This window comes from Chiloscyllium plagiosum, unplaced genomic scaffold (assembly GCF_037043375.1).
Source record: "Chiloscyllium plagiosum isolate Xiang-an unplaced genomic scaffold, Cpla_swu_hap1 HiC_scaffold_17, whole genome shotgun sequence".
In the NCBI taxonomy this organism is placed as follows: domain Eukaryota; kingdom Metazoa; phylum Chordata; class Chondrichthyes; order Orectolobiformes; family Hemiscylliidae; genus Chiloscyllium; species Chiloscyllium plagiosum.
Window position 1 is genome coordinate 56,905,824 of NW_028270155.1, and position 69,680 is coordinate 56,975,503.

Below are 69,680 nucleotides of genomic sequence, written 5' to 3' on the forward strand. Positions count from 1 at the left end.
TTGGACAATCCTACATTCCCTGCTGTAACTGGAAAGTCCTTGAGACTGTTGAACTTACACATTGACAGGTTGTTCAGAGATAGAAGACTGAGAATTTTGATTAGAGACAGCTTTCTGTACAACAAAGGTAAAGGGTGTTATAGGACGCATTGACCTGACAGTCTTTGTGGAGATGTTTGGTTTAAGTATTAGCAAAAACAGAACGTACAAACATACATATTAGGAGCAGAAATAGCCCATTTCACCCATCAAGCCTGCTCCATTACTCAATAAGATTGTACCTGATCTATTTGTGTTTTGAATACCACATGCTCATCTCCGCCTGATTACCTTAGATTCCCATTGTCTCACAAGAATCTATTCACCCCTGTCTCAAACATATCCGATGATTCTGCTTCCAGAAAGGCAGAGCGGTCCAAAGTCACTCAAACCACTAAGAGAAAAAAGGATTGCCCCTCTCTCCTAGAAGGAGAGACCTAATTTTTAAAACAGCCCCTAACTCTGGGTTCATCCACCACAGGAGACATCCTTTCCAAGTCCACCTTTGTTAAGGCCAGTCAGCATTTTAACCACTTTACTAAAATTAACCCCACTCTTCCAAACTCCAGAAAAAATGAGCTCAATGTGTCCAATCTAAAACAGTCCTCTCATTTCAGGTAGTAAACTATGTAATAATTTAGGAAGCCTGTCTGGAAAGGAGCATCATTTATTGTTGAACACAAAATAGTCTGTGGCATACACAGGCTAATCCCAGCCTGGAAGAGACAGTTCTGTAGACCAAACCCTGAGTCTGCTTTATCCAATTGGGAGATGTTATTCCACTCCTCTGGAGCGATTTCAACTTAAACCCGGATCTCCAGTCCAGGCCTAGTGTCACTACCACTGCACCCCAAGAGTCCCCTGAGTCTGCTTTTTAAAAAATGTAATCAATTTATCGAATCAACCTGTTCAGAGATGTTATCAATCTGTGCTTTTTTATTCACTTATTTTTCTAATCAACCTGTTCAGAGATGTATTACACACCTTTTGAGGTGGGACTGAAATCTGAGTCTCTTGGTCCCGAAGTAGCGACGCTACCCATGCACCACAAGAGGGCCCTGATCCACTTTTTTCTATTTGTTTTTATGTAACTTATTTTTTCCTAATCAATCTGTTCGGAGATGTTGCGACACATTTCTGGACCAGGCGGGACTTGAACCCAAGTCTCCCAGTCCAGGGGTAGGGACTCTATCTCTGTGCCTGAAATTAGCCTGAGTCTGCTCTTTCTAATTTAACCTATTTTTCTAATCAACCTGCTCAGAGATGTTCTTGCACAATTCGGAACAGGTTCGATTTGAAACCGGGCCTTCCAGTGCAGGATATGGACACTACCACTGTGCCACAAGAGGGCCCCCTGAGTCTGCTTTGTAAGGGATTCAGGTGGGGCGATCAGTTAATGGCTTGCCATGGGCCTTGTAGGGGTTATCACTAACCTTCTCTGAAGTGTAACCAATGCGTTTACGTTCTTCCTTAAATAAGGAGAACAAGACAATGTAAAGTATTTGTGGTATGGTCTCACTAAAGCTGTAATTAGCTGAATCATAACATTCTTACCTTTGTATTCAATTCCTCTCACAAAGCATTACAATAGCTTTTTTAATTACTTGCTTGTACCTGTATAACAATCCCTGTGCACGGTGTAACTCCAGTCATTCTCTGCCAGGATCAAGGATGTCTCAGAGAAGGTGCAGAATGTTCTCAAAGGGGAGAGGGACCAACAGGAGGTCATTGTACTCATTAGAACCAACGACGTAGGAAGGGAAAAGGATAAGATTCTGAAGGGAGAGTATAGAAAGTTAGGCAGGAATTTAAAAAGGAAGTCCTCGAGAGTAGTAATATCTGGATTACTCCCAGTGCTACGAGCTAGTGAGGGTAGGAATAGAAGGATAAAGCAGATGAATGCATGGCTGAGGAGTTCGTATGTGGGAGAAGGATTCGCATTTTTGGATCAGTGGAATCGCTTTTGAGTAGAAGTGACCTGTGCAAGAAGGATGGATTGCACCTGAATTGGAAGGAGACTAATATACTGGCCAGGAGATTTGCTAGAGCTGCTCGGGAATATTTAAACCAGTAAGGTGGGTGGGGCGGGGGGGAGTGGTTGGGGGGTGGGGTGGGACACAGGGAGATAGTGAAGAAAGAGATCAATCTGAGACTGGTACAGTTGAGAAAAGAAAATAGTCAGGGCAGGCAGAGACAAAGCAGAGAACAAGGTAGCACTGATAAACTAAACTGCATTTATTTCAATGCAAGAGGACTAATGGGGAAGGCAGATGAACTCAGGGCATGGTTAGGAACATGGGACTGGGAATTAGCAATTACATAGCAATTACAGAAACGTGGCTCAGGGATGGGCAGGACTGACAACTTAATGTTCTAGGATACAAATGCTACAGGAAGGACAGGAAGGAAGGCAAGAGAGGAGGGGGAGTGGTGTTTTTGATAAGGGATAGCATTACAGCTGTACTGAGGGAGGATATTCCCAGGGAAGTTATTTGGATGGAACTGAGAAATAAGAAAGGGATGATCACCTTATTGGCATTGTAGTATAGACCCCTAATAGTCAGCGGGAAATTGAGAAACAAATTTGTAAGGAGATTTCAGTTATCTGTAAGAGTAAGAGGGTAGTTATGGTAGGGGATTTCAACTTTCCAAACATAGACTGGGACTGCCATAGTATTATGGGATATAAATGAATTAATGTTATTTTTGCAAGTATAAATTCTGATACAGAACAGGAATGAGAACATACATATTCAGCAAAAAGAAAGGATATGTTAGCATGAGACGTGAATACAGAACAATGATGGATATATGGGCAAACAGGAAAACATCTGTTTCTCCCGCTTACACGGAGACACAGGAACAAACCCTAATCAAAGAGGTCAAAGTGGCCTCTGGATAGAAATAGATGCTGATAGAAGAAAAGATATGCCTAATCAATAACCTACAGTAGACTGACGTCAAACACCCTTATGGGAGTCAGAGATAAGAGTTTGTCACGGACAAGACAGGATAAACAGAAGTTGTGGGATCAGTCTTAAGGAAATGAGTGACGTAAGCGAAGCAGGGTACAAACAATGGAATAAGGAAAACATATGGGAAAAGAAACTGTATAAATTGCAAGGGTTTTTTGGGATATACTGTGCATTTTGTCATTGCCTTACCTGGCAATTAGACAAAGCACCCACCTGTAGGTGTACAAATAAAACGACGCTGCTGTTCAGAAATTTGGTCTCGGACTGAAATTATTGATGTGAGTGGGCTTTTGTTTCTCACAGTATTAATGGTTTAGATGGAGAGGAATTTCTTAAGTGTGTACAAGACAATTTTCTGATTCAGTATGTGGATGTACCTACTAGAGAAGGTGCAAAACTTGACCTACTCTTGGGAAATAAAGATTGGTGCTGGATCCACTACGTTTCATCCTTTACACAAATTATTTGGGTGTGAACATAGGAGGTGCAGTTAGTAAATTTACAGATGACACCAAAATGGACAGCAAAGAAGGTTACCTCAGATTACAATGGGATCCTGATCAGTCGAGGGGCTGAGGAGTGGTAGATGGAGTTTAATTTAGATAGATGCAAGGTGCTGCATTTTGAAAAAGCAAATCTTAGCAGGACTTATACATTTAATGGCAAGGTCCTAGGGAGTGTTGGTGGACAAAGAGACATTGGAGTGCAGCTCCTTGAAAGTAGTGTCGCAGGTAGATAGGATAGTGATGAAGGCGTTTGGTATGCTTTCCTTTATTGGTCAGAGCATTGAATATAGGAGTTGGGAGGGCATGTTGTAGCAGTACAGGACATTGATTAGGCTACTTTTGGAATATTGTGGTCAGTTCTGGTCTCCATGCCGACCAGATATCCCAAACTAATATAGTACCATTTGCCAGCACTCGGCTCATATCCCTCTAAACCTTTCCTATTCAAATACCCATCCAGATGCCTATGCGATGTTGTAATTGTACTAGCCTCCACCACTTCCTTTGGTAGCTCATTCCATACAGACACCATTCTCTGCGTGAAAAGGTAGCCCCTTAGGTCCCTTTTAAACCTTTCCCCTCTCACCCTAAACCTATTTCCTCTGGTTCTGGACTCCCCCATCCCAGGGAAAAGACTTTGTCTATTTATCCTATCCATGCCCCTCATGATTTTATAAACCTCTATAAGGTCACCCCTCAGCCTCCGAAGCTCCAGGGAAAAAAGCCCTAGCCTGTTCAACTTCTCCCTACAGCTCAAACCCTGCTGAGGTTTGTAAATCTTTTCTTCATGTGGACGCATTGTTTACAAAGGCCCAACAACGTCTCTTCTTCCTCAGGCAGCTGAGGAAATTTGACATGACGGTGAATACACTTGTCAACTTTTATAGCTGCGCCATCGAGAGAATTCTGTCTGGATGTATCACTATCTGGTATGGCAACTGTACCCTTTAATATTGGAGGTGGTTACAGAGAGTGGTGAACTCAGCCGGGACAATCACAAAGGCCAACCTCCCATCTATAGAATCCATCTACCAGGCTCGCTGTCAAGGAAAGGCCGCCAGCATTCTCAAAGATCCATCCCATCCTGGCAATGTTTTTCTACAACCTCTACCATCAGGGAGAAGGTACAGAAGCCAGAACACACGCACCAGCCGGTTTCGTAACAGTTTCTACCCTACTGTTGTTAGAATACTGAATGCACTCACAAGCTCTTAACATTCACCTTTACCTGTGTTTTTGTTTTTGCTGCTGTTTACCTATTATTTATTTATCTATGCTACGTAACTCTGTGATCTGCCTGTATTGCTCGCAAGACAAAGCTTTTCACTGTGCCTCAGTACACATGACAATAAATTCAATTCAGTTAAAAACTTATTAGCTGTACCTCCTGTGTTAACATCCAAATTATTTATATAAATGATGAAAAACAGTGGACCAGCACCGATCCTTGTGGTGCACCACTGGTCACAGGCCTTCAGTCTGGAAAGCAACCTTCCATCACCACCCTCTGTCTTCTACCTTCGAGCCAGTTCTGTATCCTGGCTAGTTCTCCCTGTATTCCATGAGATCTAACTTTGCCATCCAGTCTACCATGAGGAACCTTGTCAAACACCGTACACAAGTCCATATAGATCATGTCCACGGCTCTGCCCTTATCAATCCTCTTCGTTATAGTTATGCTGCAGTTGTATGATGACCTGTTTAATTTGTATCTGGCTGATTGAACTCAGTCCTGACCATTGGAGGAACTACAGAAAGAACAAGCTGGTATTGCCTCACATGTAGAAGATTAAAGGGTTTCTCATTCTGGTGCTGTGGATGATTGAAGGACTTTATCAGCACATGGAAGGAAGCTATTTCCTCTGGCAGAAGAACCAATGTGTCTCATAACCAATGTGTCATCACATTAAAATCAGAGCCAGAACAATTAAGGGGTGAGGTCAGGAAAACTTCACAAATAGGGGAATAGAAATTGGGAACTCACTTCTACAAATCACTGAGCGGATAGGCAAAATGCAACTTCCAAAACTAAGATCATCAGATGTGCAAGGGTACTAAGGGATATGGAACCAAAACAGATACAGGGATGGAAAATCTGATTGACATGATCTCATTGAATGGTGGATATGTCTCATGTAAATGAATAGTCTGCTTTTATCCTTTGTCTGTAATTGATTCTGCCTCTGATTGTTACCCCTGTCTCTGTGTGGAAGTTCCTCTCTGCAACTCAACTCTTTCCATGGTGAGTGATTGTCAACGAGAACTCAGACTTGGGGTTCTGATTGTGGATGGAGCATACTATCTTCCCTATTCATACTACCAGTGAAGTGACATTGCTATGTAACTACTCCCATTTTAAATCTCTTTCCCTGTTAGGTATTTAAGTTATCTGTTCAGAATGTTCTTAATCACACTTGCAATTGAAGCACGCTATATGAAAAAGTCAGACAAATTATAAAAAGATGCTGATGAATTTTTATTGAATTCTGCGATATAGATACTCGTTTAATTCATAGCAAGTGTCTGATCGACCCAGTTGCGGAATTCAGATACACGGGCATAAACTCCAGGACTATTTGGGGAGCAATTGCCACTGCCCCAGGAAACGATACCCACTAGATACCAGGCTCCTCCCTCCTGGCAGACAAGCGGTCCACCTGAGTCACCCTGCAAACAAACAGATCAGGGATGAATAAGCAGCACGGAATGAAGTGAAGTGTTGTCTTTCCTGTTGTAGCTGGTTACATACCATGCAGGAGGAAGCACCAGCAGCACCGGCACAGACCATCACATCAGAGACCATGTTGCCCCAGTATCTCTGGCAGTCAATGTTGCTCAAGATGGGGAGAGATGTCTGCTGCAGAACGCACGGTGTGAAGAAGGCTGAAAGGGAGAGGAAAGCATTGTTAGATCTTCCAGGGTTTGCACAGCACTAGCTCTCATAAGATGTGGAACCTTTGCTGCAATCTCTGTGCAAAAACAGAATTAGGTTCATTCTTAGGCAGACAAATCTGCTTTTAAATGCTTTGATGAGTTTTTTCACGAATTATCGATAAATGGAATGGGTAGAGTGTTTATCATGTTCCATTATTTTGAAGAGGTGGAAACTACTCCGTGATGGAGAAGGCTATTTAGCTGATCTTAAATGCTCCCCTCTGGAATAACACTGCACTCCTCCTGTGCTGCATCTAGACTGCCCTACAGAAATTATAGAACTTTCTCCCTTACTACACTGTTTACAGCTCCAATCCAAGTGCTGATCATTCTCTGCAGGCAGAACCATCTTCTATTGTCAACTAGGTCAAGTCACTGTCTTCTTTTCCTTCTCCCACAGTATGTTTTAAAGTAGTATATTGGATGTTCCTTTTCCAGCCCCTTTACTATCTGATGTATCTTTGTAAGATCGTGATTAAATGCTTCTTCACCAGATAAATCTTTGTTAGGGCAACAATTGAACTCAGTGAGGTTACATTTTCAAAGAAACAATGGTGACCTGTAACTAGTTACTGGTCAGATCTCTAGGAGAACATAGGAACACAATAAATGGAGCAGGAATCGGCCATTTGGTCTCTCATGTCTGCTTCCTCACTCAATAAGATCATGGTTGATCTGATTGTGGCCTTAATTCTATTTGACAGCCTCCCACTCCTCTTCCCCTTTAACTTCTGATTCCCTTCTGGATGAAGAATCTGTTTAATCCAGCCTTCACTATGTTCATTGCGGCTCTTGTGGTGCATTAGTAATGTCCCTACCACTGAGCTTGAACGTCAGGTTCAAGTCCCATCTTGTCACTTTCCTGGACAATTAAACAATGCTTGACCATGTTCACTGGCCCAGCTTTCACTGCTCTCTAAGGTGGAGAATTTTAAAGTTCAATAACCCTTCACAGAAGGTATCCCTTCTCTTCCCCATCTTATTTGAGAGATTCATTATTTTACAATAGTGCCCCCTAGTCTAGACCATTCACCCTATCACACATTCTCTCAACATCCATCCAGTCAAATCCCTTCAGAATCCTTTATGTATCAATAGCCTCTCATTCTTTTAAACTCCCACCTACTTAACCTTTCTTCATAAGATTTTTTTTTGTAATAATTTTTTATGCTTTACCATGTGGAGCTTTTTAACTGATAGATACAAAAAAAAAGACTTCAGTCTTGATTCTGTTAGTTTGACAAGGCGGTGATGGAGAATCATTGGAGACCCACTTTTGTTTAAAGGGTGCATGTTAGACAGGCACTTAAGTGGACACCTTCAGGCCTTACCCAGAATCAAGGTCCACAGCAGTGTAGGTCTTGTTTGCTGAGAGCTGTCAGTCCATCAGAGACCTCACACTGCTAGCAGGTGGGAGCAGTGGTAACTAGCAGCAGTGCAACCAACAGAAGCTCAGGGAGTCTTGGACCAAAGGTGAGTAAAGGAAAAATGGGGCTTTTGAGAGCGCAGTGGGAGAGGGGGAGGGGGGGGGGGGGAACAAAAGATTTGAGATTAAGGCAAGGGAATTGAATATCAATGGTTATCCTGTGTGGCTGTTGAGTCACTCAATAAGGCATGGAGTGACCTATAATGAGTCACACCGCTGGGAGGATGTTTGAAAACCTTTAGGGTTTGCTGAGTGATCTTCCAACGATGAGGGAAAGGTATATCATGCCCCTTTTAAACCCTAAGCCAGCACTGAACTCAGGCAAAGTCAGAGTCAGCCAGCTCATTAATGAGCCTTACTGTCATCCTGATGACACCAGCCAGCAACCGTGTGACAGCCCCTTCCACACTCTGACTGAGGCAGAGTCCACTGGGAGACTGACTAAAGGGCCATGGCAGCTCTGTCTCCTGTGGCCAGAGAAGCATTACACCCAACCCTCCATATCCAACTATTTCTAATCCCCTCAGACCCAGCTAGAGAGGTCAACATAACTTTGTTCAATCCAAAGCAATGGAGATGCCATACCATTTGAGTTAGTCAACCCCCATCCTGTAGTGACGCACAGCTTGCCCGCAGCAAAATTATCATTTGCACTAGCGAGACACACAGGGGACACAAACTGATTGAATTTGACAGGTGTTGCGAGTTTCACAAGAGTGATGTCGTAGTTAATGGTATTCGGATTCCAGTCTGGGTGAGTAATGGTCTGTAAGACACAAGACTAAGGTTAGTTCCTGCCAACCACTTCTGGACTTTTCTGCTCTTGGCTATTGCTTTCAATCAGTGATGGTCTGAATTAGGTCCTTAGATTTTTCTGTGGCAATTTTCTTCATCCTGGCCCTATCCCTGAAAATGCATTATTAGTGTTAGTTGTACCTTGGTGTGCTGCTCATTGGTCGCACATCCTGGTGATGTTCTATGTTAGGAGTTGAGTCCCTTCTCTGTGTTATACTACATCATAGGCCACAAACCTTCCTAGCTGGTATCTTACCATGAATTACAGCTCTTACCACAGCAATGTCCAAGTAGTATGAACATCAGACTTTCCGTGGTGGTATCCTGCATTGTGAGCCTGTGGCCTATGTAGGGATAGGTCTTAAGGACTATACACATGAGCCTTTGGGCTGTGATCTATCAGTGACCAGTAGCCATGTGAGAGAGACTCTGTTTGAAGGCTGTAATAAGAGGAGCCTCGGACAGAGCAAGACCATTGTGTACTTTGTTAAAATTCACACAACACCAGGTTATAGTCCAACAGGTTTATTTGGAAGCACTAGCTTTCAGCGGTTCATCAACCACCTGATGAAGGAGCGGCCCTCCAAAAGCTAATGCTTCCAAATAAACCTATTGGACTATAACCTGGTTTTGTGTGATTTTTAACTTTGACAACCTCAGTCCAACACCAGCTCCTCCACATCATTGTGTACATTGTGTTAATACACCCACTGTTTAAAGAATCACCTTGACATCTAGCTTGAACTTATCTGAACATACAAACTCATACTAAGACAGCCTAGATTTCTTGTTTTCTTAAACATAATTGGATATTTGAGATTGGGAAAATAATCAAAGTAAATTCTATTGAGACAGGATTCGAAGAGGGACAGTGTAAAACTGGCACAAAGAATAATAACAATATCAAGAATATTCTTTTACTGTTTTAGATTATTTTAAAAACAGTTACTGATTTCAGTTTCTTACTTTTAAATTGAATCAACACAATCTTGAATGAGTCAACGAATGTAGTGCTGGAGAAGCACAGTTGGTCAGGCAGCATCCAAGAATCAGGAGATTCAACGTTATGAGCATAAGCTCTTCATCATTCCTGATGAAGAGCTTATGCTCATAACGTCGATTCTCCTGCTCCTTGGATGCTGCCTGACTGGCTGTGCTTTTCCAGTACCGCACTTTTGGACTCTGATCTCCAGCATCTGCAGTCCTCACCTTCTCCTACAATTTTGAGTCAGAGCATTCCTACCTTAGCAACTGAAATGGCCTGAGAATTTTGATCAGCTGTGCATTTGTTGTAATCTCCAATAATGACAAGGTGTCTTGTGCTACAAAAGAATGTCAGATTATTCAGTACATGTTGCTTTATATATTTAATGTAGTCTCTGGAGATGTTGACGTTCTAACCTTACCTCACACTGCAATGGGCAGCAGTGACAACCCAGTTTTCGTTAATCAAGGAGCCACCACAGAAATGAAAGCCAGTGTTTTGCTAATATAGAAAAGAAAGTTTGAATCACTCAAAGAAAATCTAATATTTGAACCATTATAGTTATGATTATCTGCCTTGCAAGCATTAATCTTTGTAGTTTTAACAATGCTCAAAATATGAGTCAGCAGTACAATAGAAGTGTTCTATCATTGGTTCAGAGTTTAGCTTTCACAGGTATATACCTGTTTTGATCAAGTCATGCACAAGACCTTTTGTTCCTGGCAGCATTTTCCTATTGATGATGCACCATTTGTATTATCAACTTTATGCAAAACATTATTTGTTTCCCTAGAATACATTCCTCGATGAAAATATAGGCAGAAATTCAATGCTGAATGAAATGAACACGGTTAAGGTTTGACCTTTTTATAGAATGATGGCTTTTTTAATTGTGTACGTAATTTAACAGTTACCTGACTAGGAATTACTTAGACCTTAGCTACTAACCTGCAGGGAGACCTGCCATGGCCAAGATCCTGGAACAGCATTTTCACCATTCACAATTCTTGAATAGCCCGTGATGACTGGAGTGATGGCTGGGACTCCACAACCTATGTTGGAAGTCAATGTACAAATAGAATCAATTTATCCAGCACAATTGCATATAAAATAGAAATAGACAATACTGTGTAGATATTAACTTACTCCGTCCATAAGCTGTGCCGAGGATGGCCAGGCAAAAGAAAATCCAAAGGAATGCCATGGTTCTAGTTAGTATTTGAAGGCTACGGTTATGACTTTATATAGTTGACAGATAAAAGTCTGAGTTTTCACCAAATTACGTGCAGTTGAATTTCTTCCAACGTAAACTAATTAATTGCAAGGTTTATAAATAAATAACCAAAAATATCTCTAAATTACAAAGAACCTTGGGTACTTTCAGCTGTTCAATGAATAAAATATTGATGATTGATTTAAAGTCAAATGCACAACTGAGATATAATAGATACCCAAACAGATATGCAATCACAGAACCTTGAAAAAGTTTCCATTATACTGTCCAGGAAAGAAATTCAAGTAATAGATTTTTTTTACAGGAATATTATGAAAGTAACTGATTAATAACCTCACATATTTCAAAATGTTCGGTAACATTTCAAGTTGTTACACAAAGTAATAATGATTACCACAAACTCGTTAATTTACTGAATGCAGAAAGAAAGACAAAAGAACATACAAAAGGGAATTGATTATGAAAAATGCATTAGGAAAGAGAATGACCTAGATTGTTGATATAAATATCTTCAGTCTTTTGAAAAATGTTTGTAGTAAATGAATTATTAGCCTTCTGAATTATTAGCCTCATCACTTTTGTTATTTAGGCAAAACTAGTTGTACGCAGCAAGATCCCACAAACAATGTTAATGCTAACCATTTTGTTGTTATGAAAGGCAAAATGTTTGTCTTTAAATGGTGCAGTTTAATCTCTTCCCTTCATCTAAATTTCCAAAATAAAAATGTCTATAGGCTTAAATCCCCAAGTTTCTAAATCATAGGTCAGTGTTACACAGATTCATACTGGTAACGGATAATAACAATTATAACATTAAAATGGTAAGAATGATACATGACTTTTATGCTTTTAAATCTCTGTGATTGTATTGCCCAAGCCCTTTTTTGTCTACACAGCTCTGCAACTGCTCATAAATGTAGATGATGCTGACTTCCTGCCTTTAATGTGAATGAATGGCTCCTCACTTTTTCAGTTGTTAACTCACAGCCTGGTCAGGATCAGCAAGTGAGCAATCTGTGGATATGAGCTTCACTGTTATTGCAGGAATGGTTTTGAATGAGATCTTCATGATATTCAGCAGAATATTAATCTGATCTTCAGTGATCTGTGCAATGGGGAATTGGAGCAAACTGTTCAATTTGTACTGTAAATAATAGTCATCTATTAATGATGGTATGGCAGTAGATATGGTGTACATGGATTTTAGCAAGGTGTTTGATAAGGTTCCCCATGGTAGGATCATTCAGAAAGTAAGGAGGCAGGGGATGCATGGAAATTCGGCTGTCTGGATACAGAATTGGTTGGCCCATAGAAGACAGAGGGTGGTAGTAGATGGAAAATATTCAGCCTGGAACTCGGTGACCAGTGGTGTTCTGCAAGGATCTGTTCTGGGACCTTTGCTCTTTGTGATTTTTATAAATGACTTGGACGAGGAAGTGAAAAGATGGCTTAGTAAGTTTGCCAATGACACAAATGTGATGGAGTGGTGGATAGTGTGGACGTCTGTTGTAGGTTGCAATGGGAAATTGACAGGATGCAGAGCTGAGCTGATAAGTGGCAGAAGGGGTTCAACCTGGAAAAGTGTGAAGTGAAAGGTATTCTTGATGAAGGACTTTTGCCCGAAACGTTGATTTTGCTGCTCCTCGGATGCTGCCTGAACTGCTGTGCTTTTCCAGCACCACTCTAATCTAAAGTGTGAAATGATTCAGTTTGGAAAGTTGAATTTGAATGCAGGATACAGGGTTAAAGGCAGGATGCTTGGCAGTGTGGAGGAATAGAGGGATATTGGGGTGTATGTCCATAGATTCCTCAAAGTTGCCACCCAAATTGATAGGGTTGTTAAAAAGGCATATGGTGTGTTGGCTTTCATTAACATGGGAATTGAGTTTAAGAGCTGGGGGTGTAATGTTGCAGCTCTATAAAACCCTGGTTAGACCACACTTGAAATCTTGTGTTCAGTTCTGGTTGCCTCATTATAGGAAGGATGTGGAAGATTTAGAGAAGTTGCAGAGGAGATTTACCAGAATGCTGCCTAGACTGGGGGGTATATCTTATGAAGAAAGGTTGAGGGAGCTAAGGCATTTCTCATTGGAGCAAAGGAGGATGAGAGGCAACTTGTTGGAGGTGTACAAAATAAGAAGACGCACAGATAACGTGAATAGTCAGAGACTTTTCCCCAGGGCAGAAATGGCTATCACAAAGGGGCACAATTTTAAGGTGATTGGAGGAAGATTTGCAGGAGAGGTCAGAGGTCGGCTCTACACATAGTGAGGTGGGTGTCTGGAATGCACTGCCAGTAGTGGTAATAGAGTCAAGTACATTAGGGACATTTAAGTAACTCTTGGATAAGCACATAGATGATATTGATTTGTCTGATATTGGAGAGGGAAGTGGGGGTGGGGGGTGGGGGTCAGCACAACATCGAGGGCCGGTGGGGGGGCCTGTGCTGTGCTATACTGTTCTATGTTTTATATTCTATCTCTTTTACTTTTGCACATCGTGTTCTTTCTCACTACAACTCGGAGACGGTTCAGATTTTTGTCATTGCAGGTTCCTGTGGCTTTTGCCTGGTTACTTGAGCTGTTGTTCTATTGGCTCCACAGTATGTTTATAATTTTGTAGAGAAGTTTCATCAAGCGTTCATTGTATTGTGTTAACATTTCTGGTCAAGCCCCTGTTAGTTGATGAACCACCTACGTGAACGCTGCAGTCTCTATGCTTAAGGTACTCCCACTGTAATATAATAACAACAATATAGTTCCAATCAGGATAGTTTGCATCTTAGAGTATGTGGTGTTGCCATAAGCCTGCAAGTCCTGTTTGTCTAGGTGGTAGAGTTTCACATTTAGAAAGTGCTGGCAAAATGCTTACTGAGGGGTTAGACATAAGGTACACTCAACAACCATGTTATTCTGATGGTGCAGTGAATGAATGTTTACTGTGGTTGATGGCATGCTGATAAAACAGATTGATTTGTGCTGGGTGACGTTCAGCTTCTCCTGAGTGTTGTTGGAGCTGCATTCATCAAGGCAAGTAGAAAGTTTTCATTATGTTTCAGACCTGTGCCTTATAGATTATGGATAGCTACTGGGGTGTTAAGAGGTCATTCATTCATCATAAAGTACCAAGGCTCTAAACTGGCCTTGTACTCTCACTGTTTATGTGGCGAGGTTCAGTAAAGATTTTAATCAATGGAAATATCAAGATATTGATGATAGGTGATTCATCTTTATTTCTGATTAACTTGTTTGCATTGTTACCACAAAACCTATTTTTCCCTGAAATGATGGTCCATTTTACCAATCTGAAACAAGTTGGCAAAGCTTGTTAAAGGGATGCAGTTTTCCCTTGCTGCGAGGCTTCATGCAACACGGGTAATGTAGCGATATGACAATCCATGTGGGTGTGGCAAGAGGTTCCCCATGGGAGACTGGTTAGCAAGATTTAGATCTCACAGGGAGAACTAGCCATTTGGATACAGAACTAGCTCAAAAGTAGAAGACAGAGGGTGGTGGTGGAGAGTTGTTTTTCACACTGGAGGCCTGTGACCAGTGGAGTGCCATAAGGATTGGTGCTGGGTCCTCTACTTTTTGTCATTTATATAAATGATTTGGATGTGAGCATAAGAGGTATAGTTAGTAAGTTTGCAGATGACACCAAATTTGGAGGTGTAATGGACAGCGAAGACGGTTACCTCAGATTACAACAGAATCTTGATCAGATGGGCCAATGGGCCAAGAAGTGGCAGATGGAGTTTAATTCAGATAAATGCGTGGTGCTGCATTTTGGGAAAGCAAATCTTAGCAGGACTTATACACTTAATGGTAAGGTCCTAGTGAGTAATGCTGAACAAAGACACTTGAAGTACAGGTTCATAGCTTCTTGAAAGTGAAGTCGCAGGTAGCTAGGATAGTGAAGAAGGCGTTTGGTATGCTTTCTTTTATCAGTCAGAGTATTGAGTACAGGGGTTGGGAGGTCATGTTGCAGCTGTACAGGACATTGGTTGGGCCACTGTTGGAATGTTGCGTGCAATTCTGATCTCCTTTCTGTCGGAAAGATGTTGTGAAACTTGAAAGGGTTCAGAAAAGATTTACAAGGATTTCGCCAGGTGGACGATTTGAGCTATAGGGAGAGGCTGAGCAGGCTGGGGCTGTTTTCCCTGGAGCGTCGGAGTCTGGGGGCCAACCTTATAGAGGTTTACAGAATTATGAGGGGCATGGATAGGATAAATAGACAAAGTCTTTTCCCTGGGGTAGGGGAGTCCAGAATTAGAGGGCATAGGTTTAGGGTGAGAGGGGAAAGATATAAAAGAGACCCATGGGGAAACTTTTTCACACAGAGGGTAGTACATGTATGGAATGAGCTGCCAGAGGAAGTGGTGGAGGCTGGTACAATTGCAACAGTTAAAAGGCATTTGAATGGATATATGAATAGGAAGGATTTGGAGGGATCGGGGCAGGGTGCTGGCAGGTGGGACTAGTTTGTGTTGGGACATTTGGTCGGCATGGACAGGTTGAAGGGCTTTTGTCCGAAATGTCGATTTTCCTGCTCCTCGGATGCTGCCTGCCTTCTGTGCTTTTCCAGCACCACTCTGATCTAAACAAAGGTTGGATTGAAGGGTCTGTTTCCATGCTGTGCATCTCTATGACTCTATGACAAGCGGATGGTGAGACTAACTATCAGAGACTAAATCTGATCACAATCTGTGTGTTGGAGACAATGGTCCTACACATATATACAGACAGACAGAGACAAATAAGAGAAACTTTGGTCTTATGGGTGGAGGGAAACATATTGTTAACACAGTTCAATAGCACCAGTTTGCACAGTTTGATGCTGCACAGGACATTTGTTAGACCACTATTGAAATACTGTATGCAATTCTGGCCTCCCTGTTATAGAAAGGATGTTACTTGAAATATGGGAGGAAACTGGAGCACCCAGAGGAAACCCATGCAGACACAAGGAGAACGTGCAAACTCCACACAGACAGTCGCCCGAGGTTGGAATCAAACCCAGGTTCCTGGTGCTGTGGTGCTGAAAGTGTTCAGAAAATATTTACAAGGATGTTGCCAGTGTTGGAGGGGTGGATTTATAGGGAGAGGCTGAATAAGCTGGGGCTGTTTTCCCTGGAGTATCAGAGGCTCAGGGGTGACTTCATAGAGGTTTATAAAATCATGAGGGGCATGGTTAGGGTAAATAGACAAGGCCTTTGCACTGGGTTGAGGGAATCCAAAGCTAGAGGGCATAAGTTTAAGGTGAGAAGGGAAAGATTTAAAGGGACCTAAGAGGTAACTTTTTCATGCAGAGCATGGTGCATGTATGGAATGAGCTGCCAGAGGAAGTGGTGGATGCTGGTATAATTACAACATTTAAAAGGCATCTGGATGGGTATATGCATAGGAAGGGTTTAGAGGGATATGGGCCAAATGATGGCAAAAGGGACTAGATTAGGTTAGGATATCTGATCAGCATGGACACGTTGGACTAAAAGGGTCTGTTTCTGTGCTATATATCTCCATGGCAAAATGAATCTAAATTCCTTTTGCTTCCCAAGGTTTCTGTTCTTCAAATCCCTTTCTCCAGATGCTTTCATTTCTTTACTAGAGGCACAAGGTGATTGGAAATGTTCTGTCAATCAGCACGGTGGCTCAGTGGTTAGCACTGTTGCCTCACAGCACCAGGAACCTGGGTTTGATTCCAACCTTGGGCGACTGTCTGTGTGGAGTTTGCACGTTCTCCCTGTGTCTGCATGAGTTTCCTCCAGGTGCTCCGGTTTCCTCCCATAATCCAAAGATGTGCAGGTTGGGTGAACTGGCCATGCTAAATTGCCCATAGTGTTAGATGCATTAGTCAGGGATAAATATAGGGGAATGAGTCTGGGTGGGTTACTCTTCGGAGGGTCGGTGTGGACTTATTGGGTCGAAGGGCCTGTTTCCATACTGTAGGGAATCTAATCTAATTTAATCCAATCTAATCTAATCACGTGTTCAGACCTTGGAGGCCTGCCCAGCCAGAAAGAAACTTAGCAGAACACCAGCATTTGATGTACTAATTACAGTCTTACAACAACCAATGGGAGAAATGCTACATTTCATGCAAATATCTTATTTCACAATATAAAAGATAAAAAAAGAGCAAATAAAGCCAGTGAGCTGAGGGCACAGATAGCCACAATGGCACAATGATATTATTGCTATAAGAGAAACTTGATTTAAAGAATCATAAAGATGATAGATCCATGACCCTGAAAATAAAGCTGTCGAGCAGAATGAGGAAGGGCACATGTTGGCAAATTTCTGAGTGCAAACTCAATAGGGCAGTAATAGTTTGTGACTTCAATGATGCAGATATCAACTGATGTGTGAAACTGTGTGAAAGGCACAAAGGGCACAAATTCTTGAACTGCATTCAAGAACATTTTCGGTCCTGTGACCCCTCCTCAGAACTGATGGTAGCTAGGAAAAGGTTTTTTTTGTGTAGAAGATAGGGTGAGGGGGAGTGGTTAAGGAATAAAAGATAAGTGGGTATAGAGCTTAAAGAGAGAGAAGAACAGTTGGACAGACAAAGGAGTGGATAACGATCTGGGTAGGAGGGTGAATAGCTGTTAATAGAGACTCTTAGTGGCTAACAATGGCTTTTATGCAATAGCAAACCAAGGTGGGGGCATAGGACATAGGAGAGTGTTTCTGTTTCTGGGGATGGAACTGGCCACTACTATCTACTATAAACCCATCGACTCCCACAGTCGCCTGAACTATAGATCTTTGCAGCCTGCTTCCTGTAAAGACTCTATTCCATTCTCCCAGTTTCTCTGTCTCCACCACATATGTTCCAATTATGCCAACTTCGACAAGGGAGCCTGCGAAATGTTCACCTTGTTCCTGAACCAAAGATTCCCCAGCACCATTGTTGACAGGGCTCTCATCATGGTCCAATGAGATGCCACCACCAGACTCATATTCCCCTCCCCATCTTGTCCGCCTTCCAAGGGACCATTCCCTCTGGGACACCCTGGTCCATTCCTCCTTCACTCCCAACACGGCCGCACCCCCCCCCCCCCCACCCCCACTCTCTCCACACACAGCCCCACAGCACCTTCTCCTGCAACCATCTTAGGTGTAATACCTGCCCATTAACCTCCTCCCTTCTCCCTCTTCTGTAACCAAGGGCCCAAACATACCTTGCAGGTGAAGCAGCATGTCATACAGTTGAGTCTACTGCATTTGCTGCTCACAGTATGGTCTCCTTGACATTGGGGAAATGAAGTGTAGACTGGGTGAGCGCTTTGCAGAACATCTACATTCTGTCTGCAAAAATGACGCTAAGCTTCTAGTTGACTACCATCCTGTTCCCTGGCCAACATCTCTATCTCAGGCTTGCTGCAGTGTTCCAGTGAAGCTCAGTGTAAGCTGGAAGAACAACACCTCACTTTCCACTTGGAGACTGCAGCCTTCTGGACTCAATGTCGAGTTCAATAACTTTAGGGCTTGCGCTCTCCTATATCCTAGCCTCCACCCCCGCATATCAAACCTAGTGATCACATAGTCCACGATTACACACAACCCATTGTTAGCCTCTAACAGTCTCCATTAACAGCTATTCACCCTCCTGGGCTGGTTGTTATGCACTCCTTGTCTGTCTAACAGTTCTTCTCATTCTTTGGGCTTTAGCCCCACCGACCGTTTACTCCTTAACCCCTCCCCCTGAGGAACGGTCACCAGACTGGAAAAGTTAACTCTGATTTCTCTTCACAGATGCTACCAGACCCTGCTGAGTTTTTCCAGCAATTTCTGTTTTTGTTGGCATAATTGGGAACTTTGCACATGACATAAAAATTGGCCATGTAGCTTGTAGTGAAATAACAGCCGTTGATTGCAGGATGAAATCAATGGTTTGGTTGAGTAGACTGAAAAGTGGCAATGAAATAAAATCCAGAGAGGTCTGAGGTTATATCTTGGGGATGGCACACAGAACAAGGAAATACACAATAAATGGAGGGTATTGAGAGGGATGTAGGAAGTGGGAGACCTTGGAGTGTTTGACTACAACAGTAAAAATGTAATGCTGGAACAATGTAAAACACTGGCTAGGCCACAGAACTGTGTACAGTTTTGGTGGCGTTACAGGAAGGGCATACTATAGGAAAGATACCGAGGCTTTGGAAGGGTGCAAAGAAGGTTTACCAGGATGCTGCCTGGACTGGGGGGCTTGCCTAATGCAGAAAGGCTGAATAAGCTTGGACTTTTCTCTCTGGAAAGAAGGAGGAAGAGAGGAGACCTGATCGAATTATACAAGGTAATGAGAGGAATAGATAGAGTCAATAGCCAGCGACTTTTCCCCAGGACAGGATTGACTGGTACAAGGGGTCGTGGTTTTAAGATATTGGGAGAAAGGTATAGAGGAGACATCAGAGGTATGTTCTTTACGCAGAGAGTTGTGAATGCATGGAATGAATGCGGTAGTGGTGGAAGCAGAGTCATTAGGGACATTTATGCAACTGCTAGGCATGCACATGGATAGCAGTGAGTTGAGGGGTGCGTAGATTAAGTTATTATATTTTACATTAGGATTAAACCTCGGCACAACATCGTGGGCCTAAAGGCCTGTTCTGTGCTGTACGTTTCTATGTTCTATGACAGAATTGCTCTTGAGAGAGTGCAGAAGAGATTTGCAAGAATGTTATCAGGTCTTGAAAACTGCAGCAGTGACGAAAGATTGGATACACTAGGGTTATTTTTCCTTCAAACAGAGGGTGTAAGGAGTGACTTAATTGAGGTGTACAAAATGATGAGACACAGTGGACAGGGATGACTTGTTTCTCCTAGTGGAAAAGTCATAGATTTAAAAGAGATTTCTGGAAAGATTAGAGGTGACATGAAGAAAATCTTTTCCACCCAGAGGGTGTGAGTCTGGTATTTGCCTCAGAAACTCTCAACTCATTTAAAAAGAGCCTGAATCCATACCTGAAGTGCTGGAACCTGCAAGGTTACAGTCGAAGTGCTGGAGAGTAGGATTAGAATGAGCGGCTAGTTTATTCAATCAGCACAGAAAGGATAGGCTGAATGGACTCTTCCTGTACTGCATCTTTTCCACAGTTCTGCATTAGACAACAAACTTCATTGGCTTAGCACCTCACAAACTCATGATCGCTATCACCGAGAAATACTATACAGCATGGGTGCACCAGCAGCTACAAGTTCCTCTCCAAGTTACACACAATTCTGACTTGGAACTGCATTGCAGTATCATTGCTAAAGTAAAATCCTAGCACTCCCACCCTAACAAATTGTGAAAGCACCTTCACACACAAACTGCAATGCTTCATCACTACAAGGACAACTGCAATAGGTTAAAGGCCTCCTTATCAGCAGCACCAATAGCCAAAACTTAATAATTTAGACATTCCCCACACACTTCAGAATCATTTAAGAAATAGACAAGGTCAGTTTGCATTTTGAATGAATCCATTTATTTTATCTTTCACCATATGTTTCTGTTACACAATCAGTTAGTGGCAATGGTCTCATCAATCCATCCTCTGAGTTCAGTTACACGGGCGTAGACCCCAGGTATGGAGGTGGAGCAGGAGCCACTGCCCCAAGAAACAATACCAACCAGATTCCAGGCATTATCCTTCTGACAGACAAGAGGCCCACCAGAGTCACCCTGTAAATGAGATGAAGTTAGCGCTTTTAGTTTTAGTTTTATTTTATAATTGAAGCAAGCTTAAAATACCTTGCAGGAGGTACATACCATGCAAGACGATGCACCTGAGGCACCAGCACAAATCATGATGTCTGTGATCTTGTTACCCCAGTACTGTTTACACTGAGCATTGGTAAGGAGAGGGAGCATTGCTTGCTGTAGTGTATCTGGGCGCTCAGGAGCTGCAAGTAAATAAGGTGATATATGATTCAATCGTTTGTTATAATTTGTCTATGCTTTAATCCTTTAATGGTTACAATGGTTGTAAGAAGTACAAAGCACGGAGAATGGTGGAGAAATCTGTGGAGGGAGGAGGAGCGTCAACATTTCGAGTTAGCATGGCTTCTTCAGAACTGATAAAAGTTGGGGTGTAAAGCATATTTGTTTTCAGACGATTGAGGCTGAATAGAATGATTTGCAATTTGTTCCTGGGTTCTCCTAGCAACAGGGTTTGCTTATCTCCATATTTGGCTTCCTGAGCATAACTTACTCATTATAACAAATCACGTTGCAGCTGTACAGGACATTGGTTAGGCCACTTTTGGAATATTGCAGGCAATTCTGGTCTCTTTCCTAACGGAAAGATGTTGTGAAACTTGAAAAGGTTCAGAAAAGATTTATAACAGTGTTGCCAGGGTTGGAGGATTTGAGCTATAGGGAGAGGTTGAATAGGCTAGGGCTGTTTTCCCTGGAGCGTTGGAGGCTGAGGGGTTTATAAAATTATGAGGGGCATGGATAGGATAAATGGACAAAGTCTTTTCCCTGGGGTGGGGAAGTCCAGAACTAGAGGGCATTGGTTTAGGGTGAGAAGGGAAAGATGGGCGGCACGGTGGCACAGTGGTTAGCACTGCTGCCTCGCAGCGCCAGAGACCTGGGTTCAATTCCCGACTCAGGCGACTGACTGTGTGGAGTTTGCACGTTCTCCCCGTGTCTGCGTGGGTTTCCTCCGGGGGCACCGGTTTCCTCCCACAGTCCAAAGATGTGCAAGTCAGGTGAATTGGCCATGCTAAATTGCCCGTAGTGTTAGGTAAAGGGGTAAATGTAGCGGTATGGGTGGGTTACGCTTTGGCGGGTCGGTGTGGACTTGTTGGGCCGAAGGGCCTGTTTCCACACTGTAAGTAATCTAATCTAATCTAATTATATAAAAAAGACCTAAGGGGTAGGGAGTGGTATATGTACGGAATGAGTTGACAAAGGAAGTGATGGAAGTTAGTACAATTGCAACATTTAAAATGCATCTGGATGGGTATATGAATAGGAAGGGTTTGGAGGGATATGGGCCAGGTACTGGCAATTGGGACTAGATTAGATTGGGATATCTGGTTGGCATGGATGAGTTGGACTGAAGGGTCTGTTTCCATGCTGTACATCTCTATGACTCTATTAGACCAATTTGAATAACAATTTCCTGTGATACCACAATATTATTGTAATACTAGAGGGAGATAATGATATGGTAGTAGTGACCCCGAACTAATAATATATTGGCCCAGACTAGTACACTGAGAATATGAGGCGAAAATGAGGACTGCAGATGCTGGAGATCAAAGTCAAGATTAGAGTGGTGCTGGAAAAGCACAGCAGGTCAGGCAGCATCCGAGGAGCAGGAAAATCGATGTTTCGGGCAAAAGCCCTTCATCAGGAATTCCTGAAGAAGGACTTTTGCCTGAAATGTCGATCTTCCTGCTACTTGGCATATGAGTTTAATTCCCACCGCAGTAGCTAGTGGAATTAAATTTCACTAATTTTGACTATGAAGCTACCATTGATTGTTATAAAAATCTATTTAGTTAATTAACCTTCTTCTGGGAACTCTTTTGTTTTACATTACAGTACAGTACAGGCTCTTTGGCCCCTTAATGTTGGGCCAACCTGTGAAACCAATCTGAAGCCCATCTAACCTACACTATTCTGGATCAGTGGTGCTGGAAGAGCACAGCAATTCAGGCAGCATCCGACGAGCAGCAAAATCGACGTTTCGGGCAAAAGCACTTCATCAGGAATAAAGGCAGAGAGCCTGAAGCGTGGAGAGATAAGCTAGAGGAGGGTGGGGGTGGGGAGAAAGTAGCATAGAGTACAATAGGTGAGTGGGGGAGGAGATGAAGGTGATAGGTCAGGGAGGAGAGGGTGGAGTGGATAGGTGGAAAAGGAGCTAGGCAGGTCGGACAAGTCCGGACAGGTCAAGGGGACAGTGTGGAGCTGGAAGTTTGAAACTAGGATGATGTGGGGGAAGGGGAAATGAGGAAGCTGTTGAAGTTCACATTGATGCCCTGGGGTTGAAGTGTTCCGAGGCAGAAGATGAGGCATTCTTCCTCCAGGTGTCTGGTGGTGAGGGAGCGGCGGTGAAGGAGGCCCAGGACCTCCATGTCCTCGGCAGAGTGGGAGGGGGAGTTGAAATGTTGGGCCACGGGGCGGTGTCGTTGATTGGTGCGCGTGTCTCGGAGATGTTCCCTAAAGCACTCTGCTAGGAGGCGCCCAGTCTCCCCAATGTAGAGGAGACCGCATCGGGAGCAATGGATACAATAAATGATATTAGTGGATGTGCAGGTAAAACTTTGATGGATGCGGAAGGCTGCAGGTAAAACTTTGATGGATGTGGAAGGCTGCAGGTAAAACTTTGATGAGCAGAGCGCTTTAGGGGTATCCGTTGCTCCCGATGCGGTCTCCTCTACAGGGTTGGAGGAACAACCTCTCCAACAACCAGTAGGAACTAAGCCCTCACCTGTCAATACCTTGTTTATTTCTGCAAATTCTGTTTGGAAAATTCAATATGAGCAAATTAAAAGAGACATTTAGTTATTGTAATCATTGGCTTTCTGGTTAATAAATCACACTAATGAGTTAGAAGATCCAAGGTTCAAATCCTACTCCAGCAAGTGGAGGCCACTTGTGTCTGGTGAGTGTGGGCTGTCCATTCACATGAGTCTGAATTGTGAGAGCCCATGAATCTTTCCATTGTTTAGGAATGACCATCCTATCAGCTGCTCCAGCAATGATTCCAGACAGATCTGTCAGACTGTCAGACAGCCTATCAATCACTGTCTTATTTAAGCCATTTGAAAGGAATCAGAGTGAAGGTACAAAACCGATAACGATAACAGAGGAAGACTCAACTGTATTGTGTGAGAGCACTTGCTAAAGTTTGGATGTGACGTACGGTATGCCTGGGTCCTTCCCCATCCGGTTGTGACACACTTCATGCCAGCTGGGAAGTTATCTGCTGCAGCGGCGAGACAGACTGGGGATACCTGTCGATTGAACTGAGCAGGGGATGCAAGCTTCACCACAGCAACGTCATAGTTAATGTTAAAGGAATTCCACTTGGGATGAGTAACGACCTGCGAGGGAAGGAGCAGGATTAGTTGCTGGCCTCATTACTCTTGTATGACTGTACAGGTATGCAATTAATTCAGCTGCAGATTTCAGAGGAGAAGTTGTTTCCCGAACAAAAGCTCATGTGCACATTCCTATGGAAGGTGCAATGTTCATTGATAATGCTAGTTAAAATACAAACACTGGACAAAAGCGAGTGGGCAGCAAGTTAACAGAAAGCAACCTTTGGGTCCGAATCCTATCAGATGGAATGGATTGGTTGGAGCAACAGTTAGAGCCAATGAGGAATTTACAAGAGCTAGAGGGTGTGGTGGATGGCAGTTATAGGAAGGGAGAAAAGCCACAGATACAGTTACGTAGATGGATTACCTTCAGGAAATGTAAGAGAGGTAGGCAGGTAGTGCATGAGTTTTCTGTAACTATCCACATTTCAAACAAGTATGCTGTTTTGGAAAATGTAGGGGGTGATGGATTCTCAGGGAAATATAGCACAGACAGCCAAGTTTCTGGTACTGAGACTGGCTCTAATGTAATGAGATGTATTTCGGGTTCCAAGCAATCGATTGTGTTCGGGGACTCTCTAGTCAGGGGCACAGACAGACATTTCTGCAACCAGCAGCGAAAACTCAGAATGGTGTGTTGCCTTCCTGGTGTCAGGATCAAGGATGTCTCAGAGAGGGTGCAGAATGTTCTTAAAAGGGAGAGAGACCAGCAGGAAGCCATTGTACATTGGAACCAACGACACAGGAAGGGAACAGAATGAGATTCTGAAGGGAGAATATAGAAAGTTAGGCAGAAATTTAAAAAGTAGGTCCTCAAGATTAGTAATATCTGGATTACTCCCACTGCTATGAGCTAGTGAGAGTAGGAATAGGAGGATAGAGCAGATGAATGTGAGGCTGAGGAGCTGGTGTATGGGAGAAGGATTCACATTTTTGGATCATTGCAATCTCTTCAGGGGTAGAAGTGACCTGAACACGTAGGATGGATTGCACCTGAATTGGAAGGGGACTAATACAGTGGCAGGAAGATTTGCTAGAGCTTCTTGGGAGGAATTAAACAATAAGGTGGCGGGGGGGGGGGGGGTGAGACCCAGGGAGATAGTGAGGAAAGAAATCTATCTGAGACTGGTACAGTTGAGAAAAGAAGTGAATCAAACAGTCAGGGCAGGCAGGGACAAAGCAGAGAACAAGGTAGGACTGATAAATTAAACTGCATTTATTTCAATGCCAGAGGCCTAATAGGGATGGTAGATGAACTCAGGGATGGTTAGGAACATGGGACTGGGATATCATAGCAATTACAGAAACGTGGCTCAGGAATGGACAGGACTGGCAGCTTAATGTTCCAGGATACAAATGCTACAGGAAGGAAAGAAAGGGAGGCAAATGAGGAGGGGGAGTGGTGTTTTTGATAAAATTATTTAGGTGGAACTGAGAAATAAGAAAGGGATGATCACCTTATTGGGATTGTATTATAGACCCCCTAATAGTCAGCAGGAAATTGAGAAACAAATTTGTAAGAATATTTCAATTATTTATAAGAATAATAGGGTGGTTATGGTAGGGGGCTTTTAACTTTCCAAACATAGAGTGGGACTGTCATTGCATTAAGGGTTTAGATGGAGAGGAATTTGTTAAGTGTGTACAAGAACATTTTCTGGTTCAGATGTAGATGTTCCGACTAGAGAAAGTGCAAAACTTGACCTACTCTTGGGAAATAAGGCAGTGTAGGTGACTGAAGTGTCAGTGGGAGAGCACTTTGGGCCAGCCACCATAATTCTCTTAGTTTTAAAGTAGTGATGGAAAAGGATAGACTGGATGAAAAGTTGAAGTTCTAACTTGGAGAAAGGCCAATTTTGATGGTATTAGGCAAGAACTGACATCAGACTCACTGGTCTGTAGTTCCCTGACTTGTTCTTACCATCTTTCTTAAATAGTGGTACCACGTTAGCCAACCTCCAGTCTTCCGGCACCTCACCTGTTACTATCGATGATACAAATATCTCAGCAAGGAGCCCAGCAATCACTTCCCTAACTTCTCACAGAGTTCTAGGATACAGCTAATCAGGTCCTGGGGATTTATCCACTTTTATGCATTTCAAGACATCCAGTTATTTCTCCCCTGTAATATGGACATTTTTCAAGATGTCACCATCTATTTCCCTACATTCTATATCTTCCATGTCCTCTTCCACAGTAAACACTGATGCAAAATACTCGTTTAATATCTCCCCCATCTCCTGCAGCTCCACACAACGGCCACCTTGCTGATCTTTGAGGTGCCCTATTCTCTCCCTAGTTACCCTTTTATCCTTAATATATTTGTAAAAGCCCTTTGGATTCGCCTTAACCCTATTTGTCGTAGCTATCTCATGTCCCATTTTTGCCCTCCTGATTTCCCTCTCTATGACTATATGACTCTAAATAGATGTGCAAAATTAAAAGTAATAGACTGATCCTCCTGATGTCTCACTATTATCTGAAATATATCTTAAATTTCATATTACGTTAAAATAATTTTATTTCTTAATAGAATATTCAGGTCATTAATAGAATTCATTATATTCTTGGTAAATTATACCTATTGAAACCAATTTTAACTACTTAGAGTTTCAACTTCTTTGACCTGTCAATTCTCTTTCAGGCATGTATGTATGTATGCTAGAGTTTGTCTTCTCAATCACAATAATGTCAATAATTTTGTTAACAGTTCATCAGATCATCAATACTGCTGGTCACAGACTTAGAGTCCTGGAATATTGGAAAGGTGGATTGAAACAAGGGTCCAAAGTTTAGGGGCATGTGGAATTATTACAATAATTATAACAATAAATATAACAATTAAGTGTCTGCTATTGTTTCTTTCTTACATCAGTGAGCAGTAAAGAGTAACTTTTGCTTCCAATGAGTTTCAATGTGGATAATGATGCAATTGTCAGAATTATGACATTTAATGACCAAATATGTGAGGAACATCAACACTGGAATGGAAAACTTGTACTTTGGAGACGCCTCCAAGTGTGGTTATCCTCTGAGGCAGCAATACCCAACCCCCAAAATTGTTTTGGATTTTAACAGTGATTTCAGTCAAATGTGAGCTGATTTAAATAAAATCCTTGGCTTACAGAAGGACTCATACGTACCTTGGCAATGGACATGGATTTTTGGCTCATTTCTGTTGTTAAACTTTTGTCAAAGGCACCAACAATGACAAAATCTGCAGTACTGTTCCAGACAAAAGAGAAGGTTACAGTGAGTACATTCACTGCAAAATGTCAGCAATTCTCGGCTTCATAGCATCAGTATTTCAAATTGAAAACTACTTTCTTGTCATAGTCACTTGCCAGTAACCCTCTGACTTCCCTAACTCTCTTCTGGAAAGGATCTTGATATTGTTCAGATCAAGGTTTCCCCTGATCCACAGTTTACGATTTGCAATCGGCTTTTTTGATCAAAAATATTAACAATTCCATCTCTTTTTTTTGACAGCTCTCAGTATGACTTACCTTACACCACAATGTGCAGCAGTGACAACCCAGTTTTCATTGATCAAAGAGCCACCACAGAAATGCCAGCCAGAGTCAGACTGTAATGTGAAGAAATAAGATATGTAGTAACACCATGCTATCATCTACCTTCTCATTCTAAATTTCAATTCAAAGGTTTATTTAAAAATCAAAATTGTCTCATCCAGAAGGCCAAATTGAGGCAAGCTTTATAATCAATCATTCCAACCAACATACGAAATAAAGGAAGGGTCACTGGACCCGAAACATTAACTCCGATTTCTCTCCACAGATACTGCCAGACCTGCTGAGCTTTTCCAGCAATTTCTGTTTTGGTATAGAGAACAGAGTAATGTGTTGATCATCAGATTACAGTACATGATCAAGATTCAAAGTCTAACAATCTTCGGAGTTAGCTCATCGTGTCGATGAGATGTGGCACATGAGAATCCTTAAATCTCGTCTTTTTATGTTTTAATTCAGTTAATTGTTTGGGTTCTGTAGCTACTGTGAGATTTGTTTGTAAGTAACAAGTAACCAAATTTGGAGATCAGCAGCAATCTCATGAAAGTAAAGCAGAGTTGATTGCCTTTTAAATGTCTTCAAACCTCAGTGGAGTAAGGCATTTGGGGAACTACATTAATTAGGGCAAAGAATGACTTTGCAAATCCTTTTCTGGACACTCTCAATAGCTTTTCATTGCTCTGTTTATGATTCCACTTGACTACATATCTGTTCCATATTCCAATACAGGATGGATGAATAGTAATAACATCATCAGGTGAGATAAAATGGCATTTCAGCTTCTCAAGGGTGTATAGAAGACTGTTAATTTACTTAACAATAGGGACTGGGCCCAATTTTACTAGAATGTGTATGATGAAGGTCTGTATTGCAAACTATTTCTCTGTAAGAAGGGACTTGGTTCTCATTAACTAAACAAGGATGCTAGCAAGTATGTCAACAGCTCAGCGATGGGAAATTTGAACATATCTGACAAAAAAGGAATATATTGCAGGGGAGAGCTCCAAGGATATACAGAGAAAGAAAAAGCATCTTTAAAACTTTACAAGGAAATCATTTAACATTAGGATGGACTAAAGAAAATTAAGAGGAATACAGAAAAGGTGATGGGGAGTTAATCCAAAAAAACTAACAGGAAATGTGAAAAACAGTATGAAATAATATAAAAAGAAATGATAATGGCTTTTAGAGACATATGAACTTCTATTTGTATTTAAAAGTAGGCTAGGACCCCTCATGAATGAAGGACAGAGATAAACTGTGAGGATAAAGGTGTGGCAGGAAATTAATTAAATACTTGATTATCTATTTATATGATGGCAGAAATGTGACTACAGAGTAGTATATTCACCAACTTTAAGGACATTTAATGGTCATTGGATAGATATATGGACGAAAATACAATAGTGTAGGTTAGATGGGCTTCAGATTGGTTCCACAGGTCAGTGCAACATCGAGGGCCGAAGGCCTGCACTGTGCTTTACTGTTCTATATTCTATACAGAGGAATGGTCTTTTACTCGAACAATGGAAATGAAAATCCTGTAATTATTTTATAAAATCAATTGAATAATTGAATGTGCAGCAGCCCCTTTTATCTGGATGAACCAGAATGTCATGCGGCCCTTCATCTATATCTCTCTCGTGTGAAAAAAAAGGTGAGTGGTCCTTTAATATTTCTCCTTACCATTCCTAGTCTACTTTTTTTATTCTTTGACAAACTTCACTCAAAGTATAGAGGACATGTTGGACACATGCAAGTTAAAATGGTGATAATTGCTTCAATTTCAATAGAACAATAATAAATCATTTCTGTTATGTATCTTTTAACAGCTTTAACTCACCTGTAAGGACACCTGCCAAGGCCAGGATCCTGGAACAGCTTCTTCACCATTGACAATTCGAGCATAGCCTGTGACAACAGGGGAGATAGCAGGAGTACCACAGCCTAAAATCCAGGTAGAAACAAGCAGTTATTACAATTTTGCATTATCGACTGTATCCAAACCAATATCTTTAATGCCAATGACCATTTCGAGAAATTGGTTTAAAACAGGATTACCATAACTGGCTCCTATGAAAGCAAAGCAGGAGAGAAACCAGAAGAACGCCATTGTGTGTCTTACTGGGAGATTCAAGAAAACAATATGACTTTTATATCCCAATGAACCTTAGGTAGCATACAGTAGGAATGTCAAAATGAATAACAAATAGTATCTAAAAAGATTAAAAAGCACCATTAAATTCATTAATGAGTGCACATGCTTCTGATTTCTTTCCAGGTAAACAAATGCATTAGGAAGATTACAAGGTGAGTGAACATTTGAAAAGATATGTTGCCAAGCATCTAGAATATTTGTATTTTCCCAGATAAAGACTACCATTGATTTTGTACATGCAGCTCTCTGAGCTCCTGTATAAAATTGTCAAGTATTTATTGGAAGAGGTGAGTTATCACTGATTGGGGTGGGTTTTGCCAAGGCTGTGGGAGCCTAGTCAATGGACTGGAGAGTTGGACTGTTGGTCGGTTTGGAGCACCCACTCCTGCGTGTTTATGCCCATTTGGTTGTCAGTTAGCAGTTATCAGTGTTTCCATTCCTTTAAAAGACAGGATCCCCCCATCTCCACCTCAGAGGGACAGCAGCAGTTTTGTCACTGTACTTCCAATGGGTTCAGTAGTGACTGATAGGACGACACCTCCCGGATGAGCACAGTGCTCGTGTCACCCTCAGAACAAGGTGAACTGGAGCTAGTGTCATTGGGCCAGTCAAACAGAGTTAGGCTATAGAGACCGATAATGAGAGGATTTCTCTCTTCCTAGTCCACATGGAGAAGACCAGGATTCACCAGGCAGTCTCCCAACAGGAACAGGACCCACCCACTGCTGGTAAAATATCAGCAGCAACAGGAACCAGCCTTACTCTGGCTATGTAAGTAGCGCAATTAGCTTCTCATCAAGAAGGCCCACCTCTGTCTTGATTGCCGCAGCAATGGGAAGGTGTTAGGCAATCCTTATCTTGCCATTTATAACCACCCTCTGCTATTAGCTCAGCCCCAACGTGCTGGTAAAATCCATTTCTAACAATGCATTGCTAGTCTGTGGACATCCGCAAAGCATGATACAGGTCAATGGCTATTCCTGGGACAATAGTTAAACAACAGGAAGTAGAGAGTAGTCATAAATAAGTCATTTTCAGTTTTGCATAAGTGCCACAGGGATCAATGTACAAGTTTCACAAGCTACAATTATTTACAATTTATATAAATAACTCAAATGAAGGGACAAAGGATATGGTTACTAAATTTTCTGATGGCACAAAGATAGATAGGAACATGAATTATGAAGAGGTCATAAAGTGTCTGCAAAGGGCTACAGTTAGGTTAAATAAGTGAGCAAAAATTTGGTTGTTGGAATGTAATGTAAGAAAATGTAACTGTCCACTTTGGCAAAGAAGAATAGGAAGGGGGGCATATTTCTTAAACAGTGAGATTGCAGAGCATTGTGGTCCAGAGGGACTAGGCATCCTATTGAATGAATCACAAAATGTTCATATGAAAGTGCAACAAGTGATTAGAAGGGCAAGTGGAATCTTGTCATTTATTAAAAGGGAGGTTGAATATTAAAGTAGGGATGTTTTGCTACAGTTATGCAGGGCATTGGTGAGATATCTGCATTTCTGTAAACAGGTTTTGTCTTTTTTTAAGAAACTATATAAATATATTAGAAGAAATTTCTCTCAACTGATACAGAATCATAGAATTATAGAATCACGACAGTGTAGAAACAGGCCCTTCAGCCTGTTTCACACCGACACTCCAAAGAGTAACTCACCTAGACCTATTCACGTACCCTATTACTCTACATTTACCATGACTAATGCACCTAACATCCCTGATGGGCAGTTTAGCACGGCCAATTCACCTAACCTGCATATCTTTGGATTGTGGGAGGAAAGCGCTGGATGAGAACATAATGATTGGACAGACAGAGCTTGTTTCCACTGGAGCTTTGAAGGAAAAGGTGACCTTGCTGAGACCTACAAGATCCTAGGGGACCTGACAGAGTGGGCACGAAGGGATGTTACCCTTATGGGAGAGACTAGAACTAAGGAGTTTAATACAGCTTAAAAATAAGCGGTCTTCCATGTGAGATGAAGATGAGGAATTTTATTTCTCTCAGAGGATTGTGTGTTTCTGGAACTCTTTCCCAAATTCAATGCATACCAAGTCAGTGCTGAACTATCTAATGTGACATCTTCTGGGTGAGATGCCAAACTGATGATCCACCTGTTCTCTCACGTGTAGCTTAAGTTCCCACAATACTATTAATTGAAGAGGAGCGGTATTTGTCCAGTACCATGTGCATCTTCAACTAAAACTAAAAAAGTGATAGAGTCATTTATTTCATTGTTGATTGCAGGATTTAGTTGTGTACAAATAACTGCCACATTTCCTACATTATAACAGTGCAACATTTCGGAAGTACTCCATTGGTTGTAAAGTGCTTTGGGGCATCCTTAAGTTGTGAAAGGTACTGCACAAGTCATTCTCTTTATAAGTTTTAATTATTGTAGCAGGTCCTGTCGCATCCTAATGTACCACACTCTGTGTACTCTAGGAAATAATTGGTTGTGTCAAGTAGGCCAATGGACAACACATGGCTTTGGAGGAGACAGCTCGGAATAAGAGTTCCAGTCAATTTAAGTTAATTTTCATTGATTCCAGTTCTCGCCAGGATGAGTGAGGACCTCAGGCAAGAAGAAGATACCAAGGGTTGACAATATAGAGAATAGAAATACCATACACTTTGTATATTTGACATTCTCTCCTGAGTAGTTATTGGATTCTAGCCAGAATTTTTAAACAGAAACCAAGAAATATAGACTTTCTTTTTGCAGAGTATATTGACAAAAGCAGCTCTCTCACACATTCTTGTACCCCCTTTTTTGTATCTGATGTCACCTCTTTCCATTCTAACTTTAGTTACTTATTATTAACAGAGTCTGCAGTTTCAATCATCTTTCATTAATTAATCATCATATTGGTAATATTATTCTACAGAACAAGAAATGCTCCAACTGTCACAGGATGTACAGCAAGAAACTATCTTTGTATGTGCCAACAAATCATTCATATTTGATTGCAACCCACATCACAATTTAAGAGAGTCCATCTTGTGGTTCAATCTCACTTGGTCCAGAGTTTAGAATCTGAACAAAATCCCAGTTGGAGACCTCTATGAAAATAAAACAGTAAAGTATGTATATTACCTCAAAATTGCCTTAATCTGAATAACTTCATCTGTATTTCTGTCATGCATATTAAAGACCATGAGATGTTTGGTCTTTCTTCAACAAAATCAAATGTGTAATGGCTTATGTAAGAGGAACTGTACATTGCTGTGAATGATACCACAGTCAGATGGTTTGGTAATGCAATAATATTCATATCACACCATAATGTGATACATAAATACATGTCTACAAGAGCCAATCAGAGACTAAAATTCTGTGGTGACTAACCCACCTCCTGACTTCTAAAAGCCTGTCCACCAAGTGCAAAGCACAAATCAGGAGAGTAATAGAATACTCCCCTCTCCCCTCAGCTCACAGGCAGTTCGACCTTAATTGAAGAATTGTGTCAAAGATTAAAGAGAAAGATATTGTGCAGCAATAAAATTCCTCAGATTGGAAAGGGGAACTATTACCAATCAGTTTGTAAATATTAAATTGATTGTTGTGGAAACATGCAGACAGATTTTATTCTCCTTATGGTATCTTATCTAAACAGGAGACAGTTTATAAACTTATAGAATTGCTATTAAAGAGTTAAATAGAAACAGTGTAAATTAGAGTGTTTGGCACAATAAGAATGTAAGTTAAGGTGTTGGATACAAAGTGTATGATTTACAGGAATGAACTAAATTCTTATTATAATAAATGATTACAAGTATATCTTTAAGCCAAGTTTTATGTTCAAGAGTTATCCAATCAGGCAATAAAAAAAGACAATTGATTGAAGTTATGAGGAGTGATGGCAAGTGTTGGTAATCCAATTTCTTTCAAGAGCCAGTAAATTAAATTAGAACCACTTTAAGTAAATACTTCAATGAACTGAAATGTTATTACTATCTATAATGTTTCATTTGACTTGTTTTGATCTTTGCTGTACTTTTTGCTGCAAAATTAGCTTTTCTGGAGTAATAATTCAAAACATCTGTTCTTGCATCAATGAACACAAAACAGATCCAATAAAATAGTTGAAACTACTAAATTTATCATCCTGCTTGATTGCACTGGCACCTCATGGAAGGTTTTTTATGTATGATTATGTAAATGATTTTTTGCAGACAGTTGAGCTGACCTAATCTTCATAACGTCAAACAACAGAATTTCCAAATTACACTTAAATATAAACTCCACCACACTGTCTTTATCTTTTTTGATAGGTGTTCTTTAGGAATAGAACAAGTTGAGCAAAAAACCTAAAAAGCATAAGGAATAAAAGCATTCTTTGAAACTTCCTTTTAAACTTATGTAGTATGTCAGATGTTCTTCTGAAGACATAGCTGAATGACATATCTCTCGTAAGTATGACTCTTGATGTTTATTGAGAAAGTTGAATGGCATTTAAAATTCCTATGATGTTGCATCTCAATTTTGTTAACTAGTATTTACAACAGAAATGTGAGCTTGGAGGAAATTGGTTAAAATACAAAATGCAATGCAGTTGATGGCAGATTTTTTCAGGAGGGGCACAATCTCTCCCAACTTTGCTCACGATAAACTATATTTTACAGCTGGCTCATATCATGTTTGAATCTAACATCGTCACCTGCATCCTTTCCAGAAAGAGAGTCACTGGATAGAAACAACAGTTGACTTTTAAAAACCCCTCCTCAGGGTTTTACAATTTCTCTGACTGACATCCACTGATACAGCACATCATTTTGATCTGACAGTAATTTGGTTGTGGTCCTAAAATTCAATAGCCATTGAAGAACTTCTTTCCTGCCATTTCTTCAGTTAGAGACTGCTGGAGCCAGCAAGGAAGTGACTGTTATTACCATATCCAGCCTTACCCAGAAATCACAGTAAACATCCTGGAGAACTCTAAACTTCCAATTTTCTATATCTAGTAGAGAGTGCCAGCTTTTATATAATGGAAATGTCAGAATAAAGCTTCATTATGTTTTGAAAAATGAAACAAATTAAGAAATCAGTTAGATAAGGTATAAAGTGGATAGAATCTTGCTCTTTTTCAGAAGGAAGAGAAATAAATTAATCATTGATTCATTAATGTAGTAGATATTCTGCACATCTGGCTGGTTCCCAAAGAGCTGCAGAAAGAAATTGTTTATCTACAACTTTGTAGACACATTGATAAGTGTGACCTTGTCTCTCGTAAATGATAAAGCATTTCTCTTGCACATTTTAATTAAGTAGAACTGGGTACCATATGTTCTTTCTTACACACTTTGGATTAGCTTAGTTTGGGAGGGCTTACTTTCATTGTTAAATCCCCCACTTTCAACATCCTGGGGTTTACCATTGACCAGAAGCTGAACTGGACCAGCCATATAAATACAATGGCTACAATAGCAGATCAGAGGCTAGAATTCTGGAGTGAGTAATTCACTTCCCAGCTCCTCAAAACCTGTCCACAAAGCTCCACGAGAGAGTGAGGACTGCAGATGCTGGAGATCAGAGGTCAAAAGTGTGGTGCTGGAAAAGCGCAACTGATCAGGCAGCATCCGAGGAGCAGGAGAGTCAACATTTCAAGCATAAGCTCTTCAATAGGAATGTGGATGAGGCGATGCCCAAGAAGGCTGAGAGATAAATGGAGGGGTAGGTCTGGGGGCAAGGTAGCTAGGAATGCAATAGGTAGATGAAGGTGGGGGGTGATGGTGATAAGTCAGAGTGGAGGGTGGAGCAGATAGGTGGGAAGGAAGGTGGACAGGTAGGACAGAATGGGTGGAGTTAAGGAACCACAAAGGCAAAAACAACCATAATGGAAGTTAGGTACAGACCTCCTAACACTGGTCAGGACCGGGATGCAATATGTACTGGGAAATTGATAGGGCATGTCAGAAAGGTAGGGTCACAGTGATCATGGGGGACTTCAATATGCAGGTGGACTGGATGAATAATGTTGTGGATGCATCCAAAGAAAGAGAATTCATGGAATGCTTACAGGATGGCTTTTTGGAACAGTTTGTGAGGGAGCCTTTTTCAGAATGGCAGTTAGTGACAAGTGGTGTCCTGCAGGGTTCAGTATTGGGGCCGCTGCTGTTCACTTTATATAGTAGTGATCTGGATGAGGAGACCGGGGGCATTCTGGCGAAGTTCGCCGATGATACGAAGTTAAGTGAACAGGCAGGTAGTACTGAGGAAGTGGGGAGGCTGCAGAAAGATTTAGACGGTTTAGGAGAGTGGTCCAAGAAATAGCTGAAGAAAATCAACGTGAGCAAGTGCGAGGTCTTGCACTTTGGGGAAAAAAAGAATACAGGCATGGACTATTTTCTAAACGGTGAGAAACTTCATAAAGCCAAAGTACAAAGAAATCTGGGATTCTAGATTCTAGCTAGTTCAGGATTCTGTAAAGGATGACTTGCAGGTTGAACCTGTGGTTAAGAAAGCAAATGTAATGTTGTCATTTATCTCAAGAAGGTTGGAATGAAAAAGCAGCGATGTGCTACTGAGACTTTATAAAGCTCTAGTTAGGCCTCATTTAGAATATTGTGTCCAATTCTGGGCCTCACACCTCAGGAAGGACATACTGGCACTGGAGCGTGTCCAGTGGAGATTCACGCGGATGATCCCTGGAATGGTAGGCCTAGCATACAATGAATGGCTGAGGATCCTGGGATTGTATTCATTAGAGTTTAGAAGGTTGAGGGGAGATCTAGAAACTTACAAGATAATGCATGGCTTAGAAATGGTGGACACTGGGAATTTGTTTCCATTAGGCAGGGATACTAGGACCCGTGGGGATCAATTTAGAATGGAAATGAGGAGACATTTCTTCAGCCAGAGAATAGTGGACCTGTGGAATTCATTGCCATGGAGTGCAGTGGAGGCCAGCACATTAAATGTCTTCAAGGCAAAGATTGATAAATTCTTGATCTCACAAGGAATTAAGGACTACGGGGAGAGTACAGGTAAGTGGTACTGAAATGCCCATCAGCCATAATTGAATAGTGAAGTGGACTTGATGGGCCAAATGTCCTTACTTCCACTCTTATGTCTTATGGTCTTATGGAGCCCACAAGGGAGCAGGCTATTCTGAACTTAGTTCTATGTGATGATCCAGACTTTATAAAAGATCTTAAAGTAAGGGAACACTTCAGAGGCAGCGATCATAATGTGGTAGAGTTCAGTCTGCAGTTTGAAAGAGAGAAGGCAAAATCAGATGCAATGTTGTTATTGTTCAATAAAGGTAATTACAGGGACATAACAGAGGAACTGACGAAAATCGGCTTGAAGCAGAGCCTGCGGGGAAGACAGTAGAGCAAAAATGGCAGGAGTTTTTGGCTGTAATTGAGGACACAGTACAGAGGTTCATCCCAAAGAAAAGAAAGAATATCCGAGGGTGGGGGGCGGGGGGGATTAGACAGCCATGGCTGACAACGGAAGTCAGGAAATGTATCATAGAAAAAGAGAGAGCCTATAAAGTGGCCGAGAGCACAGGGAAATCAGAAGATTGGGAAGACTACAAAAACAAATAGAGGATACCAAAGAGAGAAATAAGGAAGGAGAGGATCAAATATGAAGGTAGGCTGGCCAGTAATTTTGAACAGATAGTAAAAGTTTCTTTCAATACATAAGAAACAAACGAGAGGCAAAGTAGATATTAGGCCACTCCAAATTGATGCAGAAAGACTAGTGCTGGGAGATAAGGAAATAGCTGAAGAACTCACATTTGGTTACATTGAATTTCATCAGCCATTTCCTGGACCACTCTCCTAAACTGTCTGAATCTTTCTGCAGCACCCCCCATCTCCACAGTACTACCTGCCTGTCCACCTAACTTTGTATCATTGGCAAACTTTACTTGAATGCCCTCAGTCCCTTCATCCAGATCATTAATGTAGAGAGTGAATAGCTGCGGCCCTAACACTGAACCCTGCGGGACACCACTTGTGACCGGCTGCCATTCTGAAAAAGAACCTTTTATCCCAACTCTCTGCCTGCTGTCAGACAGCCAATCCTCAATCCATGCCAGTAGCTCAACTTTAACATCATGGGCCCTCACCTTACTCAGCAGCCTCCTATGAGGCATCTTATCAAAAGCCTTTTTGAAGTCTAGATAGACAACATCCACTGGGTTTCCCTGGTCTAACTTACATGTTACCTCTTCAAAGAATTCTAAAAAGTTTGTCAGGCATGACCTTCCCTTATTAAATCCAAGCTGACTTGTTCTAATCTGACTCTGCACTTCCAAGAATTTAGAAATCTCATCTTTAACGAAGGATTCTAGAATTTTACCAACAACCGAGGTTAGGCTAATCGATCTATAATTTTATATCTTTTGTCTTGATCCTTTGTGACTTTCCAATCATCTGGGACTTTCCCTGACTCCAGTGATTTTTGAAAGATCACAACTAACTCCTCCGCTATTTCATCAGTGATCTCCCTCAGAACTCTAGGATGCAGCCCATTGGGGCCAGGAGATTTATCAATTTTTAGACCTTCTAGCTTTCTAGCACTTTCTCTTTTGTAATGAACTTTGGAAAAAAGAATACAGGCATGGACTCTTTTCTAAATGTTGAGAAAATTCATAAAGCCAAAGTACAAAGGAATCTGGAAGGGCTACTCCAAGATTCTCTAAAGGTTAACTTGCAGATTGAGTTTATGATTAAGAATGTTGTCATTTATCTCAAGATGGTTAGAATATAAAAGCAGTGATTTAGATTTAGATTAGATTACAGTGTGGAAACAGGCCCTTCGGCCCAACAAGTCCACACCGACCCGCCGAAGCGAAACCCACCCATACCCCTACATTTACCCCTTACCTAACACTACGGGCAATTTAGTATGGCCAATTCACCTGACCCTGCACATCTTTGGATGGTGGGAGGAAACCGGAGCACCCGGAGGAAACCCACGCAGACACGGGGAGAACGTGCAAACTCCACACAGTCAGTCGCCTGAGGCGGGAATTGAACCCGGGTCTCTGGCGCTGTGAGGCAGCAGTGCTAACCACTGTGCCACCGTGCCGCCCGCAGTGATGTGCTTGTGAGACTTTAGAAAGCTCTAATTAGGCCCCATTTAGAATACTGTGTCCAGTTTTGGGCTTCACACTTCAGGAAGGACATACTGGCACTGGAGCGTGTCCAGTGGAGATTCACACAGATGATCCCTGGAATAGTAGGCCTAACATATGATGAACGGCTGAGGATCCTGAGATTGTATTCATTAGAGTTTAGAAGGGTGAGGGGCGATCTAATTGAAGTTTACAAGATAATGTATGGCTTAGAAAGGGTGGACGCTGGGAAGTTGTTTCCATTAGCCAGGGATACTAGGACCTGTGGGCACAACCTTAGAATTAGAGGGGGTCAATTTAGAATGGAAATGAGGAGACATTTCTTCAGCCAGAGAGTGGTGGGCCGGTGGAATTCATTGCCACAGAGCACAGTGGAGGCTGGGACGTTAAATATCTTCAAGGCAGAGATTGATAAATTCTTCATCTCGCAAGGAATTAAGGGCTATGGAGAGAGTGCAGTTAAGTGAAATTGAAATGCCCATCAGCCATGATTAAATGGCAGAGCGGACTCGATGGCCGAATGGCCTTACTTCCACTCCTATGTCTTATTGTCTTATGGTCTTATGGACAGTTCAAGAAGGCAGTGCTGAGTTGAAGGGTTGGATCTGGGATAAGATGGAGGGAGGGGAGATGTGGAAAACTAGTGAAATCAACATTGATGCTGTGTGGTTGGAGACTGCCAAGGTGGAAGGTGAGGTATTCTTCCTCCAGTCGTCGGATGGCTAGGATTTGACGATGTGGAGGCCCAGGATTTGCTTGTCCTTGGCGGAGTGGGAGGGGGAGTTGAAGTGTTTGGTCACAAGGTGGTGGGGTTGTTTAATGCGTGTGTCCCAGAGATGTTCTCCAAAACATTCTGCAAGTGTGTGCCCTGTCTCCCCAATGAAGAGGTGACCATCAGGAGCAACAGACGCAGTCCTTGCTTTCTCCTCAAGGATGACCTGAACAACTTATGTTAAATTGTTTTAAGGCGCCATCTGGTGGCAGCTGTGGTTAAATACCATGTATTTGGGCAACTTGCACAAATTCATAGTAAAATAAACTCATATTGTATCTTTTACTGCCTGATGAGGCATATTATAATTAATAAACTACATCATCAAACTAGAAACATAGGAAACACAGCAGCCAGCTGTGCACAGAAGCTCCTGAAGACAGCAGTGTGATCATGATCTAATGATCTGTTTTTGTGGTGTGCTTGAGAGATGAATTCTGATCAGGAGATCATTTATATCCACTGTGGACTGAATCGCAGATTAGCAAAAGACGGCATCTGTTAAAATGCAGTAGTCCATCAGAACATGAGCCTGGAATTTTGAATCAGAGATTCCAGTCCGCTCCATGTGACATCAAAAAATGGCTGAAGGCACTAAATGCAGGAAATATTAGGAACACTGACAAGGTCTTGATGGTACTGCTGAAGACTTGTGCTTCAGCCCTAGGACGTTGTGAGATGCTACCGAGGAAATTGTGAGGCCCCTTGCAGAAATATTTGTGTCATATATAACTACAGGTGAGGTGCTGGATGACTGTAGAGTGGCTGCTGTTGTGCCTTTATTCAAGAAAGGATGTAAGGAGAAGCCTGGGAACTGTAGATCTGTGAGTAAGTTGTTAGAAGTGATTCTGAAAGATAGAATTTACGTACATTTGAAGAGGCAAGGATTGATTAGATATAGTCAGCACGGCTGTGTGTGAGGGAACTCATGTCACACAAACTTGATTGAGTTTTTTGAGGAAGTAACCAAGAAGATTAATGAGGGCAGAGCAATGGACATTTTTTTACTTGGACTTTAGTAAAGCCTTTGACAAGGTTCTGCATGTTAGTCTAATTAGTAAAGTTTGATCAGATTGGATTCTGGGTGAGCTTGCCAATTGGATACAATATTGGCTTAATGGCAGGAGACAGAGAGTGGTGATGGAAGCTTATTTTTTGGATTGGTGGCCTGTTACCAGCAGTGTTCCACAGGGATCAGTACAGTCCACTTTTGTTTGTCATTTATATATGAATATAGAAGGCATGGTTAGTAAGTTTAAGTATGACACCAAAATTGGTGGTATAGTGGACAATGAAGAAGGATAGGAATTGGGACATCATGTTGAGGTTGTACAGGACATTGGTGAGGCCTCTCCTGCAGTATTGTCTCCAGTTCTGGTTGCCCAGTTATAGAAAGGATATTATTAAGCTGAAGAAGGCTCTGAAAAGATTTACCAGCATGTTTCCAGGAATGGATGGTTTGAGTTATAAGCAGAGACTTGATAGGCTGGGACTTATTTCATTGGAGCATAAGAGGTTGAGGAGCAACCTTATAGCGGTTTATAAAATGATTAGAGGTATGGATAAGGTGGCACGTCACGGTGGCTCAGTGGTTAGCACTGCTGCCTCACAAGACCAGGGTCCCAGCTTTGATTCCAGCCTCAGGTGACTGTCTGTGTGGAGTTTGCACATTCTTCCTGGGCTTCCTCTGGGTGCTCCAGTTTCCTCCCACAGTCCAAAGATGTGCAGGTCAGGTGAATTGGCCATGCTAAATTGCCCATAGTGTTAGGTGTATTAGTCAAAGGGAAATGGGTCTGGGTGGGTTGCTCTTTGGAGGGTCGGTGTGGACTGGTTGGGCCGAAGGGCCTGTTTCCATACTTTAGGGAATCTAATATAAGGTGATTGGCATGTGTCTTTTCCCCAGGTTTGTGGATTTCAAGATGAAAGAATATATTTTTAAGCTGAGAGGGAAAGATTGAAAAAATACGTGAGGGGTAACATATTTACACAGAGAGTGGTTTGTATGTGGAATGAACTTCCAAAGGAATTGGTCAATGTGGGTACAGTTACAACATTTAAAAAACGTTTTGGGAAGTACATGAATAAGAAATTATCTGGAGGGATATGGGCCAGGAGCAGGCAAGTAGGACTAGTTTAGTTTGAGATTATGGTGGCATTGGACTGTTTAGACCTAAGGTAAAAAGGTAAAAACAAGGTAACAATGATTCCTGATGAAGGGCTTTTGCCCGAAACGTCGATTTTGCCTGTCCTCGGATGCTGCCTGAATTGCTGTGCTCTTCCAGCACCACTGATCCAGAATCTGGTTTCCAGCATCTGCAGTCATTGTTTTTACCTTGTTGATTTTAACCCTACTGCGAATCCTCTTGCAAGGATGCCTGCCTTGAAGAAGTTTTCCTCCTCTCTCTACAAGAATCTCAGGGAGTCTCTCTCCCACTGCAACTCCCAGGTCATTTCCTCTGCCCTGAAGCTCTTCAACCATGTCCTGAAACAAACCCGCTACTACAGCCACATTTGCTTCCTCAGTGTTTAGACCGAAGGGTCTGTTTCCATGCTGTATGACTCTATGACGCTATGAGTGACTTATAAATATTGGGCATTTGCACTCTGTCTCTCTGCCCTTTTTTCAATTTCTGATCCTCAACCATTTTTGAGCCATAGACATTTTGGGCTGGATTTTCCCAGGCTAGTTATCACATTGCGAGCAGGACTGGCCATCCTGACAATACTAGCAGTTATGGAGGAGGAGGAAGTCCTTTACTTTGGCAGGGAGACCACTGCACAGGCTGTTGGAGATGGTGAGTGCCAGGTTATTGAATGCTTCATGAATATTCCTTGAAGCAGTTCCAACCTTTTAACATTGTTTTCAGTAGATGCCACTTGGTATGCTGACAAACATCTGATGAAGGGAGCACCTAATGTTTTCTCTCTTACCCAGGGCTGAGGCTAGAGGATTAGCATCAGCTGAGTGTAGAGGCTCTGGCTACCTCACAGAGAAATCATGGTGACGGGATTCATCTGCCCATTCCAACAGCACAAAAACCCATGGGGCTTCAGGTAATGTTTGTACAGGTGACACAAGGTGAAGAGCATGGCACACATGAAGGAACAGGTAATGGAGTAATGCTATGTGGCACCTCCATAGGAGGTTTTAACGCAGCTCCAGCTGTAGTGATTTAGCTGGAGAGACAGAACCTCAGGGACCCTCTGCATTGTGGAGGCTTGTGCAGCAGCAACTGATTTCTATCAGAGACAGTGACATCCCCTGTGCAAAAATCAGAGGGGTCCATCCGTGGTATGAGCATTACAATGTGCCAGACACACTCATGAATAAGCTCCAGATTTTAAGAGCGATCACTCTAATGGCAGTTCGCCAAGGGGATGCACAGATTATAGATCAGAATCTTGTTTGTTGTAGTGCTGGCATATGGATGGGTGGATTCTTCAAGCGGGTGTTCTCACCTGCCAGGGATGTGCACTTGAGCAGGCAGAATGTGAAAGTGCTGCCATGGGAAGGGATGATGTTGATGTTGCCAATACTCAAGATAGTCTTCTGAAGCTGACCCCTTCGCCTCTCTGAGGCACACAATAAGCCTTACACACCATGCTTGAACCTGCTGTGCACAAATGCAGCTGGCACAAAAACACAGCAACCCTAGGAAATGGCACCCCAGACATCTCAACTGCTGGGATACCTTCTCAAGCTGCTTGCCTCCCCATCTGTTCCAGTTCCAGGAGAAGCCCCACTGACTGCATAGTCCACTGTATGCACTTTAATGCAGATAAAAAGACTGCCGTTGAAAATGAGCTTTTCGTACATCTGGGAAACTGTGACCTCACTGCTACATTCTCGCTGAATAAAAACATAATGAATGTTCGTGGTGCAGAATCAAGACATTGCTTTCAATTAAGTTTAAGACAACCTTTAGAAATTCATGTCAAAACCTGATGGCATTTATTAAGATATAAGCTTGAAGGGGATTACATAACAAATGCTTTGTCTGGAATTGCAGTGGTGCAAAAAGGAACCACATTTAGGTTTTCAAATCAATCATTTACAAGTGGAGGATGTCTGATGTTTACGAGTAGTTCCTTATTGCAGATTAACAGAGAGAGGATCGGTTTGAGACATAAAGCTATCTATGTCACTACATCTTACTCCATCTAGCTAAAGTTACATGGTTTGAGGAAATCCTGTTCCTCATTGAACATAATTAAATTTCATCCTCTTGTGTTATTTTTCAGTGTTTGGTAGGTTTCAGTATTGTAGTAGAAACTGTGTTTTTCTTTCTCCTCTACTAGAATTAGTAGAGAGAAATATATTTATATTTATTTACGGTTAGAATGGTTATTAGTTTTGAGGTCTTCATGAAACACGAAAACAAGGGAAGATTTACAGAAAGGTTTAAAAGCAAAGATATGGGTTACAGAGTCATAGAATCCTACAGCATGGAGACAGGGCCTTTGGCCCAACTGGTCCATGCTGACCAAAATGCCCATCAATATTAACCCCAATTCCTTGTACTTGGCCCATATCCTTCTAAACCTTTCCTATCCATGTTTTTGTTCAAATGCCTTTTAAATGTTGTTAACATATCCGCTTCAACCACTTTCACTGGCAGTTCATTCCATATGCATACTATCCTCTGTGTAAAAAAGTTGCCCTCAGGTTCCCTTTTATTTTTCCCCTCTCACCTTAAACTGATGCCCTCTGGTCCTCGATTCCCCAACCCTGGGAAAGAAAATTGAGTGCATTCACCTTATCCATGCCTCTAATGATCTTATACACTCTACACAATGCCCCCTTAGACTCCTAACCTCTTAAAAGGCAAGTTCTAGCTTGTCCAACCTCTCCCTATAACTCGGACTGTTGAGATCTGGCAACATCCTTGTAAATTTCTTCTGCACTCTTTCCAGTTTAATAACATTATTCCTATAACAAGGTGACCAAAACTGAAGATAATACTCCAAGTGCAGCCTCACCAACGTCCTGTACAACTTCAACATAACTTCCCAACTTCTATCCTCAATGCCCTGGCTGATGAAGGCCAATGTTTCAAAAGCCTTCTTCACTGCCCTGTCTACTTGTGACTCCACTTTCAGGGAACCGTACATCTGAACTCCAAGGTCCCTCTCTTCCACTACACTCCTTAAGGCCCTACCATTCACCATGAAACTCCTACCTTGATTTGACTTTCCAAAATGAAAGACCTCATACTTAACTATATTAAACTCCATTTGCCATTTCTTGGCCCACTTCCCCAGCTGATCAAGGTCCTGCTGCAATTTATGATAACCTTCCCCACTATCCATGACACCACCTATTTTAGTGTCATCTGCAAACTTACTAATTATGCCTTGTATATTCTCATCCAAATCATTGATATAGATAGCAAACAGCAATGGGCCCAGCACCGACCCTGAGGCACTCCACTAGTCCGACAAGCATCCTTCCACTATTACCCTCTGCTTCCTACCATCAAGCCAATTGTATATCCAATTTGCCAGCTCGCCCTGGATTCCATGCTATCTAACCTTCCAGAGCAGCCTACCATGTAGAACCTTATCAAAGGCCTTACTGAAATACATACAGAGTACATCTACCACCCTGCCCTCACCCCACCCACCCCGTCAACCTTCCTGGTCACATCATCAAAGAACTCTAACAAATTTGTGAGGTATGATCTCCCATGCACAAAGCTGACTATTCCTAATCAAACCCTGTCTTTCCAAATGCATGTATATCTTATCCCTCAGAATCTTCTCAAGTAACTTACCCACCACAAATGTTGGGCTTACTGGTCTGTAGTGAGTCCCAAGTTTATCTTTGCAGCCCTTCTTGAATGAGGGCAAAACATTCACAACATATCGACCTTGAACTCTAGCTATCTCACTTTAAAAGGCCTCCCACTTGCCAGAGGTCCCTTTACCTGCAAACAAACTACTCCAATCAACCCTTAAAGCTCCTGCCTAATTCCATCAAATTTCGCCTTGCCTCAATTTAGAACTTGAACCCATGGGTTAGTTTTGTCCCTCTCCATAACTATTTTAAAATGAATATAACTATGGTCACTGGTCCCAAAATGCTCTCCCACTGTCACCTCCATCACGTGTCCTGCCCTATTTCCCAAGAGTAAGTCGAGGTTTGCCCCTTCCCCCGAGTTAGACCCTCTATGTACTGTTTGAGGAAACTTTCCTGAACGCACTGAGAAAATTCCACCTTAACGACAGCAGTCCCAGTCTATGTTGGAACTTTGAAATCCCCCACTATGACAACCCTATTGTTCCTGCAAGTGTCCCCAATCTCCCTGTATATTTGATTTGGTGTTGGATTGGGGTGTACAAAGTTTAAAATCTGCGTCTTACAATCTAATACTCCATAACGACCTGATGAAGAAGCAGGGTCCAAAAGCTGGTGCGCCCAAATAAACCTGTTGGACTATAACTTGGTGTTGTGTGATTTTTAACCTTGTATATTTGTTCCACTAATTCCCCTCGATATTTGGGGGCCTATAATACAACCCCAATAATGTCACCATCCCCTTCTTATTTTTTAGCTCCACCTACAAAGCCTCACTGGAATATTCTTCAGTTATTTCATCTCTGATTACTGCTGTGATATTTGCCTTAATTAAAACGCAACTCCCCCCTCCCTTCTTTCCACCACCTCTGTCCCACCTAAAGCACCTGTACCCTAGTACATTAAGTTGCCTGTCCTCTCCCTCCCTTAGCCATGTTTCTGTAATGGCTATAATATCCCAGTCCCACATATCTATCCATGCCAAGAGTTCATCAGCCTCACCTGTCAGCCATCTTGCATTGAAATATAAGTAGTTTAATCCAACAGGCATTCCTTGCTCCCTGTCGTGTTCTAGCCTGACCTGTCTCTTCGCTTCATTATTTCTGATTACTGTGTCTCCTTCCAGTCTCACATTTGCCTCCCTGCTGTTGAGGATCCCACCACCACCACCAATCCAGTTTAAACCCTTCCTTGTAGCACTAGCACAGCTGGCTGCCAAGATATTGGTTCTCCCTCCAGTTCAGAGATTAATGAGGCATTGCCTGTGTTTGGATATATGCATACTGAACCCATAATTACATCTATGGAATATACATGATTGGAGTAATTTGGATGCACTTTGATTTGGGGACTAACTGTGAAAACTTGGACCACTCTCAGTGGGGAGGTCCAGATCAGGTGCCTGATCAGGGACTGTCTGACCTGTTTGACATTTATTTTAAAAGAGTAGAGGTTCAGAGGATGGAAAGTGCCTGCCATAATGTCCCAACCCTAACCAAGGACCAGTAGGATAACATAACAGCAACTGTTCCTTGCAAACTGCTGCTGAAGTACTGTATGTATTGCACCTTGCTTGTGCTTTCTGCTTAAATAGAAATCATAACTGTTATCAATATGGGAACAGCTTCAAAGAGGCTGTAAGAAAATTAAATAAGTTAGAAAAATGTAAGAAATTAACACCTTGATGTTATGATCCTACCATGGAAATACTAAAAGCCTTCATGTGAAATTCCTCCATTTGCTGATTTGCATAAAAAATTCCATTAAAATAGAAGAGGAAAGAATTTGATTCTATGTCTTAAAGATTTTTGCACAGTATCCTGAAGTGTAATAAATCCTGAGATTAATACCTACTTGTAATAAACTCTATGAGGAGTGACTTTTCTTAGTCAGATTTAAAGGTGGAATTTTAAATCTCCCCAAAGGGTTACACGTCCTACAGTATCTATTCAAATCGGTGACATCTATTGGTCCCAAATAAAATTCTAGGTGATACTCGAGAAACAAGGTCCTCTCTGAAATATATCCAGTAAGTTTATTTTAACTGTACAACAAGTTACACTCTAAAGAGAATACAACATAAATTTGTGCATATACACTTTACAGAAACATATTCTAGCAAACGGCACTAGTGCACAGAACTAAATCTTGCCCTGGTGACAGCTGTTACCAATTGTTCTGCAGTAACAAATTGCGTTGAAAAACCTGCAGTAGCAAATAGCACATGGATCACAGCAAGGTAGTGCATGACCAAAACAGGACTCCAATTGCCGGACACATCTCCTGGGTGAACGTTCTGCTCTGTCCTTCTCCACAGCACTGGATATTGCCTGCAAGATTAAATACAAAGATTAGGAAAGCCCAGCTGCATACCAATTTTTTACATTGCAATACTGAAGCAACTGATTACATTTAACAGTTCAACACATACAATATACAGCCCATAGAACGCAACAGGTCTGGTAGCATCTGTGGAGACAGGAACAGGGTTAACATTTCTAGTCCAGTTTGACTCTTCTTCAGAATTGGGACAGGATCTACGAAGACAGGCAGAAAAATCCTCGGTTTAAGAAAGCACCTCCAACAATGCAGCACTCCCTCATTCCTGCACTGGAGTGTTAAGCCTTGATTTTAGGCTCAATCCTGAAATGGGATTGAACCAATATCATTATGATTTGCTGGTTAGCATAACAGAAGAATTTCTTGACACCTCCCTCTTACTCTCTTGGAATTATGAAATGTCTAAACTTATCTGTAATAATTTTTGAACTACCATACTGTACAGTAGTAAGTCATATATTCTGCTTGATACATGAAAATTACAGTTACCTCAGGATCCAGCATGATTTTGTTTGATATATCATCCTCCTTAACCATGTCCATTGCTTTGTTGAGTGCAGGTCTGACCAGTGAACCTGGTGATAGAATCATTTGTAAAACTGTTAACACAAGGCGAGGTATTGAAACATTCAACTTTGATTTGCTAAATTAGAAAGACTCTTACTAACAATGATGACTCTTACAAATCTTTTTTTTTCTTTAGCTGAACAGGTATAAATAAAATAACAAGAGCTAGATCACAGAAGAGTCTTTGGATCATCATCTTCCCAACAGAATATTGGGAGGAGCGATTAAGAAGAATAATTGGGAAAGCATAAACCCAAACTGAGAGAGAGCCAGAGAAAAATCATAGAATCAAAAATACTTTACAAAATCAGAAAAAAAGAGAGAGGGGAAGAGACAAATATCCAACTGAGAGTAAAAACCTAGATGATTCACCAACTGTTAAATTATGGGCTGGTTATCAGTTCATATTATGAAGTTAATACTGTTCAAAGTAATACAGATTTAATGTTGAAAACAGATTGTAAAGTTAGAGATCCAAGCATATTGTATATTGCAACTGTCTCCCCACCTGCAAGCCATGAGGAGGTCTGTGAAATTACAAACACATAGGGCTTTATGTTCATTTTCTTCTGTTTAAAAACCATGCTTCATATCACCAAAAGTCAATACTTGGGCCACCTTCCAGTCCCCCACTGGAGCCAGGAATACAATCACTATTCTGGGTTCCTTATATTACAGGTAATTCCACTATGACAGCTCAGTTGTGGTCTAACTGCCAGATATTTACTCACTTGAACAATCTACCTCAAAGTCAACCCGAGTCAGTGGAGCATTAAGACATATTATTAAAACACACCTGAGGCAGACAGTAGGGTCTTGATCCTGCTCAAAACAGCGAGGTCAGTGTGGGAGACCACATCCTGCACTGAGCTGGAATCCTGTGCATGCTCTACTATTCTGCTGGGAACAGAGGCGAGAACGATCGGAACCATCTGAAGAATCCAGTAGCACAGTAACAGTGTTTTAAACATGATCCTAAGAGGTAAACACATAACAGTTAACTGGAAGAAGCATTCAATTTCTGGCCATACGTCTGCTTGCATTTATTAACAATGCACTCTTCATAAAGATGATTGGTCTTTTCATAAGTATATAAGCACTTACTAAGATTTGATCTAAGGGAGTAACTCACATTAACAATGTTTAGTTAGCAAAAAACCCTGTCAGAAATGAAAACAAACTTTTGGTCCAACCTCTAGTTGATGTACAGTGCTTCTGGCTTGGAAAACAGTGCAGAAAGCCTAGGTTTTATATCCTTTGATGTACTTTAGCGTCACAAATGACGCTTGCAGTAATGAAGGCGGAGAAGTATTTATAACCACCTCACTTAAGGTTTCTTTAACAATCAATAATAGACTATTCATGGCAGCCTTGACTCAGTGCTGGTCTTGGAGGCAAAATGCTGCACATTCAAGCACCACTTCAGAGACGAGAGCACAACATCCGGATTGACAGTCAGTCCACTTCTGAGGGAATGCTATACAATAGGAAGCATCATCTTTCCCATAAGACATTAAAACAAATCTCCAGCTGTGGCCTGATGAGCTGTAAGAGCAGCATTATTTAACAAGCATGACACTATTTGAAAAGCATCCTCTGTCATTCGGTGTAATATTTATCCTTCTACCAACTAAAACAGCTTATACCGTAATTCATTTTAATCTCAAAAAGACTGAGATTGTGCATTTTGGGAGGAAAAATAGATCATTTATTGTTGAAATATATAGTTTGACAATTTGTTTGCCTTGTTAATCTTTACTAAACAACCAAAAGGTCTATCAGCGCTTCTGAAGAAAGATTTGTCACACTACGAGCATGTACCTTTGGGCCAGAAACCCCAGGTTGAAATTCCATAGAGACTTGTTGGCCAGAGTTTATGGCCTGTTTCAAGGGGTTGATAATCAGCCAGAATATCCTATCACCACTTCCCCAAAAGGACAAAAATGTATCTGATCAGATACAATACATATGGATCTTTTTCAACTTCATCCTAAGGTATTTTGAAACTATTCGGGGATAACTTGTGACATCCATTTGGCTTATTATTCCAACTCAATTCAGTGACTGTTGTTTCATATTAATTGTATCTTATCTTTGATGCCATAACAGTAAGTTAATTGATAGATCTATCACAATGGTTTGGGGACTTTTTGCTGAGAAATACATATTGTTTTGAAGAAATTATAATTTTGGCATAAAATAATGAACACTGGATTTGGAATTGACCTTTTTCTACTTTAATTAATGTGCATCCATTTGTAAAAGAGGCTTTTTGACTTAAAAATGTGGATTTAGGAACAAGCAGCTGGTTAAAAAGCTTGGAATTGACAAGCATCAGCAAATAGCAGCAATGCACCAATGTCAACTCCAATACATTAAGTGTGTTTGGGTGCATACAAGTAACTCCTCTGAGTGAGATGGGTTGCCAAATAAATGTGTTAGAATGTAATTAGCAGCCATTTTAACTGGATTTTTGGAATTTGACTCCGTGTAGACAGGTTAGCCAGGTTTCCTGGAAATCGTCAGTAAAAATAAGGCAAGAGGAGATTGAGGCATCTCAGCATATAATAGGTAGAGAATTTTCTCAGTACTATTATCAGTTGATTTGCTTAACTGAAAGGCTTTGGCTTCCCATAATCCTCCATTCCGAGAAACTGAGTCCATTCTTCTCCATGACAACTATCTGAGGTTGAACCAATTGTTTGCAGCTTGGTGTCACTTGACTCTTGAAGTGAATTCCCAACCACATAATGCATAATTACTAATTGCCATCTCTGTAAAATAATTATACTTTACCCCCCACCTCAACTCATCTCTTGCTGAAACCATCACGCATACCTTTGCTAATCTTAACAATACCAACACTGGCCTCCCACATTCTACTCTCTGTAAACATGAGTCAAATATCTGTTGATCTGTTCCTAATTGTGCCAAGTTCATTTACTCACCATCTCTATACCAACTGACTTACACTGGCTCACAGTCTAGCAATACTTAAAATTTAAAATTCTCATGCTTGATTTCAAGACCTTCCATGGCCTTGGCCTTCCCTATTTGTGATACCCTTTACCCTTTGATGCAGCTAAAGGTGTCCTCTTTTGATTCTGGCCTCTTGCACATCCCTAACTCTAATGGCTTCACTAGTAGTAGCCATGCCTTCAGTTGCCAAGGCCCAAAGCTTTGGCTTTTTTTTTGCATAAAATCCACCTCTTTGATGAATCTTTTAGCCAGCTACACTAAATGGGTAGTTGGAATATGGCTTGCTGTTCACTTTTGTTTTGTAACACTTTATGAAGTGTTGTTGTGGTTCTGTTCGCCAAGCTGGAAGTTTTTGTTGCAAACGTTTCATCCCCTGGCTAGGCGACATCATTAGTGCTTGGGAGCCTCCTGCGAAGCGCTTCTTTGATGTTTCCTCCGGTGTTTATAGTGGTCTGTCCCTGCCGCTTCCGGTTGTCAGTTTCAGCTGTCCGCTGTAGTGGTTGGTATATTGGGTCCAGGTCGATGTGTTTGTTGATGGAGTTTGTGGATGAATGCCATGCCTCTAGGAATTCCCTGGCTGTTCTCTGTCTGGCTTGCCCTATGATAGTAGTGTTGTCCTAGTCAAATTCATGTTGCTTGTTGTCTGTGTGTGTGGCTACTAAGGATAGCTGGTCGTGTCGTTTCGTGGCTAGTTGATGTTCATGTATGCGGATTGTTAGCTGTCTTCCTGTTTGTCCTATATAGTGTTTTGTGCAGTCCTTGCATGGTATTTTGTACACTACATTAGTTTTGCTCATGTTGGGTATCGGGTCCTTCGTTCTGGTGAGTTGTTGTCTGAGCGTGGCTGTTGGTTTGTGTGCCGTTATGAGTCCTAGGGGTCGCAGTAGTCTGGCTGTCAGTTCTGAGATGCTCCTGATGTATAGTAGTGTGGCTAGTCCTTTTGGTTGTGGTATGTCCTCGTTCCGTGGTCTTTCTCTTAAGCATCTATTGATGAAGTTGCGCGGGTATCCGTTTTTGGCGAATACCTTGTATAGGTGTTCCTCTTCTTCCTTTTGCAGTTCTGGTGTACTGCAGTGTGTTGTGGCCCTTTTGAATAGTGTCCAATTCACGAGAGAAGAAGAAAAGGATAGCCAACTCCCATTCCTAGATGTGATGGTACAGAGAACACCGAACGGAGAATTCACTACAAGGGTATACAGGAAAGCCACACACACAGACCAAGTCCTAAACTATGAAAGTAACCACCCCAACACACACAAACGAAGCTGCATCAGGACACTATTCAAAAGGGCCACAACCGGAAGTGGCAGGGACAGACCACTATAAACACCGGAGGAAACATCAAAGAAGCGCTTTGCAGGAGGCTCCCAAGCACTGATGATGTCGCCTAGCCAGGGGACGAAACGTTTGCAACAAAAACTTCCAGCTCGGTGATCAGAACCATACCAATGAGCACCCGAGCTACAAATCTTCGCACAAACTTATGAAGTGTTACAAGATATTACATTATATAAAATGTGCTATATAAATACAATTTGTTGTTGTTTTGTGCAGAGATTTAAATTGAATCCCTCTGGTCAGATAATGAGAGTTCTACATGCCCACTGCAAGATTGCTGTTTAAACAAAATCCCCTTTTGCTCCATATTACTCTCATGGATACGGGTAATGCTTCTTCACTACTGCTACACAGTTGACATTGCAAAAAAACAGCAATTACCTGTACTGCTTTACCAGAGAGAACTAATGGCAGTATAAGTGTACCTTATTGAAGTCAAAGACTAATAGGTTTTTGAAAAGTCGGTAAATGAAAAGTTCACTGTTTTCTGAACAAAATAGCTTGACCAAACCATCTAAATTGAAAATGATCAAAAATCCATTTAGAACAGAAAAAGGAATTTGTTTTCTCCAGCATGCGACTGAAGTAGTTATTACAAATCAACATGGATATTTAAATGGTTGTTTATCACAAATATTCCTGTAAGGTACTTTGTTGCTTTTAGAAAAAGTCATTTTGAAAGCCATTAAGCAAAATGTTGAGGGTCTGATCCTATGATAACGTATATCTTGCCTGTTTCTATTTATTTCTCTATCACACACCATATACACATTGTGCTTTGTGTCAGGAATAATGGCAGCATCCTTGCAATAACATTTATTTTCCAGACCATTTCAGTCAGTTACAACGTACAATTTTTGGTTACTACTGTCATATGGTTGATTTAGAATTCAAAATGGGCAAATATTAAACAGGATTTTAAAACATTTACATGGCTAGCATTGCCATTAGTGAGGGATTTTGTGGTATCTTATTAAACTCGCCTCGTTAACCACTTGCCACATCCAACATCCACCCGATCTTACATGCACAGTTCCTGGAACACATCTCCAATCTAGTATATATCCCAGAATTCACTGGCAGCCCTTGCACCGGCACCATCTTTAAAAGCCCATTGTGCACCCAGACAAGCAACTTCACTCTAAGTTGGTCAGCATGGCTCCTTACACTCGGCCCAGATGTGACAAAGTTGGTGCCCAACTTTGCGGCAGGGTCTGGAGATCTGGACACCAGATTGGAATTCCTCTTTCCTGAGGACCAAGAGTTGAAGCCAAAACACTAGACTATGGCAGCCAAGTGTGACGTTGCTGCCCAAGTTAAAGCAGACTCAGCCATCTGACCTTCTCCATTCCAGCAGCATAAGATCCACCATCCTCTTTCCATTACCTCATCCTCTATGTTTACTACTGCACACACCTCCCACCAAGGCTAATATTCTACAATTCTCACCCACCCCAATCCCTGACATTACTGCATGCACTCTGCGCTCTCTACTTACTCACTCGGGACACATCCCCACCTGCACCAACAGTAATAGCTGTGCCATCCACTTTCATCTCCTGTAATATGAGCCTCTCCCTCATCCTATGAGGAAAACAGCTCTAGTAGGGCAGAAAGAGTCAAGACAAATGGTGGGCTCACGATCTTTCAGTTTGTGATCCCTTATGAGGACTCTGACCTGCCTGAGTAGCACTTTGTCTGGAAGCCACCCTTGACTTACTGAGCCAGGACATCCAGAGCAAAGGCTAACCATTTACTTGATTGAGGACTGCTGATAACTATGACAATCTTCCTGGCTCCATGCATAAAACAGCAAGGCACGACAGCAGTAACTTGAGCCTGGTACACCTGGCTAAGGGACCAAAGGCCAAAGGGCAAGGCAATGCTTTAGTAGGAATGCTGTGAGACTCCAGACAGGCTCAGAGTGAGTTAGCACTATGACAGTGAGTTAAAGAGCATAGAGATTTATAGCTGTGTGCTTTCCTGACGGATGAGTGATATTTAGTTGACCATTTTCCTGATTATGAAAGAATTCAACAGTGTGGCAATCAGCATTAAACACATTGGTTTTGCTGGTTGAAAATCCTCCACATCTTCCACTTTGGAGAACTTTCTCTAGTCCTGTTGGGACAACAAGATCACAATAGATATTAAGGCAGTACAAGTGAAGACATATTTACAAAAAGTAAAAAAGGTAAAAACAATGACTGCAGATGCTGGAAACCAGAGTCTAGATTAGAGTGGTGCTGGAAAAGCACAGCAGTTCAGGCAGCATCCGAGGAACAGTAAAATCAATGTTTCGGGAAAAAGCCCTTCATCAGGAATACAGGCAGAGATCCTGAAGGGTGGAGAGATAAATGAGAGGAGGGTGGGGGTGGGGAGGGGATGAAGGTGATAGGTCGGGGGCGGGGGGAGGGTGGAGTGGATAGGTGGAAAAGAAGATAGGCAGATAGGACAAGTCATGGGGATGGTGCTGAGCTGGAACTGGGGTGAGGTGGGGGAAGGGGAAATGAGGAAACTGTTGAAGTCCACATTGATGCCCTGGGGTTGAAGTGTTCTGAGGCGGAAGATGAGGCGTTCTTCCTCCAGGCGTCTGGTGGTGAGGGATTGGCGGTGAAGTAGACCCAGGGCCTCCATGTCCTCGGCAGAGTGGGAGGGGGAGTTGAAATGTTGGGCCACAGGGCGGTGTGGTTGATTGGTGCGGGTCCCAGAGATGTTCCCTGGAGCGCACTGCAAGGAGGCGCCTCGGGAGCAACGGATACAATAAATGATATTGGTGGATGTGCAGGTAAAACTTTGATGGATGTGGAAGGCTTCTTTAGGGCCTTGGATAGAGGTGAGGGAGGAGGTGTGGGCGCAGGTTTTGCAATTCTTGCGGTGGCAGGGGAAGGTGCCAGGATGGAAGGGTGGGTTGTACGGGATGGCATTTTTGCAGGAGGTAGGGTGGGAAGAGGTGTAATCCAGGTAGCTGTGGGAGTCGGTGGGTTTGTAAAAAATGTCAGTGTCAAGTCGGTCGTCATTAATGGAGATGGAGAGGTCCAGGAAGGGGAGGGGGGTGTCAGAGATAGTCCAGGTAAATTTAAGGTCAGGGTGGAATGTGTTGGTGAAGTTGATGAATTGCTCAACCTCCTCGCGGGAGCACGAGGTGGCGCCAATGCAGTCATCAATGTAGTGGAGGAAGAGGTGGGGAGTGGTGCCGGTGTAATTATGGAAGATGGACTGTTCTACGTAGCCAACAAAGAGACAGGCATAGCTGGGGCCCATACGGGTGCCCATGGCTACCCCTTTGGTCTGGAGGATTCGAAGGAGAAATTGATAAGGGTGAGGACCAGTTCGGCCAAACGAATGAGAGTGTCGGTGGAAGGGTACTGTTGGGGACCTTGGGAGAGGAAGAAACGGAGGGCTTGGAGGCCCTGGTCATGGCGGATGGAGGTGTAGACGGATTGGATACCCATGGTGAAGATGAGGCGTTGGGGGCCGGGGAAATGGAAGTCTTGGAGGAGGTGGAGGGCGTGAGTGGTGTCTCAAACGTATGTGGGGAGTTCCTGGACTAGGGACTATTTACAAAAGTGTACAAAGACTGAACAGCCATGTCATCGACATGCAGTTACAAAGCTTTTTTTTCTTCCTCTCCCTCCTACTACGTCTAGGTGCAGGCCCAACTCCCAGAGCTGGCATGCAAGATGATTGCTGACAGCTACATCCTAGTGACATTGAAGGCTTTGGTGATTGTTCCCTGGGGGCTTTGGAGAGCCCAAACCAGCTGGGAATCCCCTGTACAGCTGCAGGCTTACCTTCCTAGGACTTATACACTTAATTGTAAGGTCCTAGGGAGTGTTGTTGAACAAAGAGACCTTGGAGTGCAGGTTCATAGCTCCTTGAAAGTGGAGTTGCTGGTAGACGGGATAGTAACGAAGGCATTTGGTATGCTTTCTTTTATTGGTCAGAGTCGTGAGTACAGGAGTTGGGAGGTCATGTTGCGGCTGTGCAGGGCATTGGTTGGGCCGCTTTTGGGGTGTTGCATGCGATTCTGGTCTCCTTCCTATCGGAGGGATGTTGTGAGACTTGGGGGGGGGGTTCAGAGGGGATTTGGAGGATTTGAGCTATGGGGAGAGGCTGGACAGACTGGGGCTGTTTTCCCTGGAGTATCGGGGGCTGGGGGATGACCTAATAGGGGTTTGCGGGGTTAAAGGGGGGCATGGGTGGGGTGGGTGGACAGGGTCTTTCCCGGGGGTCGGGGAGTCCAGAACTGGAGGGCATGGGTTTGGGGTGAGAGGGGAACGATATAGGGGAGACCTGGGGGGCAACTTTTTTGCGCGGAGGTGGTGCGTGTGTGGGATAAGCTGCCAGGGGAGGTGGTGGAAGCTGGTGCAATTGCAGCATTTAAAAGGCATTTGGATGGATATATGAATAGGAAGGGTTTGGAGGGATATGGGCCAGGTGCCTGGCAGGAGGAACTGGATTGGGTTGGGATATCTGGTCTGGACCGAAGGGCCTGTTTCCATGCTGTACATCTCTATCACTCTATGAACTGCTGGAGGTGATGGTGTGGGAGAGGTGAAGGCGCAGGCCACCTCTGAAATGACCTGAGTTGAAGCTACTGGGATCCTGTCTGTTTTTCCTTCTCCCTCTGAGTGTATACTGGCACCAATCAGTCTCCTTAAAAAGAACGAATACCAAGGGAGTGAAGTGGATTTGTCTCAACCCCCTTCACTTACCATTAATGCTGAGCACCCTTGGCTAGAGCAATGAAGTGTGGGTCTGAGCACATATCTGGCAAGCACCTGGGTCTCCAAGGTAGCTGCCACTCTTTCCATGGAGGTAGCCAAGCATATGTATGCCAGAGTCACTACACCAGTGGGACTGAGGACAGACTCCTCCATCTCATATTCCAACCTACAGATAGGCACTCAGATGTGAGATTGGGAGGATGGCATCGGTGTGAGTCCTCAAGCTACATTGTGCCTTAACATTTGGAGGATATGAGGCTTTGTGAGATGCCTGTGTAGTGGCAGTGGTACATTGAGTGATGACCCTGTAAGTGTGATGTAGCAGAGAAAAGATGGTTCCACTTACCCTTGCAGAGCACAGGAGATTATTGACAATTCTCCTGCACTGCTTTCTAGTCCTTTGCAGGCGACTAGTGGCATTGTGGTTTCAATCCAGTTTGATGGGTCTGATGTGATGGCCTCCTGGCACAGTCACCCAGGAAGAGGATCTCTCCTCTGTCTGTGGCCCTGGCAGAGACTGCAACTTACCTGATATCTATCTGCAAGCTGCAGCCTTTTCTCACATTTCATTTTACATAATACTGTTCTTGAAAAAGCTAGAGTAATCCTATGTATAAACACTGCAATATACAGTAATTGAGATTTATAGTTTAAAATTCCATAAAGCTTCCTTAAAAATAGAAAGCTACCTTAGTTCAATTACCAGAAATCGATCACTCAAATAGATTATTGGATAAATTAACATCAAATTTTTAGAGTTAAGCAAACAGAGCATAAAAATAGACCATTCAGCCTGTTTGGTTATAATTGTGCGCAGTGATTGGTGTTACAGCCATCTTTGAGTAGCTTTGTGGAATTAAAATAATGACCACTAATTATCATCTTTTGTTTCTGACTAATGCTGCAAGTTAACAAAAACATCCTCCCATCCTATTGCGTTGACAGAGCCCTCAATTCTGTCTGACCCGTCTCCTGGAGTTTTGCCCTTACGCCTTGCCCTTCCTGCCAGAATAACAATAGAACAACTCCCTGTCTTCAGTTTCCACCCCCCCCCCCCAGTTCAAAGGATCATGCTCGACTGTTTCTGCCACCTCCAGCAGGATACAACAATCAAATTCTTCTTCCCCTCCCCTCCACTGTAAGTATTCAGCAGTGATTGTTCCCTCTGTGACACCCACAAGAAAGACACTTGCCATTCACCTTATCCATACCCCTCATGATTTTAAAAATCTCTTTAAGGTCACCTCTCAGCATCCTATGCTCCAGTGAATGAAATCTCAGCCTATCATGGGGATCCCTGGACTGTGACCAACAAAAACTAACAAAAGATCATTCAGGAAGACACTGAGCACGTCAAGATACTTCGTTTGGAACATACAAGGGTAAAGTTGAGGCAAAAACAAAGTGCACAAACCTTCAAACACCTCACCTATCAGATTCTATAAGCACTAGCTGTCCTGCTAGTCACGGCATCTGAAGATCATGCATTGGACTTATCAGTCATTTCAGAATCCATCAAACTAGATTGGAAGCATTTCATCCTCGATCCCAAGGAACTGTCTGAGAAAAGGAGACTGAATCTGAATCAGCACCTTCAAAATGTTTTAAGCACAGTCTAGTTAGAGTTAAATGCATGAACACTGTTTTGATGAATCCTTAAAGTAAAGGGAAAACCTTTCCAGAAATTCAGCTGCAGAATGTTTTGTGCATGTACCATTGTATTATAGATGTTTGGTTTGGCAACATCAAATCAGTTGTTTGAGTAATACATTTCCTGACATTTTGTATAATTAAGCCTTAATGTACATTGTACAGAGTTTTTAAAGGAACAAATGACCTTGACCTTCTTGTCAAATTAACTGGATGGGAAACAATAATTCATAAATATAACAAAATACTTAAGAACGAATGGCAATTTCCTACTTTTATTTATTGTGAAAGGTAAACATGTTATCATTATTAAACTAATATTAGTACGTCATAGTTGCTGACTTCCTCAGGGAACGAAAGAAATCACATCGGATTTGAGACGAATGATAGAGTTCATTTCCCCGACTAGTCAAATTTTTTATTGAGGATGTAAAATTAAAGAAACGAAAGTCATTCAATAAAGAAAACTGTATATTATTTGGATGTCTGTTGAAACAGGTTGGTTCGGTCCATGTTCATTGTAGTCCATGCTCACTAGAACTAAGAGATTGTTTAATAAAGGAAGTGAAATTCATTCGCACTCAAATATGGTCAGGTTTATGCATCTTACAAATATATTTTCTTTTAGGAATCATGTTGAATGTGAGTTGTTCAGGTGAGAACATTTAATATTTTGGAGCAATATTATCAGCATCAAGGAGACATGAAATATAGAATCATGAATTATGAGGGCACTTGGTCAATCATATCTGTGCTGGCTCTTCAATAGAGCTAATTCAATTAATCCAGCTCCGTGCTCTTTTCCCAAAACTCAGCATTTTTTACATGTCAAGTACATATCTAAATCTCCTTTGAAATAATTATTGAATTTGCTTAGACTACCCTTTCGAGCAGTACAGTGCAGATATGTCCAATACGTCCATTATTTCTTCATTTTCATTGAAAATGTCACCGTTAGCAGTTTCCAATGGCTCAGCTTATTCTTGACCACTTTTTTCCCTAAAATAATAGCAAAACATTCTTTCTATATCACATTTTTGTTGATTTCACGATGTGTTTTGTCCAGCTTTACTTTTCTTTGCATTCTTATGTATAACACAAAGTAGACTTAGAATAAGATTCCCTCAGTTCCTGAGACATTCAAGCCCAGGTATCAACAGATAAAAGGGGAAGAACACCGACAGATTAAGTACCTTAGTGCATTAGATGCAGTTCAATGTAAGAGTAAGTTCATGCAGCTTGGATGTAAAAATCAATGATGAGATTACATTCAAAATGAAGCACTATTGTAGTGGTTGGTCAGCCAAAAGTGTTTGAGAGCCAAGATGATTAAGAAACAACTCATTACTTCTAAAACCATTACATCAAAACAAGGAAGTATTACTAAAATAATGTACATGTTAGGAAGGATGTGAAACCATGAGAGAGTGTAGAAAAGATTTACCAGAATGTCTCCATGTATAAGGGTTACAATGTAAGATTGGAGACAATGGGGCTCCAGATTGAGAGGAGTTTTGATAAAGGTGTTGCAAATCATGAGGGGCATAGACAAAGAATATAAAGATAAACTATTCCATTGATGGAAAAATAAAAAACAAGAAGACATGGATTGCAGATGAGTTAGGTTCACACAGTGTTTTCAAAAGAAGAGTTTGACAGTTATCTGAAAAGAAAATAGTTGCAGGGCAATGGAGAAAGGCAAGAAGTTGAGATAAGCTAAGATGTTCTTGCAGGGATCCCAAAAGGATGCCGCTTCTGTGCTTTAATCCTTCTTTGATTCTATGCCTCAGTTCTCGGTATATAAAAAAGGGACATATCTCTCCACAGAGAAATTGTGTATCTCATGCGAGTTATACAAAATCACTCATTAGGTGAACATACATAACATTGATAAGATAAAATACCATAGTTAAATTTGTCAAACAGTTAAATAGAAAAGATGTTAACAACAATGTTGCACTATTGCCACAAGGGATTTGCTTTGAGTGAGCCTTGTTCTACTCTGAGGGAACATTTAACTCCTGACTTTAAGGTCCTTGTTTATGCATTCAAACATACCTATTGCATTCCTAGCTACCTTACCCCCAGCCCCGCCCCCTCCCATTTATGTCGCAGCCCCTTTGCCGGCCACCACCCTCCGCAAACAAACAACATTCCTGATGAAGAGCTTATGCTCAAAACATTGACTCTCCTGCTCCTCGGATGTTGCCTGATCTGCTGTGCTTTTCCAGCGCCAGACATTTTCACCCTTATGGATTCAAATATCCCATTGAACAGATGCTTCAGCACGAATGATTTTTCTTGTTTCCCTGGCAATCATCTATTCTATTACTTAATCTGAGATACCACAGTCAGTACCTAACTTCCCAGTCCTCCATAAAATTAGAAAACTGAAGAGTTCCTTGTTTCCTTGGAACATTACAAGGACATGTTTGCCTAAATAAGGTTTCAATCTTTAGCTGGAGGAGAAAGTGAGGTCTGCAGATGCTGGAGATCAGAGCTGGAAATGTGTTGCTGGAAAAGCGCAGCAGGTCAGGCAGCATCCAGGGAACAGGAGAATCGACGTTTCGGGCAGGGCTTATGCCCGAAACGTCAATTCTCCTGTTCCCTGGATGCTGCCTGACCTGCTGCGCTTTTCCAGCAACACATTTCCAGCTTCAATCTTTAGCTGTCTGTTTAAAATGCAATAATGTTATAATAAACCCTTACAAAAATGAAAGAATTATTCTTTAAAATGCCTTTCTTCAATATTGAAAGCTTGCGAAAACATTTTGCTTACAAATGAGGCGAGAATTGAAATGAATTTCTATAAATGCTGAGGATACCCAATGACCAAAAATTGAAGATTCTATCCATAAAGGTGATAGTGTTGTTAAAGTTTATTGTATTTCAGACACTTATTGATTTGCTTTGGATTGTCAGCACATTCTAGTTTCAAGTTCATTTGTCTGACGCAAGGATTATAAGTAATTGGAGGATTAATTATATTGCCCACAGTATTTTTCTTGCAAGCATTGAAATGCAGTGTCGTTGTATTAAAAACAAAGGTGTGCTGCTTGATAATTTGCCAAAACAAAAAAAAACCCAATCTTCATCTGGTTGTTGCAAAACAAAATGTTGTGGCAGCTGGAAATATAAAGTAAAAACAGAAACATTATGCATAAGCATGCAACAGCTTCAACAACCTTTTCTCCTGACAGGAGATGACTGATTGTTTCACTATGTGTCTCTCTAAACAGGTGAAGCCAGATCTCCTGAGGATGTCCAGCATTCTCAATGTCTATTCTATATATCAGATACTAGTTAATCTGTAGGTGTTAAATAAATATCTGAGTATTTGGATGGAGAAGGAATGAAAATCACACTTCATCATTGAAATTAAGAACATACTAATAAGTAAGAATGGGAAAATAAGAATGGATAAATGTTCAGAAAATTGCTTTGTTAAACTCATGTACGGCCACTCAGTTCTCTTTTAGTCATCCATTTTGAGTTGTCTTTTCTTTTCCAGCTCTGTGCTGATCTAAACCTGTATCATAATTGGTTTTAAAGGGTTGAAGTGGCTTGCGTCATCCTTTCTTAGTGTTTCTTAGTCTCTCTGTTGGGGTATTTGTGTTGAGTTGCAGCCTGACAAGCATATGTCACAGCAGCCTATTGAGAAAAACCAGATGGGAAGTGGTAAACTTGGCACCCAGCAGCTCTTTAAAAATGAGGAACATAGAAGATGCTTTGGCAAGAGAGTGTTATATGTAATATAATAGAAGAAATGAATTCAGGGTACAGGAGAAAAGGTGCTCTCATGATCACTGAATAATCACAATATGAGCTGGTCTGCAGCAAAGTGCAGAGATTAAAATCAGATATACAGCTAAGTAATCATCTAAAACCAAGGAATGAAGTTGGAGCGAGGGATCCAGATATTTTTGTGTGGGTTTGGGAGGTGGAAGGAAAAGGAAACTTTGATAAATCCAAAGATAGAGGCTAACGAATGATTAGTAAATGGGTACTCTTTCTGCCAGAGGATGGATTGAGAGCTGCGAGTAAAATTAACACTGAAGGAATGGAATCTGCTCTAACAAAAACATGAGCATTGAAATTGATTTATCAGGAAGAATAATTAAAGATCATATTAGCTTTATTTTACATCCTCAGTTTGACATTGATCTGTCACCCATGCTGGAATCATACACCGACAAAGTACTGACTGTATGGGAGAAAATGTAATTCCAGTTCCATCAATTATTTATACTGTTTCTGCTATTTAATTCTTTCCCGTTCTCCAACTCAGCACTTTACGTGCAAGGAGGCCATTTGATCAGCCATAACCAGTTTGGCGCACTGACCTCTACACTGCTGAAGCCAGGCGCCAACTTGAAGACTAGGCAAAAGTGAGGACTGCAGATGCTGGAAACCAGATTCTGGGTTAGAGTGGTGCTGGAAAGGCACAGCAGATCAGCCAGCATCCGGAGGAGCTGGAAAATCGACATTTCGGGCAAAAGCCCTTCATCAGGAATGGAGGCAGGGAGCCTCCAGAGTGGAGAGATAAACGGGAGGGGGATGGGGCTGGGGATAAGGTAGCAAAGAGTATAATAGGTGGATGGGGTGGGGATGAAGGTGATATGTCAGAGAGGAGGGTGGAGCGGATATGTGGAAAGGAAGATAGGCAGGTAGGACAGGTCATGGGGACAGTGCTGAGCTGGAAGTTTGGAACTGGGATAAGGTGGGGGGAGGGGAAATGAGGAAACTGGTGAAGTCCATATTGATGCCCTGGGATTGAAGTGTTCCGAGGCAGAAGATGAGGCGTTCTTCCTCCAGGCGTCAGTTGGTGAGGGAGCAGCGGTGGAGAAGGCCCAGGACCTGCATGTCCTCAGTAGAGTGGGAGGGGAAGTTGAAATGTTGGGCAATGGGTAGTTGGGGTTGATTGGTGTGGGTGTCCCGGAGATGTTCCCTAAAGTGCTCTGTGAGAAGGCGTCCAATCTCCCCAAAGTAGAGGAGACCACATCTGGAGCAACAGATTCAATAAATTACATTGGTGGATGTGCAGATGAAACTTTGATGGATGTGGAAGGCTCCTTTGGGGCCTTGGATGGAGGTGAGGGAGGAGGTGTGGGCGCAGTTTTGCAATTCCTGCGGTGGCAGGGGAAGGTGCCAGGATGGGAGGGTGGGTTGTTGGGGGGTGTGGACCTGACCAGGTAGTCACAGAGGGAACGGTCTTTGCGGAAAGTGGAAAGGCATGGGGAGGGAAATATATCTCTGGTGGTGGGGTCCGTTTGGAGGTGGCGGAAATGTTGGCGGATGATGCGTTTTATGCGAAGGTTGGTAGGGTGGAAGGTGAGGACCAGGAGGGTTCTCTCCTTGTTACAGTTGGAGGGTTTGGGTTTGAGGGTGGAGGTGCAGGATGTGGTTGAGATGTGTTGGAGGGCATCTTCGACCATGTGGGAAGGGAAATTGCGGTCTTTAAAGAAGGAGGCCATCTGGTGTGTTCTGTGGTGGAGCTGGTACTCCTGGGAGCAGATACGGTAGAGGCGGAGGAATTGGGAATGCGGGATGGCATTTTTGCAGGAGGTAGGGTGGGAAGAGGCGCAATCCAGGTAGCTTTGGGAGTCGGTGGGTTTGTAAAAAATGTTAGTGTCAAGTTGGTCGTCAGTAATGGAGATGGAGAGGTCAAGGAAGGGGAAGGAGGTGTCAGAGATGGTCCAGGTGAATGTAAGGTCGGGGTGGAATGGATGGAATTACATGGTGACAAAGTGAAAAAATGACCTTTTGTGATCTTCTGTCTGTGCCTTGTTGCTTGGTTTCTGGCTGCCTTCTTCTTTCAACTGGTCATCCAGCAGAAGTTCAAAGCATTTGGTGACAGTATATGATGAATGATATACATCCATCCAAAATGACAGATAGCACACTGCAGAGTGAAGCTACAGGGCCATGTCGTGATTATTGTGTAAGGACCACATCCTGTTGAGTTTTACATCTGCTAAAGCATTATCTTAATGTATAAAGGTAATGTACTGTGGTGCATTCTTGTATATTTTTATCCGAACAGGTTTCCTATTCATCAAAGGAAAAAAGAGGAATGCTGTAATATTGCACAGATGTTAGAAGGTCACTGTATTAAGGAAGCTAAAGATATCAGATAATAGTATAAAAGGTTACTCTCTAAATTACTCTCTAATAGTTGGTTAGTCAATGAGTCAATCTGCATTAGTCAAACTATCAGTCAGTCAGTTATGTATGTAATGTAATAATAATATAAGTAAGTATAGAACCTAAACCATATATCAGCCTGAGATTTCATTTTAGTGTAGTTAGTTGTCAATAAACTTCCAGATGTCTGTCTCAATAAAAAAAAAGATTCTCTGTGGTTCACGTTATATAGGCTAACATAGAGAAAACTACAACACATCACCTCTTGATTTTGATGTGTCTTGGGAAATTTTCTGAATCTTCGATAGTGAAAACAGTCACAAAATATTTGTTCAACACTTATATCATTTCCTTATTTTCCATTATTAATTCCCTAGACTCATTCTCCAGAACACTGACACCAGCTTCAGTTATTATCTCTTTTGAATACTTGTTGAAACTCTTACCATTTGTTTTTACATTCCAGCTAGCTTTCTCTCATAGTCAACTTACTCACTCTTTCTTTTAACTGGTCTTTAAAATGGACTAAGATTTGCAGAATTGTATAGTGCATCTTTCAATTTGATACTCTCCGTAACTTCCTTATTTAACCACCTTTGATGTGGTTCTCAAAGAGTCTTTCTGAGTCACTGGGATAAATCTTTGCTGAGAGTTAGTAAATATCTCCTGAGAAATTTGCTCGGACATGGAGCCATTGAGATGTACAGTACGGAAACAGACCTTTTGGTCTAACTTGTCCATGCCGACCAGATATCCTAACCTAATCTAGTCCCATTTGCCAGCACTTGGCCCATACCCCTCTAAACCCTTCCTATTCATATACCCATCCAGATGCCTTTTATCTCAATTATCTTTCCTTTTAATATAGTTTTCCTATTTCCATTCGCCGGACTTAACCACTGTTGTTAAGTAATCTGACTTCAGTGCGGGATAAGCAGAAATTTTCTTCCATGGTCTTTCAACCTCATCAAAAACTCTGGTCCTCAACCACAACTCCATTCTTCTCCCTAACAACTGTCTGAGGCTGAACCAGACTACACAAGTGCAGTATTAGTTTAGACTCCAAAATGAGTTTCTAACCACATCCCATGTCACCACTAAAACCATTTGCTTCCATCTCAATATTTTCACCCAACTTCAGCCCTGCCTTACTTCTGTTGTTGAAACTCTCATGAATCCCCCTGACTCATCCAGTGCATTCTGAACATTTGAGTCAACTAAATCTGTCACCCAAATCTTAGCATGCATCAAGTCTCATTAATCATCACCCCTGTGATCATTGACACACATTGGCTGCTGGGCTTGATTTTAAATTCTCTCCCTTCAAATTCTTTCATGACCCTGCCCATCCCTTCCTCCCTACCTTTGTTTCCTCCGGCCCAAAGCTATAATATTCCATTAATTAGAGTGATAGAGTCACAGAGATGTACAGCACGGAAACAGACCCTTCAGTCCAACTCGTCCATGTCGACCAGATATCCCAACCCAAATCTAGTCCCACCTGCCAGCATCCACCCCATGTCTCACCAACTCCTTCCTAATCACATACCCATCAAAATGCCTGTTAAATGTTGCAATTGTACTAGCCTCCACCACTTCCTCTGGCAGTCATTTCACGCACGTACCACCCTCTGCGTGAAAAGGTTGTCCCTTAGGTCTCTTTTATATCTTTCCCAACTCACCCTAAACCTATCCCATCTAGTTCCGGTCTCCCCCACCCCAGAGCAAAGACTTTGTCTATTTATCCTTGGTGGGCAAGTTGTTGGAGGGAATCCTGAAGGACAGGACGTACATGTATTTGGAAAGGCAAGGACTAATTAGGGATAGTCAACATGGCTTTGTGTGTGAGAAATCATGTCTCACAAACTTGATTGAGTTTTTAGAAGAAGTAACAAAGAGGATTGATGAGGGCAGAGTGGTGGAGGTGACCTATATGGACTTCAGTTAGGCATTCGACAAGGTTCCCCATGGGAGACTGATTAGCAAGGTTGGATCTCATGGAATACAGGGAGAACTAGCCATTTGGATACAGAACTGGCTCAAAGGTAGAAGATAGAGCTGGTGGTGGAGGAATGTTTTTCAGACTGGAGGCCTGTGACCAGTGGAGTGCCACATGGATTGATGCTGGGTCCACTACTTTTCGTCATTTATATCAATGATTTGGATGTCAACATAAGAACATAGTTAGTAAGTTAGCAGATGACACCAAAATTGGAGGTACAGTGGGCAGCATAGAAGGTTACCTCAGATTACAACAGGATCTTAATCAGATGGGCCAATGAGCTGAAGAGTGGCAAATGGAGTTTACTTTAGATAACCGCGAGGTGCTGCATTTTGGGAAAACAAATCTTAGCAGGAAATAGCTGGGGCCCTGACAGATATCTTTGTCGTATTCTTAAACACAGGTGAGGTGCCAGACAGTTGCTCATGTTGTCCCCCATACAAGAAGGGTAGTAGCGATATTCCAGGTAACTGCAGGCCAGGCACCATCCGAGGAGCAGGAAAATCGACGTTTCAGGCAAAATCCCTTCATCAGGAAGCCCTTCCTCATTCCTGATGAAGGGCTTTTGCCCAATTTTCCTGCTCCTCAGATGCTGCCTGACCGGCTGTGCATTTCCAGTACTACTCTAATTTAGACTCTGATCTCCAGCATCTGCAGTCCTCACTTTTGCCTATATTCCAGGTAACTACAGGCCAGTGAGCCTGACGTCAGTGGTAAGAAAGTTGCTGGAGAAGGTACTGAGGGATAAAATCTACTTACAATTAGAAAAGAATTGGCTTATTAGTGATAGGCAACATGGTCTTGTGCGTGCCTTACCAACTTAATAGAATTCTTTGAGGAGGTGATCAAGTTGATAGATGAATGAAGGGCTATAGATGTCATATACATGGACTTTAGTAAGGCGATTGATAAGGTTCCCCATGGTAAACTAATGGAGAAAGTGAAGTTACATAGTGTGCAGGGTGTTCTAGCTAGTTGGATAAAGAACTGGTTGAGCAATAGGACACAGAGAGTAGTAGTTATTGAGTCATAGAGATGTACAGCACAGAAACAGACCCTTTGGTCCAACTCGTCCATGTCGACAAGATATTCCAACCGAATCTAATCCCACCTGCCTGCACCTGGCCCATATCCCTCCAAACCCTTCCTATTCATATACCCATTCAAATGCCTTTTAAATGTTGCAATTGTACTAGCCTCCACCACTTCCTCTGGCAGCTCATTCCATACACATACCACCAACTGCATGAAAAAGTTGCCCCGTAGGTCTCTTTTATATCTTTCCCCTCTCACCCTAAACCCATGCCCTCTAGATCTGGACTCCCCCACCCTAGGGAAAATACTGTCTATTTATCCTATCCATACACCTCAAGATTTTGTAAACCTCTATACAGTCACCCCTCAGCCTCCAACACTCCAGGGAAAACAGCCCCAGCCTAATCAACCTATTCTCCCTATAGCTCAAATCCTCCAACCCTGGCAACATCCTTGTCAATCTTTTCTGAATCCTTTCAAGTTTCACAACATCTTTCCGTTAGGAAAGTGACCAGAATTGCACGCAATATTCCAACAGTGGCCTAACCAATGTCCTGTACAGCCGCAACATGACCTCCCAACTCTTGTACTCAGTATTCTGACCAATAAAGGAAAGCAGACCAAATGCCTTCTTCACTATCCTATCTACCTGCTACTCCACTTTCAAGGAGCAAAATACTCATTTAGTATCTCGCCCATCTCCTGCGGCTCCACACAAAGGCCGCCTTGCTGATCTGTGAAGGGCCCTATTCTCTCCCTAGTTACCCTTCTGTCCTTAATATATTTGTAAAAACCCTTTGGATTCTCCTTAACCCTATTTGCCAAAGGTATCTTATGTCCCCTTTTTGCCCTCCTGATATCTCTCTTAAGTATACTCCTACTGCCTTTATAGTCTTCTAAGGATTCACTCGCTCTATCCTGACATATGCTTCCTTCTTTTTCTTAACCAAACCCTTATAAAAACACTTTAACTTAATGAAAAGGCTCTCAAGATATTTCACAGCAAAGCGAAATTAGACAGCCAACTTAATTCAATATTAGGACAGATTTGTTAGATGTAGAAACAAATACAAAGATTGCTGAAAATCTCAGCATGTCTGGCAGCATCTGTGGAGAGAAACAGAGCTTATGTTTCGGGTTCAGTGACCCTTCTTCAGAGAAAAGCGTCACCAGACCTGAAGCATTAACTCTGTTTTCTTTCCACGAATGCTGCCAGATCTGCTGAATTTTTCCATTTCCAGCATTCACAGTTTTTTTTTGTTAGGTGTAAGTTTTAATGAGTGACATAAATTGAGTGGAGTGGCTTAGAGAGGAAATTCCATGCTTAGGGAACAGGTGTGCCCTAATTAAATTGAAAAGGCCAGAGCCATCTATGCTCCAGGGAAAACAGACCCATTCAACCTCTCCCTATAGCTCAAATTCCTCCAACGCTAGCAACATCCTTGCACATCTTTTCTTAAATCTTACAAGTTTCCCAACATCCTTCTGATAGGACACCAGCATTGCCTGCAAGATTTCAAAAGCAATGTCCTGTATGGCCTCAACAGATCTCCCAACTCCTGCACTCAATACTCTCACCGATAAAAGAAAGCAAA

The 69,680-nt window shown here is 42.1% G+C and overlaps 2 protein-coding genes across 2 annotated transcripts; both read right to left on the reverse strand.

The window, feature by feature from the left end:
* Positions 1 to 5,981: 5,981 nt before the first annotated feature.
* On the reverse strand, positions 5,982 to 10,946 carry LOC122558472 (chymotrypsinogen A-like). The gene is made up of 7 exons (XM_043707100.2): positions 10,807 to 10,946; positions 10,609 to 10,712; positions 10,082 to 10,161; positions 9,919 to 9,997; positions 8,466 to 8,646; positions 6,270 to 6,403; positions 5,982 to 6,187 (listed from the first exon to the last, which is right to left on the reverse strand). Exons 1-7 carry the CDS (start codon positions 10,862 to 10,864, stop codon positions 6,026 to 6,028), a joined length of 798 nt encoding a protein of 265 aa, XP_043563035.1. The 5' UTR covers positions 10,865 to 10,946; the 3' UTR covers positions 5,982 to 6,025.
* A 9,397-nt stretch (positions 10,947 to 20,343) lies between these two features.
* On the reverse strand, positions 20,344 to 29,677 carry LOC122558473 (chymotrypsinogen 2-like). Its single transcript, XM_043707101.2, has 7 exons — positions 29,529 to 29,677; positions 29,311 to 29,414; positions 27,444 to 27,523; positions 27,081 to 27,162; positions 23,760 to 23,940; positions 20,651 to 20,784; positions 20,344 to 20,563 (listed from the first exon to the last, which is right to left on the reverse strand). Exons 1-7 carry the CDS (start codon positions 29,578 to 29,580, stop codon positions 20,402 to 20,404), a joined length of 795 nt encoding a protein of 264 aa, XP_043563036.2. The 5' UTR covers positions 29,581 to 29,677; the 3' UTR covers positions 20,344 to 20,401.
* Positions 29,678 to 69,680: the final 40,003 nt, after the last annotated feature.

Excerpts from the sequence above, each read along its gene's own strand:
- LOC122558472 (XM_043707100.2), bottom strand. The coding sequence starts at position 10,864 with ATGGCATTCCTTTGGATTTTCTTTTGCCTGGCCATCCTCGGCACAGCT. Across the intron at positions 9,998-10,081 it reads GCTGCCCATTGCAGTGTGAG|CACAAGACACCTTGTCATTA; the intron begins GTAAGGTTAGAA and ends ATTCTTTTGTAG. Across the intron at positions 6,404-8,465 it reads GGGGTTGACTAACTCAAATG|CCTTCTTCACACCGTGCGTT; the intron begins GTATGGCATCTC and ends TCTCCCTTTCAG.
- LOC122558473 (XM_043707101.2), bottom strand. The coding sequence starts at position 29,580 with ATGGCGTTCTTCTGGTTTCTCTCCTGCTTTGCTTTCATAGGAGCCAGT. Across the intron at positions 20,785-23,759 it reads GGGAAGGACCCAGGCATACC|CTCCTGAGCGCCCAGATACA; the intron begins GTACGTCACATC and ends ATTTACTTGCAG. Across the intron at positions 20,564-20,650 it reads CAGGTGCATCGTCTTGCATG|GGTGACTCTGGTGGGCCTCT; the intron begins GTATGTACCTCC and ends TCTCATTTACAG.